This window comes from Rhyacophila brunnea, unplaced genomic scaffold (genome assembly GCF_057557595.1).
Source record: "Rhyacophila brunnea isolate RB1 unplaced genomic scaffold, BYU_Rbru_1.0 scaffold_6, whole genome shotgun sequence".
NCBI classification, from domain to species: Eukaryota; Metazoa; Arthropoda; class Insecta; order Trichoptera; family Rhyacophilidae; genus Rhyacophila; species Rhyacophila brunnea.
The window spans coordinates 20084284-20155702 of NW_028233276.1; the positions used below are offsets into that span (position 1 = coordinate 20084284).

Here is a 71419-nt window from a genome sequence, read left to right on the forward strand (position 1 = left end):
GTCAAAAAAATCTATGACAGAGGCGTGGGCATAGATTCTATGACACCCGTATGTGCCAATCCGTTTACACAAGATGCCGTAAAATTTATTGTGTCACATATTTGCCACTGATAAATACCACCAACATAACGTCTGACAGACATTATGGTTGGTACGTCTTCGAAAAAAATATTAGGCTTTGAGTATTCGCGAACGTCAATCTGTCAAATGAAAATCGAAATACATCAGTTGCATATCAGTTGGCTTGCTAGGTTGTAGGTAATGAGATTTGAAACTACCTTAGTATACTTATTAACTATTTTGTTCTTGTCCATATCGTATTATAATGCCGGCGAATGTAGGAAACCCATGTATGCTACCGTAATTTAATAAGAAAACAAGAAGTTATCATGTACCTATGCTTGTCGTGTGAAGATTTCGATGGGTGATTATTATTAAAGGCTGAGCCCATGAGCCTTTTGTAAAAAACCCGTATGCGAAAAATAACGGCCGGTGAGCGATTGGCAATAGCATTGCGTTCCAAATCCTGAACTATTTCGACCCAAGCAGCATTTATTTTAACTCTGTTTTTATAGTCGGATTGTGCGCAATCCCACAGTAGTGGACTAGTTTCCAAGATTCTAATTAAATTAATAACAGCTTCATCCGTCGATTCCACCACGATTTTGCGAACTCTTATCAGTTTTATCCATTTCATTACTGTTTATATTATAATAATAATTCCCGTGTACCTGTGTCTTAACTCTCAAGATGGCATTCGAAAATTTGCGTGCGATCTATGACCCATAAACAATAATATATGACAACACGTTTGACATAGACGTCACAGACAAGGAACGAGTGTCACAAAATTACCGAGGTGTTTACACTGAGCCAAAAAACTATGACATTGTCATAGATCGTTTGACATATATATGACAATATCGTATTTACACTCTGTGACACAGGAAGCCAACATAAGAAACGGGTTTTTTCGTCATATATATAATATGACCGATCGTCATAGAGTCTATTTCAGCCATGAGTACCTACTTTACCCAGTGACCATAGATATTAGTCTGTGACTTCACCCATCCAATTTCTTTGCTAATATTGCGAATATAGTTGGCAACAATCATACAATGGCGACACTGGCCTGTCCTCTCAAAATTTGTCGCCTATTAATTTTGCACGTTAATTTTTAATTTTATAATAAATAATTATAGTAGTTACATATTTAGAATTAATAATTAAAAACCATGGCAAGTTGCTCTGCAACAGGATGTAAAAGCAGGGGGCCGGGCGAGTCTTTTCATAGGTATTTATACTATCTAAATTATTATTACACGTTTATTTGTTTTTGTGACTGTCAAACTTTTAGGTTATGACATAGTACAATAATAACACTAATATTATGATTATGTCACATGACAGTCAATAAATTATTTACATACATTATAATAAATTGTTAGAATTGTTCGTTTATAAATTAGAGTATTTATAATATATTCGTTCTAATTAATAAGAAAAAATATGGTAAAGTTTTAGTACTTCATATCGCCCAAAAACACCATGAAAAAAAGTACGTTTTTTACGAACATTTTTTGCGCACATTTTTTATGAGAAATTACAATAACTTTATTCCAAACCAATTTATGCAATGTATAATAATAAAAATGGTACAAGTTGGTTATGGGGAAGCCAATGGCAAACACATTTTGAAAATAGCCGATATACTGGATTATTTGTTAGGTTGGGTTAGGTTAGGTTAGGTTTTCATTCTTGAATTCATGAATTTTGCCAAAATCGGCTATGAATATTAGCACGGTTTCCGTTTGGCTTCCCCATAACCGACTTGTACCATGAAAATTATATATCATTATCAATACTATACAGTATATACAATTCAAATCGACTAACAGGACGAACGACATGTAACAATGGATGTCGTCGAAATTCAGCCGTCTACAACTCGCTGGCAAAATGGCCAACACAAGTATTGAATTGTCGAGAATATGAAACATAAGCTGGCCATAGACAGTGAGTTTGACTTCTAGGTTGAGCCTACCACGGGCAATAGCTGTGTTAGTGGGCACACTACAGATTAGTTCAAATTGCCCATTAAAATCTGACGAACTGTCAACGGACGTGTCCATATAAGTAAAGTTTTTGCCATGCAATAAATAGTACATGCACGAATTCTTCATCATGATTGCCCACTATATAATCTACGGGTGTGGAATTCTGAGAAAGGGCAGCAGCGGAATGGATTACGAAATAGTCTCTAATCCAGGACATTTATAAGGTTTGTTAGTCATGGACGTTTGAGATCTAAAACCTAACACAATCTATTATTATTGTAATCTAAAAACGATAATGATGATGATGATCAGTTTTGAGCTATTTGTCCCGGATCGTCACGAAAAAGTTAGCAACCCTAGTCGCAAAGCCCACTGTTTTGAACCTTTTTTTGTTCCTCAAAAATACTGTTACTACAATCCTATAACTATTCTCCTTCTAGGTTCTCCTTAGGTTGTCTACTGGGGGAAAATTATCTATGGAAAAACGCACCTCCTGCCATTGGCCATTACTGCGTTCGCAGCTGTTTGTATGTTTGAAATTGGTGCAAAATACAGTCATTGTGATTTCTACATAAACAAATGTGACTTACGAACTTTTTTTCTTATGTATTTTTCGGTGATATGGAGAACTGTCCGACATCAAGAAATCGGCGATTCCAGGAAGTCATTGTAGTTGCATATAGAAAACTTCTCAATGACGTGCCTGTCATAGAAATAACGCATGCTAGAGGTGCGTTTAAATAATTTATCGGCTCTCCTTTTAGATGTGACTCTTTTTCTACTTCGCAATAAACTAACAGTTTACCAATAATAATTCTAACAATACTCCTGATTGTTTTACACACTTAAATTTTTTAGTTAAAAAGTTTCAAATTATGCAAATACGAAATTATGTTAAATTATAGTTTATAAAATTACGAAAATAATAAAACATTTCATTTACTTGCTTGTAAAGCAAAAGTTAAAAAAAATTAACTCCATATTTATTACAGCTAGAGCCTACAAAAACAATTTAATGAGTGGGGGGTGATTGCATATTTTTACATAATAAATCAATATCCAGTGCATTGTTTGAAATGCTAATTCGCAGGGTTTGCTCCAAAGCCTCCATTGAAAAACACGACCTGTGTTTATTTTTTATTTGAGTTTGGGAAATATATGTTGAAAAATTGTTGTGATTCGAGAATGTGATCAAGTATAACATTTTTAATTGAAGTCGAAAGTGATATGTCATTGGTGGTAAGAAACTCATTCAAGCATTAAAATATGTATGTGCATCCTTGATTAAGTAATACCTTTTGAACATGAAAGCTTTTTTTAGAAAGCTTGAAGTTTGAAATTCAGAATTAAATATTTTGATATCTTTTACCTGAAGAGAAAGATTCAATTCATTTACTAATCGGCCAAATATGAAGCAAAACACATACATTTTTCATCACTAAAGTGGGAAGAGAGATCTGATATTTTGTCATGAAGAAAGAGGCGAAGTTTATTAGTAAGTTCTACAATTCTTATCCATATCGGATAAAGTATTGTGATAGTGTAAAAATTTGACCTCGAGATTTTGACTGATTTCGACAGGTATCGTCCAGTGATCATGTTATGATTTTTGTTTTTTCAAATACTGAAATATTTCACGGCTTCCTGCAGCAGTTCCACGGCCCCCCAGTTGGAGAAGTACTGGTTTAGACTGCTAACTTAGTGTAATTGTTATAATAAGTGCTAATACTTCGATACTTTCCTACCCTAGATAGCTGCCGTAGCGGGCCGAAAGCAATCTTGTGCATAGAATAGATGCACTGAACTGTCAAAAACTGCTGTGTTTTAACAGCACCTCTCTTGGCTGTGTTAACTTTTAGAGCGAGATAGACAGTTTTGACTGTTTAAACGGCTAACTTATTGTAACGATTATAACATTCAATACATAAATACAATAAACTACCCTCTAGAGCCACCGATAGTAGCCTTGTGTATATAATAGATGCGCTGGACCAGTTCTGATATCTTTTTGTCACCAAATAATAGTAGGGGATCTGAAAAATTCCAGTATATTGAGAAAAATTATAGTATGTAGTACGCAGTCTGGGAGAGAATAATATACAACTTTTTGTTATTGAATGTTCAGTAATTGTTATAATTTTTGTCACAAGTTTTGTCAATAATTAGTAAAAGAAGTCGAGAGCTTTCTTCTGGGTTTTGTCTTCTGGTAAATATTTTTTATTTATAGTTGTCACAGTTCTCCATACATTGTATGTGGACCCAAGATTTATAGTACAAAGACTAAGTACGGTTGACAACTCTGGCCAGGATCGTATCCATAACAGCAAGGCCGTCTATAGTCATTCCGCAGCATTGAATTACGATGGTGATGCTAGTTACTGATTACCTTCGAATGCAATCCAGTAACCCATTTGCAGTAAATGAAGATTTTCGTGTGCATTTTTCGATCAAATTAATTAATGTATTACCATGTATTTTCATATGAAACAATCTTTATTTCTACAAACAATTTACCATTTTTCATTCAAATAATGAGCACTAACTAGCACTGTGGTTTGAATTTACAGTTACGTGCCGTGACTTGACTATAGTGGGCTTTGTCGTAAATATTATTATGTTTTTAACCCAAAATAGATTTGTTTTTCCAAGTTAAAATTATTAAAGCAAGTTAACTGCATTTAGTTCTTACATAATATTTATATTGTTTTATTAGATATATTTTTAAGTCTAAATAATAAACTACTGTTTTTTATGCGAAGGAAATCATTTGTTGTTTGAATTGTATTTATAATCTATTGACTATAATGAGTCAATTTCAATGTGACAATTTTGTAATGTTTCAGATTTCCGAAAGATGAATCTCTTCGGAAATTGTGGACCGATGCAGTCGGGCGGGAAGGCTGGACTCCATCCAACTATTCCTTATTATGTGGGAAACATTTTTTGGAGGGGGACTTCAACAGAGGCGGGCACATAACCCGGCTGAAGGAATGCACAATTCCGACATTATTTTATGTGAATGTACTTAGGGTATGCTCATTGTTTAATTATTATGATGTCTGTCTGTATCTATTTGCCTAGAACTTGCTTTTTGAATTTTCACACAAGAAATTGCAAGAACCCTCTTTGTGGATAACGCAAAAGACCATCACCACCAGCGGCGGCTCCTCTAATACCATGCAAGTGCAACGCACTGCCTGCATTTTTGAAGATATCGCTCAACTTTTCATTGTTATTCATACGTGTATCACTCACTTTGCGAAGTAGAACATGTAGCAGTATTATTAACAATTCTCCGTTCATGAGCGCAGAGCGATTGCGTCCAAATAGATTTTCAGTTTGCACAGGATTACAATGAGGTCATTGTATACTGCTTGGTGGCCTAATGTTCCTGTAATGGCGTTTTGTGTAGAATTTTTTACACACTTAGATCGGCGCATGAAACGAAGGACTCTAGAAACAAAAACGGCAGTTTCTGTTTTATAACAATGTTGGGGAGTTAATTTTTAATATTTTTACAGTTACATATTTAATGAATCGCCTGCCGCGTTTATTTCTGAACCACTCAAATTCATTCAAAATAATAAAAAAAAAGTCAGCAGTTATTTATTTGGTTAACGCGTTAAAGCATCGTTCGCTCAGAGCGTAAGCCATAAACTGTGACATTTATATTTCTTTATTGATATTAAATCATTCTTGCTGTTCAAATCTTTTTTGAGAAATAGTATAACTAAACAAAGACATATTTAATTTACCTTCTGAGAAGTCGGTAAGAGAACACGGTAGCCTTCGGTGATTGAGGTAATCATGAAAAGACGCTTTACGACCTTACGTGGCTAGGACACGTGCTCCGGATGCGGCCAAAAAGTGTGACACGTCGTACCCTTATGGCACAGCCTCAAGGGTTCCGTCGCCATGGCCGGCCCTCACTCACCCTGCAGCGGTGCCACAAAAGCGACCTACGTGATGCAGGTCTGACATGGCGGGAGGCGCAAGAGTTGGCGATGGACCAAGGGAAGTGGCGCGAACTTGTGCTTGCCCTATGCTCCAATGCTGGGTAGTGACAGGGTGAAAGAAGAAGATCTTCTCTTTATAGAAGGTAAACCATTGCGGACTACCAGAAAATGCTATTCTGAAGACCACCGGCCGCCACTGATCACCACTAATGAACAATTTGTTGCATAGTACTACTCTCCGTGGGAGCAAATGTGGTGTGGTGTGAGATTTACTATATTAGTATATTGGAAATTTTAAAAATTTGGTTTTGATAATATAATACGAGGGTGGGTCAATAAGTCCTTAGAAAAGCCGACAGGTGGCGCGACTAGTACTGTAAGCGGTTTGTTTTCATGCAGCGGCACTACCGATTCAGTATGCTGCGAAGTTTCAATCAGATTGGTCGGGTTGTTGTTTTTTATTTTCGTACATTTAAAAAAAAAATTTGCTTGTTTACAAAAATGGAGAAAATTGAGTTTAGAGCTGTTATTAAACATTTTAATATAAAAGGGTTAACAGCAAAGGAAATAAAAAATGAGTTGGATTTAGTTCACGGCATATCTGCTCCTTCACTTGCAACTATTTATACTGGTTAAATGAATTTAAACGTGGTCGTACATCAACAAAGGATGAACCACGCTCAGGACGTCCTGTAGAGGTGACTACACCAGAAATGATCAATAAAATCCACGATATGGTGTTAAGTGACCGAAGATTAAAGTTGAGTGAGATAATTGAGGTTACAGGGATCTCAAAAGGTAGCGTCATTTCTATTTTACATGACAAATTGGGCATGAAAAAAGTTTCTGCAAGATGGGTGCCGCGTTTGCTCACAGTCGACAATAAACGCAATAGGGTGGTGGCCTCTAAAGCCCTGTTGTCGTTCATGCAACGCAATCCGGATGAATTTTTTCGTCGCTTTGTGACTGTAGATGAAACATGGATACACCACTATACTCCCGAGACGAAAGAACAGTCAAAGCAGTGGATTGCGAAAGGCGAACCATGTCCAAAGAAGGCGAAAACCGTAAAATCAGCTGGTAAGGTTATGGCTACTGTATTTTGGGATGCACGTGGAATTATTTTCGTTGACTATTTGGAAAAAGGAAAAACAATAACAGGGGATTATTATGCATCTTTATTGGACCAGCTAAAAAACGAAATTGAAGAAAAACGGCCTCATTTAAACAGGAAAAAAATCCTCTTTCATCAGGACAATGCCCGTGTTCACACATGTTTACGATCAATGGCTAAAATTGAAGAATTGAAGTTCGAATTGGTCGACCACCCACCGTATTCGCCAGACTTAGCCCCCAGTGACTTTTTCCTTTTCCCAAACTTAAAAAAATGGCTAAGTGGACAACGTTTTTTTTCAAATGAAGAAGTCATCGATCGGACAAATGCTTATTTTGAGGACCTTCCGAAAACTTATTTTTCTGACGGTTTAAAAAAAATTGAGAAACGTCTAACCAAGTGTATTGAGCTCCAAGGAGATTATGTTGAGAAATAAAAAAAAAATACAAAAATAAAAACTGTTTTAATGCTTTTTTCTAAGGAATTATTGACCCACCCTCGTATATAAAAGTGGAACATAATTATTATATTTAACTATTAATAACTAATTTGTAAATAGGTTATTACTGATTAGAGAAGATATAGATTTGGATCTCACGTTATATGAGATATTGACAGATTTATGCTTGTCTTAAAACTGAATGAAAATTTATTATAAATTGACAGAAAATTAGTTTTAAAAATTCTGTGGAACTCAAGTTGTTCTGTTGAACTTCGATGTTACCATTATATGCTTGCAGATATGTACTAGTGCCTCGGTATACTCGCTCAGGCTACTGTAGCGCTGATGAATTACTTTAATGCAACTTAATATTATGTTGCTAGTAGCTGCAAGCGTGTGGCTCGATGATTTGCTGTCTACTCGCTATGTTGCTACTGTTAGGCTACCGAGAGCTAATTTAGGCTTGTCGTTCGTCATTCTAATGTTTTTAGGTGTTGCCTTCGTTGATGTGGTGTACATTTAGTTGGCCGTTGTTGTTGTTGATGTGCTGGTGACGTTTTATTGGCCACTAAAGCAGGTCTTTTTTGTCACTGGCGAGTGACAGTAGCCAAACTTGTTCATTCCTGTGATTCCATGTGGGAGAATAGAACTAAAGATTAATATTTTTTTCATAAAAAAAAACACTAAGCAATAAAAATAAATTCAGTTTGTTAGATCAGGTGTTGAATGAAAATATAGAATTTGGTATCATCATAGTCATTATAGTTTTATAAATTTCGCTTTCTAATATTCACTAAGTGTATGTCTTTTGATTGACCAAGAACTTTCATAGAAAAATAGATAGCATGCGATGACATGAGATATTATTACCATCACTTGTTTATAAAAATCTTTCATAAAATGACCCTTTTTAAAATTCGAATATCTGTTGCGATGCAAGCGGTTACATATATCTGAAAATACTCCTTATGTTTTTAATATAATAATATGATGGTATTGGAGAGATGATAATAATAATAAAATATTTATGAATGAATGGTTTATTTGAATTTTAAAAACTGTCCAACTGTCTGCATATTGTAGCCTTAGTTTAATGAAAACAAATATGTATGTACGTGTACAACATAATGTAATAATTCACTTATTAATGTGACGATACCATATTGATTGAGATTTTTTTTAAGGCTTCAACAGACGTCGTTAAGTCAGAACCAAACATGGTAATCGAACTGCTGGATATGGACCCTTTGGATGATATAAAAGAGGAACCTTGCGATGAAATCGAAGAATTTATATCTGAAGAACCGAACCCGCTGGATGACAGTCCGGCCACATTGTGCGGAGAGCTAAAGGAGGAGCCTTGTTATGAAATCAAACAACTTCCATCTGAAGAACCGAACCAGCTGGACGACAATCCGGAAGTATTGTGCAAAGAGATCGATGACCTTGAAAGTTCTGTACGAGACCTAAAGACAACGATACTGTTCAAAAATAAAAGAATCAGAATGATAAATCAACGGGTAAATAGGCTGACAAAAAAAAAGAAATTTTTGGAAAATCAGCTTCGGTCGATCAAAGTTAAAAAAAGACAAATTATCAAGAAAAAGAAGGAAATGTTGATTCTGCGTCAGGGCGGTAGAGAACTGATGAGAAAACCGAATCTTCAATTAAAGGCTTTCGCAGTCACATTGCATTTGCTTTCACCAGAGGCTTATAATTATGTGCATAGTGTTTTTAATACTGCTATACCGAATGAGGAAGAGCTCCATATGTGGAGATCTTGCTTTGAAAAGACCGACAACACGAATACTTTTTAGAGCCCAAACTGCAATCCATACCATGAATTATTATTATCACTACCATTTTAGTGGTAAATGAATTTATGATAACACATAAATTGTGTGATGTCATTTGATGTTATTTTGCATTGATGGAATCAAAATCTTTATTCTATCATGACGGGTTCGAGGGAATGATTGAATGACCTAATGAATCGTCCGCGTGCATGATAGTATTATTGTACGAGAAGTTAATCGGAGGTTTCACTTGTCAGTTAAGTGGTCATTAAAAATTAAAATGACTGGAATAAGCTACTTTTTAATTTAACCTTGACGATACAATTTACAATAACTGACTCGGATGTGTCGGGTTGCTATAAACAATGGAAACACGGCTGACATATCTAAAAGTGTCTATAAAGTATTTTTTATTAGTTCTTGCTGACTATAAATAGTGGAAAATATAGAAGAAAACAGTATAAATGATTTTTATAGACTCATGAATACAGCGGGGTTAATGATGCAGAACTTTCTTGGACTTCACTCGCATAGATGTTGTTAAATTTGAATATCTGACAATATACATTATTTTAGTGATCAGTTGTACGTGTATTATACTTATTTGATTTCCCCTGTTACAGTTGTATATAAACTTTGTTAGGGCAGTATTGCAGCCTTATGGACATGGACAATTCGAGATACCTACTCGTTTTTGTGTAAAGTTATCGATCTGACGATTAGATCTGTTGTTTACCTACACTATTTGCATAGTTATCAGAAGTTTGGCTCCATCCAAGTCATCCATCATTATTTTTGTTTTATGTTAATTAGATATTGTAAGCGTATTGTGTATAGGTGAATCATTCTGTAGTGGCAACATAGGTATGGCAAAAGCGATTCGCAGTTGTATTGGTATTTAGCATTGGAACACGCATTGTATCAAATGATCCCAATATACTTGCGAATTGCTTATGGTGCCTCTGTAGACTGATTTACCAGATCGATAATGAGAACAATGTACCTACATGATTGCACATTCAACAAAGATAAGGCCGATTGGTATGAAAATGATTTGAAGGGAGGTAAAGTAATAAAGAATTTCAATTAAATACTTTTTAAAAGTTTTTTATGTTTTATTACCAACTAAATTAAAACCATGGAGTGGGTTGTATATTTATTTTGTTTGAGTGGCTTCATGTCTCAATATAAGATTGTAATATGGGCTGTGTTTCACCCCCAAATGGCCCCATTCGGGGATGTCTCCTCTGTGGATCTGAAGAGGCCTGAGCCATTATCGAGCCGACGCATAGTAAGGGTTGATTACGGAAAAAAAAAATGTGGCAACATTGTCTAAATGCCGTTAAAAAAATATATGATTGGCAATGCCGCATTTTGTACTTACTGACAGCTAACAATTTTCCCGCACAGGAGACTTGTAAACACGTGCATTTCGATCTCCGCAAAAATTATAACAAATTGTATAAAAATGTAGCACCAAATAGTATTCTCCAAATAAAAATCGCAGTTTTCGATCATTCTGGTGTTTTTTGTACACTCCCAAGTCCCAAATGACAGACGGTGATGAAACCACCAGCATACTGAGCGAGGAGAGGAATGAATTTTCTCACTCACGACTTGACGGGAGATGGCAGCTATTATATCGAAAAAAAAGTATCGATACCTGTAGGTCTATTAATTCTACACACAAGGCGGCAATCAACAGTAGTTTATAATATTTATGTGTTGAGGTATTATAATTGTTACAATAAGTTAGCCGTCAAAACTGTATCTCACTCTAAAAGTTAACACAGCCATGAGAGGGGTTGTTTTTGACTGTTTAGAGTCCAGGGGTGCCCAACCCAAATCATTTGGTGGGCCAAAAAATATTACTGCGCTTAGGTGTGCCCCACATATAAAAAAAAAACAAAGAATTTATTCAAAATATTTTATTACCTTATAATTAATGTCACACTTTGTTTTTGTATATTGTTTGATATCTTTTATCATATTGCCTGGTAATTTAGCTGACACGCATCGCAGTTGATTGGTCGTGTTTTCATCGAGCAAAGTCCCAAATGCTGCTTTAATGCACATTTTAGAAATTTATCAAAGAATACGTTTATTTTTATTCCTATTTTATTTTATTTACTTCAAAAATTATCATTTAAAAAAATAATTACAAGATAAAAAGAACTTTTTAAATACGTTTTTAAATTTTCTGTTGGATCATATAAACGATCAAAAAAATTTGTACTTGATAGAAATAATACTGAAATGTCATTTTGACATGTCATATTGATTTCCATAGTAACGCACGTATTAATAATTTTGTTGCTAGGACCCCAGACCCCTAGCAACCAATAATGGTATCGAAATAACTTTTCATACAAAACAGAATCAACTGAAAATGAATTCAATTCTACTTCAAGATGGCTAAAAGTATTTAAAAATGCATTGGCATCGTGTTCTGATATATTCTAAAAGTTTCAAATGTCTAGCTACTCTGGAAGTTAGTTAAAAATCGATTGCAAGATTTGTACCGGACAAAGAAGGAACGTTGGATACTGCTCGATGTAAAATTTCACTTGTGTGCTCGCATTAGTCGCACTTGACCTTCGCCTTCCGAGAAATCAGTCGAAGAATTGTGCATGTGATGGTTTCGTGCATTCGAGGAAAACTAAAATCTGACAAAGGAAATTTTCTTTTACAATGTTTTTGTGTGAGGACTATGCGGGGGATGAAAACATGTGTGCGGACACATTTCGATAGGTGTGCGCACGTACACACGCACATCTTTCAGGGAACATTGACTCCCAGATGTGATAAGCATTCGATACATAAACTGCATCTTTGGGATTTTATTCGACCAATTTAAAATTACGCACGGTGACATATTCTGAATATCTCTACTAAATAATTAAATTATTGCAGCCTAGTCATAAAGAATCATGCTTTTCTCAATAGAAAAAAGATAAGCGGATTGCGATTAGCCTACCGCACGACACAAAAAACTATACCTACCTACTATAATTTTGAAACGAAAAATATGTTAGTACATAATAACCTTCCGAGGGTGGTTTTATCTTTCTGTTAGTTTGGTCTGTCTGCTGTGGTATTGATGTCCACAAAAGGTTTGAGAAGGTATGTTTAACTCACGCACTTTTTATATCTTTGACGGTGGCCGAGTTAGAGCAACTGCTGTCTATGAAGTTGTGGATCATGATCGACTCCGCAGCTGGGCGAAAAATCACGTCCTTTTTTATGTTTTTCTGTTTACGTTTCTACTGAAAAAGAGACTAGGTAGGTACTTTACTGTGGCTAGACGCTGATATCTATATATACGTTGTGTATGTTGGTAATCGCCTTATCTTTACAGATATAAAATATAATACTAAGCTGTTTAAGGGGAATCCTTATACCAACAGAGGCACCTAGCGGAAAAATACGAAGCTTGCAATTTGAAACATTTTTTTGATAATTTACAATAAATTTCAACTGTATTAATTAATAAATATGTATCTGAAAACATTAAAAAGATTTTTTTTTTTTGAAGTCAGATGGACAAAAAATTTGATATAAATAAAAAGGATTTCAAGTTATACACATTTATATTTTTATAAAATTCAATGTTTTTTAAAATAAATGTAAAAAATATTAAAACAATGAATTAGTCAAAAATCTAAACGGTCAAAAATTGAAAACTTAAATTAAATTTTAATAAATATGACCATAAATATAATGTAATAATAACGTTATTCGTGACATCAATATGTAACAAATTCACATGTAAATATTAAAACAATGAATTAGTCAAAAATCTAAACGGTCAAAAATTGAAAACTTAAATTAAATTTTAATAATAAATATGACCATAAATATAATGTAATAATAACGTTATTCGTGACATCAATATGAAACAAATTCACATTTTTTTTATAATTGTAAGTTTATCAACTTAAAAAAGAAATAATGTTTTCAGATACATATTTATTAAAAAAGATGTCTCAAATTGCAAGCTTCGTATTTTTCTGCTAGGTGCCTCTGCTGGCATGCCTCTCCCCCTTAAACGAAGAAAGATTTTATCCAGCCAGAGATGGATTATTTTGAGTGATTACTTGATAACTAGTGAGATAAGATGATTGGTGTACATTGGTTTATTAATAACAAAAAAGAAACATCACAATAATAAACTAATTGCCAAGGTAGGTAGGTACCTAATTAAAACAGGTGTTATGTGATAATACAGTAAAGTTGTAATAATATATTAGTAAAAAAAATTACTTTCTTTACGTTGAAATACACCTTCAGGTTTTTCCCCGAGAGAGTGTACAAACCGGCGGGTAAGTTCCAACTTAATATTCTAGGCGAGATATTGGTTATCAATTATTATTAATATTGTTTATGGATTCGAATATCTTATGTATTGTGTCTATTACCTAAGTATACCGAATATTAATTCTGTCTAAGGTCTGTTTACTATAAGTTTCTCGTAGTGCAGTGAGTAAGGTGCTGGCATTTTATCCGGGAACTCCGGGTTCGACTCGGTGAAGACACAATATATTTATGTGATTTTCTCAAAGCCTAGGTTTTTGTGATTGTTCCACTTCTATTACTAAAAACACTACTTTTAAACTACATTGCTGTCATTGGACCTCTAGGCCTGGTTGTAGTGCTAAAAGTAATAAAAAATAAGTCACGACATAATATTTTTTCCATGCCTAGTTTTAAATAATTAAAAAACCACATAGGTATATATTTACCCACAGAAATTGTGAGAACTAAGTTTGTTGAAAATAATGATTGTTGCATTTTGAAATAATAACAATTGAAGTAATAATTTGGACGAGATATGCTATCGAAAATCTTAATATTATATTGGTTACCGCATTACATTCGAAGATAATCAATAACTAGCACTACCATCGTAATTAATAGTTCAGTGCCACAGCCTGAATATAGTCGGTCTTAAAGAACAACTAGATATTGGGTTTCTTTGTAAAATCATGCAATGCATACTCTCTTATATTTCTAAACGTGAGATACGTGGTGATACTGGTCTCGTAGTGCAGTGCGTAAGGCGCTGGTCTTCTATCCGGGAGATCTGGGTTCGATCCGGTGAGGACATAATATTTATGTAATTTTCTCAAAGCCTGGGCGTTTGTGATTGTTCGAAATTATTAACAACAACCACCTTGTACGAAAAACCAGGGACATGGTTATTAATAAAAAAAAAGTGAGATACCATTATTCCCATTTGTAGTTTGTGTGTAGGCATACATTAATTGTATACATCTGTACACAGATTATTATTCTCCTTATCGGTGAAAGACACGATAAATTATACGATTTTAAAATTCATTCTTCATCGTTTTTATGTTCACAAGATCACCAAGTAAGTAATAAGTTCAACTAAAGAGAGAGGGTATTGTCCGGCTATGTGAAGTAGTTTTCTTTGTGTATGACGCCCAGAATCGTCATTTGCTTCTCGGCAGTGGCGCGTTTAGTGACGTAGGGGCCCGACGCACGGACTGATTTTGAGGTGAAAAAATTAACAATCTAATTTGAATTAAAAAAAAAAAAAATCGGTGTCTGTACTTTTGTACGCGCGTTAGAAGTTATACTTTGGCGTAACAAAACAAAAAAAAACCTTGTGATAAACTAGATTCTTTAACTAGTTCTTAATTATCTTGTTAAATTATACACTCAAGAAAAAGGACCGCTTATTGGAACGCCGTTGGTTTATTTCTATACACTTTAAATATTACTAAATTATATAATGGTTTCTCATTGTTTTTATTTTTAAAGTACTTACTGTCACTCTGACGTTTAAACGTTTGTTAACGTAAGGAATTGCAAATGGCTGACAATTATAACTTCGCTGCCTAGGCAACGGAACAATTCTAAACTATAATATTATACTGTATTATCGTCACGATTGCAGTACCATGCCATGGCGTAAAGGTAGTGCTGTCATGTTATTTTATAACATAACACACTAAGTCAAGGAAGTCTTTACGAGGGCAACACTACGCAAAAGTACGACCGGATCGCGCCTGCGCACGGGATAGTTTGTACGGAGTTCGTGACACTATTTCCGGCGCTATAGGAGATAGCGGGTTTTTTACACAAAGGCGAAGCAGGAGTCGCGCTCTCAGTCTTGATCGTTCGAAGGAAGCAGACGTCTTGGCCAGTTCCGAGCCTCGGACCCTGGGCACAGGGCTTTCGATTTCCTGACGTTTTGGAGACGTGGACGATGGTCATCCGAAGGACGTCCCCCCACGCCAGGAGATCGGAGTAACTCCACGGTCCCCACACGTTTGAAGACGCACTCCTCGATTCCGTCCTGGAAGGAATCGAGGGCAGCGAAAAGGCTGGAGAGCCTTTTGTATAATTGGTATTTATTGTTCATTTATGTTACGGTCCACCGAAGTAGTCTTTGTTTCGAATTAGCTTTTGGGTTTTTGTTCTTATTTATTTAAATATTGTATCGCATTAGGTGCTCGTGATTCACTTAAGTAATTATACATTTTTATACACTGTAGCCCGCAAGTTATCTTATTTATTAATATACAATTGTTGAAATTTCTCTACTTGCTTTTCATTTAATTTTCCTTATCACTATTGTCTCTATGCATCATCATAGAGTGGCGCTCAATCCGAGATACTTATATTTATTCCATCTTTATGTACTTTATTATTATACAGGAACATCCAACGAATGAGCGAAGTAACCGGACAGGTAACTGAGGTCTTAGAGGTAATTGTCAAACCATCCACGACCCTGCATCCAATTTCCCCGAGTCTCATGCTTATCCCTATCCCATTCCACATCCCATAACCACTCCTCTATTCCTTATGTCACAATCTGATTAATTGTCACATTCCCATCCATACCTATTCCTAACCCCCATTAAAGCCACTACGTGACAGTGCCTTTGGCTGATAACCGAACAATCGGTGGTTCGAATCGAATCGAGTGCGTTTTTTTTCGTGTGAAAAAATATTAATTATCAATTATGCGTTACGTCATGTCACACGCCAAAAATACACTCTGATCTGATTTCCCAAACGCGCCAAAAGAAGTACTTCAAAAACAAATCCATGCGTTCAGACATTTTTAATAAGTACCTACATAATATATTGATACAATCGATATAAAATATCGTGATGCGAATTTAATTAATAAAAAACTACCATACGTCGTAGATTTAGTGCCCCTTATCCGACTGGGCCCCAATTCTTTGCTGAATCTAACTGCAATGAAGTACTCGAAGCTAAGCCGTTTTTAATGAAATATAATTAGTAATTACATTCGACAGAAATTAAAGGTAGGCAGCCAACATTATAATGTTGCTTGCAGCTCATTCGTTTTTTTATTGGCAGCAAATGCACAATAATAACATGAGTATTATTATCACTTATCAGTTATCACAATCAGACATTATTTTTGTACACAGCATCGCCCGGGTTTCCCCTCTATTCTTATTTTAGGTTTAGGTAAATAGGTAGATAACTAAGTCGTGGGTCATTCTGATAATATTATGTTCTATAAAATTATATTTTGTAAAGATAAGTTTCCAATCTATATGGGTCATGTATTTAATTTACGATTAGGCGTATGTGCTACATAATGCTTGCCCTATTAGGGAATACAAATTTGTTAAACGATTCAATGTTCATAGAAAGTTTCATAGAAATTGAAATAGTGCAATTAAAAAAGGCGGGACAAACAGGTCTCTTTTTATAATGCCTAAATAACCGAAATGATGCTAAACTGCTTTGTGTATTTCCCACGCTGTGAAATCTACATTCCCACACAAATTACCATGGATGTTTTTTTCTGAACTCAAACTACGGTTCCAGCGGCGTTTTTGGGATCTTAATGCAAGTGTAGAAAATATTTCCATTAAACCTTTTAATTGAGGAACTTCCACCTAACCTTCAAGAAGTGATAAATCTGCAGTCTGATGATATTCTAAATTTTAATGTATATGTGTGAAAAGAAATGTTCAAAGCTGAAATACCTACGCAAAATCTCAATTCAGTTCAACAGTTATACATGAACATTAGTTACACTCGATTTTGATGATAGAGAACTAACTTTAAACCACAATTTGGAGAAATGCTTTTTTTTAAATACAGCAATAAATATTGTCACTATTAGAGCGATGTTTAAAACAGTTCTTATTAGGTTAAATTTTGTTTAATAAATTGGTGAAACCTTGTCTTTTTTATTACACAAATATGCGGATATTTTAGTTTGCCTCTTGGCCCGCAGAGCATACATAATTTATATTTTAGTTTTTAGCCCTTCTTAAAAAAAAATTGGCGACCCCTAATCGAACTGCTTAATAATTTTACACACATTGAGCTTTTTGAATGTAAAACTGCACCGAAAAAATCAGACAACAAATACTTACCTAACACGATTAGTAGCTATAATATTATGTAACATAAAACTATGCTTAATTTCTAAATGAATACACAATTTTGGAGATAGCGCGTTTAAATGAAGCAGGTGAATTATTGAATGGATCGACCATGGTGTATAAATAAATATCATTATTTAAACAAGAGCTCAGAATAAAGGATTTTCGTGTAAAGTTATAATCACTACGAGTAACATAGTACAAAGCGTGGATTCGCGTAAATCTTGATGGACAGTGGATACCCACCCTTTGAACACTGATGTTACTGGAGGGCTTTTAGATTTATAAAAATGTAATAATTATATTATTATTACTCAGACGGTAAGAAATTATATGGAAAATCATACCAATGTTATCATTTAAATGTTTGCGATTAGGTTTTCTCGGAAGCATAAAGTTAAACATCCTGGTGAAAACCCATACGAATGTAAAGTTTTCTCTTTAAAATTCTTGCGTTTCGATATTCTGAAAATATTAAACGATATGTAGGTAATGGGAAATAAAAACATATCAATGCAATGATTGCGATGTATGCTATTTAAACTTACTCAAATTTACTCAAAACATATTATAAAATAACACATAAGCACTAGTGAAAATCAACACTAATGCGATATCGTAGTATATTCTTAGGTTTCCACCGTGTCTCCTTCTTCCTTCTTTATTCGACGTTTCGGGCTCGTTGCAGAGGCAACGGTAAGCAAACTTGGTATACTTCTTTGAACTTCTATTGATGTATACTTGTATTTTCACTGCTTTTGTATGTATATATTATGTTCTCTTTTTATATTTTCATTTTTATCGCTTTTTTTCTTATTTATTATAATTTTTATTGCCATGTTGTGAATGTCTTAAAATAATACTTTGTAATGTCCACAATATGTTAAAAAATAAATTGAATTGAATTGAACATAATAAGTGGTCATTTATGCAGTGAATTAGGCAGCTCGCGACTACATCATTATTTTTTTGCAAAAAGTCGATCAGAGAAACAAAAAAATTGGCTACCCCTGATATTTTATAAACGAAATTAGTAACTACCAGACATGAGTTTTTTGATGATATGTCGTATTCACAAAGTGCACGCGATAACAAGAGGTCAGGTGAGATACTACATTTTCTTATTTTAGACACATTATTTGTTATAGAAAAAAAATATTGCATCCAACAAACCTATTAGAAGTGGGTGCTAGTAATTGACTGTATAACAATGCGAAACAATGTGAACGTGTAGTGTTATTACTTATTATATTCACATTATAGTAAGATAACAGCAGGGTTGCCAACCGTGTCTCTCTGAACCAGAAAGTCTGACTTTCGGGTGTCTTCTCCTTCCTCTAACGTAAACTTCGTAATTTCAGACCAAGGGACCAATCAACACTATAGGTTTGAATAAGGGTGGAGGTAGGCTGTTACTATCCGACAGAAATAGTCCACAATAAACTTTGTCAGTCATACGTATTTGTTTTTATTTAACTAAGTCTACAATTTACAGATGGTGTTGGTTAGTTTTTTTTAAACTGCGAAAACCAAGCCATAGTAGATAATAGAAAAAAAATAATCGTCTATCTATAAAATATCTAAAATAATGCTATTAAACCATACATAATTTTGGATACTTACTTTATAGATAGAATAATATTTTTTATGTACCATGGTTTGGCTTCGGCAGGGCATAATGAATTTTAAAAAACTAACCAACAACACGTGTAATATACATTTTTAATTCAACTAAAACAAATGTATGAATGCACAAGTATGCACTATTTTGTCGAATCGCTCATAACATGCCAAAACTATCATGGTTAATTTTTAAAAACTAACCAAAACCACCTGTAAATAAATTGTACTGTTTAATACAAACAAATACTAACTACTAACTAACAGCCTACCTCCACCCTGCGCCACTGGGCTTGATTTATTGAATATTCATTTTTGACGAAATCGACATTTCGGTTTCTATCGTAAAGCATCGGAATCATGATAAAAAACGATATATTTTTTTCCTAGAAACAGATTATTTTTTTGAAAATATCGAAAAATTTTCATTTGATAATAATTATGTGAAAAGAAAACGGAGATAAGTTGTATAATTTAAAAATGAATTTAATATTACTACCAAATTAACCATGTTGGATATTTGTATAAATAAGCAAAAGAACGTATCGGATCAATGCCATTTAATTATTAAATGTCACATAGAAATATAGAAGTTCCTATACAAAGTGGTCAACTTAATCTTCTTTAGGGCTTCCTGAAAAGAAGTGATTTTATGCATATCTGTTTTTTCATTTCGTAGACAGAAATATTATTTGCTTCTTTATCAAATGCTCAACTATCCGAGAAACCAGCACGTAGTAATTATTCAAAAAAACCCATTACAATTAGTTATATCGCATTTTTGAACACTTATCATTTTGCATTCAAATATAAGATAGTGAAATATGTTTTATAACAGACCAATGCATAAAGAATGCCGGATTGATAGCAATATTTTTAAATGACAGTTCGTCGGTACTTTTTGCTCTTTAACTGTTTTGATACCTTTCAATCGATAATACGTTTACTGCTTTTCACGATTTGAGTTTTTCTTCTCGAATAATATGTATGTGTTTACAAAAAGCTTTTGTTCTTTTTTCGAGATGTATTTTGGCAGCCCTGTGAACGAGAAGAAACCCGTTTGACCGTAAACAAAAAATGACATCAAAGTGAAAATGGGGTCACGTTCAAAGCTCTTCCAAAATAAACTAAGACTTAAAAAATGTGGTTACCGTTTGGTTTAGTTGTGTTTTGAGATTCCTCTAGACAACATCAGTGATTTATTACCTCAGATTTGAATAGTATTTTAATAATAATTGGTGGGTGTGTATAGTTATAATAACATTATTATAATAATTAAATTTATAAAGATTACATATCAGTGTTTTCAAAAGGCAGGGTGCAAATAAAAAAGCTATGTAAATAATTTTGATTTTCGATCAGTGATTCATCATTAAAACATTCAACGGGATGCTAACAATGTCTCTCCAACTTTAATTAATATTTTTTTAATAATATAATAATTAAACAAACTTTTAATCTAATCGTTAAAACTGTTCAATTCACATCGTAAGGTATTAATAATTACAAGATAAAAATAACTTTTTATATACTTACAACGTTGTTAAATTTTCTGTTGAATCATATAAGCTTGACTTGACTAGCTGAAACGATAAAAAAAATGTACTTGATAGAAATAATACTGAAATGTCATATTGATTTCATAGTAACGCACGTATATAATTGATATTAACAATTTAGTTGCTAGGACCCACTTAGCAACCAATAATAGTTTTAATTTTTACGGATTTCTTCCGAAATAACTTTTTATACAAAACAGAATTAACTGAAAATGAAATCAATTCTACTTAAAAATGGCTAAAAGTATTGATTGAAAAACGCATTAGCACGTTGTTCTGATATATTCTAAAAGTTTCAAATGTATAGCTAGTCGGGAAGTTAGTTAAAAATCGATTGCAATGTTTGTACCGGACAAATAAGAATACGAGCTAAGAAAAACGTTGTAAAAATGAAAAATCGTGAATGATATATTTTTTTCATAGAAACAAATATATATTTTTGCTTGAAATTCTTATTAATTGAGGAAAGGGAAGGGGGGGAGTGTATTAATTTTTGATAGTATCAACGCTAAAAGATAGAAATATCTACCATTATAATATATTAAAAAAAAATAGTACATACTCTTACTATATGTGTTTTGTTCACATAGTAAACTTTCAAGTATAAGTAAGTAAGTAACACTTACGTTACTATAGTAAGGGTGAGTTTTGAAAATTAGCTACATAATGTTAATAAAAGACAGCTGGTTAATTAAATTGACTGTATGTATGTGTACTTGATAGACTGTTATAGTACGTGAAAGAAATATGTGTCGTATTAAATATTTTTTAAGTGTGTCACCATTTTTGCAATTATTTATCTTTTCCAACATCCGTGACATACAGGTTCAATGTTGGCAATAATATGCACTTACCGTTTTACTACAAAGATACAACTGTGACTCAGTAGGCGACTTGTATGGATCAAAGAAAATATAATTTATTCGTGAAACTTCAAGAAATAAAGTTTAAAACATAGTAGTTTAACGAAAAATATGATACCTATCCTGGTATCTGAAAAAGTTGTCAGAGTAGATATTGTGATCGAGAAATCTACAAATTAGTTTCTCATTTTTTTAAAGTCTCGAAAAATTATGATGGATATTCTCGAGAATTGAAGAATAGTAAAAACTTAAAAAAAGAGCCATGGAAATTGAAGTTAGGGAAAATTGGCTGATTGTAAAATGTTTCTCTTGTTTCATTCTGAAAATTTGTCGTTTGTCCGTCAGAAAAATCGATTTCAAGGTAAAATATGCGATTATAGAATTTACATAACTGGTTTCAAAATTGCAAAAAATAAATCCCATGGTATTTTCATTGCCGATCCTACAGAGTTATAGTCCGCAAACCATCATTACCTACTTTCTTAATAAATAGTTTGTGCAGTGGCGGCTGTACGACTTTATAGGTGGCGGGGTTTAGCCGTTAATTATTAAATATGCCTACCCACTGTCACATATTATACATTATCTACCAAGCTATTTAAAATAATAATATGATTTGTAGCAATGGGAAATTTCATATGTTAAATATCCTTTTTAGAATAAATAATATCATTATCTGAGCCGTTACCCAATAACATCTAGCAAGACGTTTTGACTCACTTTGGGGTTATTCGAATTGCTCCCCAGTCGGAGCATACTAACGCTAATGCATTTGAATCTATTGTAAATCGAGACGTGTACCACGGCGGCGGGATGGGACACATAGATCCCGGTTATCCAGAAATAGACGCAATAACTTTCTTAATTTGTACATAGCAATGTACAATGGCGCGTTTAATTGTTATAACTATTTTATTGCCGCATACATATGGAAAACCAACATTATATTATTACAATATTTGCTTGACTATAAAACAGCGACGAGTTAAGATGTATAAAGTAAATTATGTAAGTATTTAATCTAACCATACAATTAAGTGTGCATGTATATTATGTCCAATAACGATGAAAATATTTAACTGTATTTTTGACATAATAGGTATGTGGGGATGATCCCTACAAACCCCTAAGGTAGAGCCGCTTTGTGAATATTCTTTTACATTAAAAATTGACCTAAATATTAAGTCACATAAACTTTGACATTGTTTTTCGTTGTATTTTCTCAGTTAATTGATTAGATAATTATTAAACTAATACAAATGCACCGGTGGCCAATTTGGGTAAATCGATTTAATATATAAATTATATGCGATTGCAAAGTGAACATTACTATTACAAAAATATAAATGTCGTAACTATTGTTATCAGATGATCAATTAATTCAATTCAATCAAGAAAGTACTATTAACATAATATTATATAATATCTATTATATAGGTATTAAAATTTCTTTAGTTTGTTAATATTTTTAGTGTTACTAGAAGAACGAGTCAAACAAAAACATTAGAATTAGACAATTTTAAATAAAAAAATATAGGTTCATTGCATAAAATACGTATGCAAAGTAGTTACATACTTGAAGTTTCTTAGAGTAAAGTTTCCTGATGGGGCGCGTTGGGGGTCCTGAGGCGAATCCTCCTAATGGAAGGGATCGAGGCGTCGAAAGTGGCCACGGGGGGAGAACCCCACTATTCAATATATATTTATAATATAATAAGCGTAGAACATTAACATACTATTTGGGTATGAAAAAAAAGTGTTGCTACTTAATTGATATTATGTATTTTTATTATGGAAAGTTGTGTATTTGTATTACTTAAATAGATTTATTTATTAAGGTCTTAGAATAATTGAGGAGCTGCGGATTTAAAGAATACAAGTGCACCGGTGACCAACTGAAGTAAATTGACTGAGAGTATATCTAAAAAGGTTTAAAAAGCTGTCCATGTGACGGCTACACATCTCAAACTGTGTGGCATGTCATCAACGACCACCCAATACTAGAAAAGTACCGATGAACTCTCGGAACTCTGTGTAGACAATATAATCACGAAATTGACCCCCAAACACCTCATGAAAATACTAAACAACAAAACAACACAAGAGCACTAGGTACACAAAATATTTAATTCTGGCCATAAAGAAAATTAAGGACGTACATGGAGGAATATAATTAACAGCACACTTCACCTACAATTACTTTTAAAATATGATATTGTAAATTGTACGTACCTAGCTATTTTCATCATTTTAATGAATAAAGCTATTAATACTATTATTTGAGGATACGTCAGGTTAAAATATTATAATTAGATACCTACGTTGATATGTAAATATGAATACAACTTTTTCATTGGTCGTAATAAAACACGCATAACTTTTTATAGGTACATGTTTGTATCATGTTTCACGTATATATAGGTGTGGTAATGTGAAAACTATTCCCAACACTTTTTTTTGAAATTATATTATGTCATTTAGATTCCATTAAAAATTTATTTACCATTAACAGTTTTTTTTTTTTTTTTTAAAGATTTACCTCAAATTAATTTGCAAACCTTTCTATATTAATTTCCACCTCAGTATTCTGACGAATAAACAATGTGGTGAATCAATATGCATAGATATGCTTGACCTTGTCAACGCAATCCTTGATGAACTAAGAAATACTAAAGTCACGTTGCAGTTTCTTCTGTGTCATTGTCGTGAGTAGATCTGTCGTACACCTGTAATGTGTACTAACAAGTGTACATACTCTGATTAATTAATAATAACATAGCAAAGTGTTTACCAACCGAAGAGTTTAGTAAAGTAAGATACGGAGTTATAACAAGAAACAGTATGAAATTTTAATATTACAACACTAACTTATGGGCATTTCTGCGTATCTATTCTATACACAAGGTGTTATAGGCGGTTATCGAGGGTAGTTTATCATATTTATGTATTGAGATATTATAATTGTTACCATAAGTTAGTTGTAATTGTTACAAGAAGTGCTGTGTTTTAACAGCACCTCTTTTAGATGCGAGATAGACAATTTTGACAGTTTATACGGCTAACTTGTTGTATGAAAATATGATAAACTACCCTCGATAGCCACCGATAGCAGCATTGTGTATAGAATAGATGCGATGGAGCATTTTTAGTGTGCTAGATTTGGTATCTAGAGCAAAATTAATATTTTGTAAGTTTACAGATTGAATTAATAATTATGACCGTTTGTTCATAGTCGCCGTCTTTGTTTACATTTTTGCGTTTGACATATTTGTGATATCATTTTGATATATCTAAATATTATCATGGAAATATCTGTACATGATTTGACGAATCTGTAAACTTGCCTAATACGATTAGGTGATTAATTGCGATTTAATTTCATGTTGAAAAGGTATTAAATGATTTTTACCAATTTCTTGACAGCTTATTTTATTACCACGTTTTTATTAGCTCGTATTCTTGTTTTACCGGTACATATTTTTTCTTGTGTGTCCAGTATAAATTTTTTCTTGTTTGTCCAATATTTGTATTGGACGATTGAAGATTTTTAACTAACTTCCCGACTAGCTAGACATTTGAAACTTTTAGAATATATCAGAACACGACGACAATGCATTCTTTTCATACTTTTAGCCATTTTTAAGGAGAATTGAATTTATTTTCAGTTAATTCTGTTTTGTATGGAAAGTTATTATTGTTGTATGCTAAGGGGGTCCTAGCAACTAAATTATTAATATATACGTGCGTTACCATAGAAATAAATATGAAATGTCAAAATGACATTTCAGTATTCTATATTTATTCAGTACAATAAAAAGTTTTTATTAATACATAGAATTGTCAAGTTTATATGATTCAACAGAAAATTTAAAAACGTTGTATATAAACAGTTCTTTTTATCTTGTAATTATTTTTATTTTTACTCATCAGTATATCGTCATATTAAAGTTAGAACTATACGGATGTTTTCTCATCCCTACCTATTATTAAAAAATAAATGAGAACTCTTTCTTTAGGTAGAGAAAATTTAACAAAATTTATTTCGTTGATGACGAATGTAATATTATTGTTATATTGTAACCCTTTTTCAGAGCATAGAAGATGCCGTTCTTCAGTGGAAAATGTCATAGCAAGGCTCGCCTCGACGGAAAAACAGCAGTCGTCACGGGATGCAACACTGGAATTGGTAAAGTGACAGTCATGGACTTCTACAAAAGAGGTAAATGATTTTTTTTATTCAACACTACTTACTTCTTCTGTTCTGTCCATAATATAATATAAATTCACTTTGTAAATTTTATTAGGAAAGGAACAATCGGTTATTTACATTAATTTAGTGATATCTTTTTTGTGACAATCGGGAGACACATAATTATTAATATTCTTCACTTTTGAATTGAAACATGACCACTATTACCTATTTTTATAGCCACCATCTTTAGCAGTCATTTTGCCGTTTCGGTGCTATATATGGTATATGTGATTTCTGTGAGTTCTCTAAATATTTAACATATTGATGATTTTGTATATTAGGCTGCCTATCTACATACATACCTATACTAATTAACGCAATATGCACTTTCACATGCATATTTAAATTTAACATATTACATAATTTGAAAACACCTCAGATATAATAATATTATATGAACTACATGAACCTACATGAACTCGTATCTACTGAATTCGCGCCAAAGTACTTCTTTACTAATCAAACCACGGGTGTTCTATGTATTTACGATGAAATTAACTTGTTGTTTTACATCTTGAAGTGTTTATCACATTGCGTATCTATTCTATATACAAGGCTGCTATCGGCGGCTATCGAGGGTAATTTATCATATTTATGTTTTGAGGCGGTTAATTGTTACGATAAGTTAACTTTTAGAGCGAGATAGTCAGTTTTCACGGCTAACTTATTGTAACAATTATAATAACTCCATACATACATATGATAAACTACCCTCGATAGCCGCCGATAGAAGCCTTGTGTATAGAATAGATGCGCAGGCGTCGTATTTCTGTGAAAGATTTTTTCTATTAGTTATATCGGTATGATGAATGTTCAATATAAAGAAATCTTGTCAATTAGTTTATATATAAATTGGTATTATAATAATATGAAGGTTTTGGTTCCGGTACACGTCGAACATAATCGTTTGTATTCGAAATGGTTAATGTGTGTAGTAATTAATAAATCTCTACCGTTTATTAGAGCCAAATTCATTATATATATTATATGGAATTGATTGTTTTAGTGAATATAATAAAATAATACATTGTTGAAATGCTTGACGTTTTAACAAGCGGTAACAGTGTTAAGTTTCTGCAAGTCAATCGGTAATACGAAATTACACGCAGTTACGTTAACCGTCAGTCATCAGATATCGTATATTGTCTGTAATGTCAATATTATTGTACAGATTGTCGAATTGTCAATATTTAAAATAATGATGAAGTAATTTTGCTAAAAACCGAAATATTTTTAGTATTGACAATAAGCATTAGTGATCGTCTGGGAGGCATTATTGACAATGCTTTGGTGTTTATAGATAAGTCATAGAGGTCAAATAATAGGGCCGTGCGAACATAAATATGAAAATCCTTTTGGTTGAATAAACAAACTTCATTCAACAAAGTTATGTGAGAAAATATGCTTTTCCTTAAAAACAATTCTCTGCTCCGTAGTCAATTGTTCTTTTTTTAAGAGCGCTAAAATGTCGGCATATAATTAGGAATTTAGGTTCTGTTTATATGTAATACGACCATGTCCGATCCTAATAGGATCATATGGGCCTCCACAGAGTAGAGGTTTGTATTGACAGATTTTGTTTTTTTTTTACGAGAAATGGATGTCAGTCACTTGCTCAACCTATTAGGTCCATACCCTGACTCACACAAATTGAAAAACAATATGTGTACTTTCCAACCCCAGGATTCGAACCTGGGACCCACGGCGTTATAGTCCAACGCTTAAGTCGTGCGGCCACCGTGGGCGTTTATATACATAGCAGTTTTATCAATGTTCTCAATATAAAATACAGATAATTAATATCATAAAGCCATTTATAGGTCATTGTCATGTCTATCATGTCGCATAGCATAGGTACTATGCAATTAGTTCGCTGTGTTGTGAACGGGTCAAATTATTTGAACTATCTTGGTAAACAAATTTTCTTTGTATTGATTCTCAAACATACATGCCTAAAGATTTTTCAGCGTTCCCTTAAAATACAAATTGGTTGGATAAGTGGGCCTGTTGTTTATACACTTCAAATCTTGAAATCAAAATATACAGCCTAGACGCAGTGTCATATCTAGACAAAGTGTCGCCTCCCAGGTAGACAGGTGAATAATATGGAAAGAATTTTTAAATTCTGATATAATCATAAGTACAAAGATCTTTAGCACCACGTAGAAAAAAATATCTACACGACGGTATGTAGGCACTGTCAAAAATTGTATTATTCGCAGTCCGCCCTGAAGCAATGCATGACTTCCTAATCACATGGGACGTCAATGCAAATAGGTACTATAATTTTTCTGAATAAACATGAATTTCTCCATATTATTTTCCTAAAAGTATTTTTTAAATCAGTTCCTAATGTGATGTTTAAAAATAATTGTATATCGTCTGAAAAAACATTTGAGTCCACAAACTGGTGCAACAATGAAATCTGTGATCGCGCATTCTAAACTGCTTGTGTCGCCTTTACGTTATAAATGTTAATTTTATAATAATTGTGGTTACATTTGATTTCAGGAGCACATGTGATAATGGCTTGTCGCGACATTACAAAAGCAAACGCCGCCTTCGAAGAAATCAAAACGACTTGTAAAGACAGCGAGGGCCTGGGCTCACTCCGAATCATCAAACTAGACTTGAACTCCCTTTCATCAGTGAGGCAGTGCGCTAAGGAAATTATGGAAACCGAATCCAAGATCAACCTCCTAATCAATAACGCCGGGGTGATGGTGTGCCCGAAGGGGAAGACGGAAGATGGATTCGAGATTCAACTGGGGACTAATCATTTGTCACATTTCCTGTTTACCATGCTGTTACTGCCGCGAATTATGAAGTCCACACCAGCACGGATTGTGAACGTGTCATCGATGGCGCACGAATGTAATTTACTTTTAATTATGTTAAACGATAATTTTATTCAAATAATGACAAATCAAAGTACGAGGCGTATTTATATTTTTAAAAACCGCTAATGCTGCGATTAGTTACCTACCTTATGATCATATCACGTGCTCTTACATGCTGGTAGCGCGACAAATTAGTCTATGGTTTTGTCATTTTGCAGAATATTTTTAATGATCGTTATCTCTGTAAATTCAATTATGGCAAGTGTCAACTCTAATTTTGAATTATTATTACAATTATTAACAGTGTCTACGTGTGCGTACGTTAAAATGACGTGCAATATTGCATTAATAGATAATATTTTGAACAGAACACAACCAGTAGACCATAGATAATAGACGTAATCACCATACATAAATAATAATTTAATAGAAAATCGATAGACAAAAAAAAAACACGGAGCGCGCGTTTTAACGTGAGTCGAAATATGTAGGCATGCAGAACATAATAAAAAACGTTAATTGAGTCATGCAGTTGCTGATGTAGCGCGGTACGCGTGAGGTGACCTCAGGTTATTCTGGCTATTTCGGCAGGTTTATCTAACTGACAGTGTTCGTTTAAAGGTTCAAAATATGCTACGGGATGGGAGCATCAATCTGATAATATTTTAAATACCAAGAAAAACGACATTAAACACTTTTTCCAGTAGCGGTAGCTTACTGTGACAGCACTGACAGCACATAACGTGATGATAAATGTATTTGACGCATTATCATCATTTGATACCGATAGGTACTTCAACACCTTTTCTTTCGTTTCTTACATAATATATTATTGAATAATAAATTAAAAAACATAAAATAACTAGCTGACCCGGCAAACGTTGTTCTACCATATAAATTATTTCTAGTGAATATTTTGGTTGTTAAATAAAAAATAACGAATGTATCGTAAGTGAGTGGGGATGGGATCTATGACAGAAAGATGAATAGAGCGCTGTAGACGATGACCGCCGATAAAAACAAAAAAACACCAACCATTCATATTCTCAATTCAAAATGAGTAATGATGTTTATGATGAATGAATTACCTGTGACAGGATCTCGTTGTTTAATTTTTATGCAATATCCGTCTTGTCCCTTCCAGAAAATTAGCGGATATTGGAGAGCGTCGTATGAACGGTGTGTGTCAGCGATGAACTCCAGATTAGTTTTTTTTCTTCGAATCACGATTTCTCGCGTCCATGTGCGGTCGCCAACCCAGCCAGCAATGTCGTTAACAACAGGCGCATTGAATCGACGCACGTGCTCTCCAGCTGGTGTTTTATCAGGATTGATGACAATAGCGTGATTGTTACTTTGCAATTCGTGCATGTGTGCTTTGAAGAATTTCAATAATTCATTGTGCTCATTCAATAGGGCGTCCAGTTCGCCAACGATGCGCCTGGCATTAGGCGAATCGAGGTTATTGTAGCCGCAACGTTTATCCACACGATTGATGTCCTCACCGCCCATGAAGTAGATTTGTAAAAAAATATGTGGTTCGTTTGGCATTGGCAGCAATGAGCCTACTTTGTGGTATACTTGGCCTTTGATTTTGAACGTAGAATGGAATTTTTGACCATTTACCGCAGTATTGTGAACTATTTCTGTTGCTCCAAACAAAGTAATTTGGAAGCAATGACATTATTAATGGACGACGCACTCAATACAGTAGCTAGCAAGTAAATTCGCGCATTCGCATTTATTGGTAGACGTCACGCAATTTCCATTATGCGATATCGCGCATCGGGAATTTATAGCAATATGACCTTTATTGTAATGGCGTTAGAGCAGTGTTTCTAATGTCAATGTTCATTTGAGCGAACCCGTTCGAACCGAACCATTCGGCAGACCCAACAAAAAGCATCAGGAATTTATAGCAATATCACCTTTATTGTAATGGCGTTAGAACAGATTATCCCATTCGGCAGACCCGACAATAAAGTGAGTGTCATTTTCTTTTCCAGATGATTCGTCCATATTAATTTCATTGTTTGGAAGCATGAATTGAATGTGCGAATGGACTTTAGGAACAGGTTTGAATCTGGAACCGTGCCAATGAGCAAGCCGTTCAATGGTTCTGGTGTTTTTTTTTTATGGTAGTTGCACTTTTCCTGATGCGCAACACATCCCGGCTGACTCATGTTTGAATTTGATCGCATGACAATGGAGACATTCTTTGTCCATAGCACCGATCAGCACTTTCGGATGAGCGGAATATTCAATATCTGGCTCGTACTCGAATGCGAGACGAAGGAACGAAGCGGATGTAAATGTTCGATGTACTTGTTGGCGTTGTCAGTCATTTGCTCTGCGTGTGTTAACTACGAACTGGCGCGCTTGGCTCCGTTCCAATTGTCGTTGTTGATTTCGTTCAGCTAGTGCCTCTTGTGATTGAAATGCACGCAATTGCGACATGCCCACACGCACGTTTTTGTTATCTTGTTGGATTTGGTCATCTGTTCTTTCTGCTCTACTATTTCGCATGTTTGTTGCTTTATTCGTTCAACGGCCCAAATGGCCCCCCTTGCGTCTTGCTGGCATTGTGCACTGTAATACACGCACACAAAAATAGATAAATTAAAATAAATCGTACAAAATTTTGCACGCACTGCGTTGTGATATGCCGAATGAAATGTCAAAATGACGCGACGCTTCTCTTCATTCAACAACATAAATAATTTCGTTCTGTTTGAAATACGAACGACGGTTAAATTTGTTCATACAAAAATAATAAAATCGCGATTAAAAATAGGATGGTGAGGGTAGGAAGGTGAAAATTTGAGGTTATATGTATTTTTTGATGCCAAATAATAAAAAAAAAATACAAAAAAAAATTGACAAAAAAACAAAAGAAAATATTTTCTGGATAGAGATACCCTTATCACCTAGCGGTATGAAATATACTTGTTGACCTATTCTCATACCTAAAAAATATACATTAAAAAAAACATAAAAATCGGTCGAGCCATTTCGAAGAAGTGCGACCACAAACACCGTGACACGAGATTTTTATATATATAGAGATTGGTTCGGATATTTATGCGAAAGTGTATAATACAATATAATATATAAATGCGGCCCCCAAATAGGGTTTGGTAATTAATTTGGCCCTCGTGAAAAGAAAGGTTATTCATTATGGATTTAAAATGATACAAAAATAATGGTCGATATGTCATATTTAAAGCAAAAGAGCTAATATAAATTGATAGATATATTATTTTAATTTGAAATACTATGGAAATAAAGAAACACACATTAAAACCAAATAGTGAAGAGAAAATTCTACAGAATATATTATTTTTGTGATAATATTTAAAACTATATTAATGTTAATAAAATTATGGTACCTACAGGAATGCAAAACAATAGTATTTTTGAAATACTTACTATCGTGATGAATCAAATATTTTTACAATTATGTATTTAAATTTTTAAATCTTTCGTCTACCCAGTGGGGCGTTTGGTAACGTAGAGGCCCGACACATACTACGATAATAATTACAAGATAAAAAGAACTTTTTATATACAACGTTTTTAAATTTTCTGTTGAATCATATAAACTTGACTTGACTAGCTTAAACGATCAAAAAAATTTGTACTTGATAGAAATACTGATTAATGAAATGTCATTTCATATTGATTTCCATAGTAACGCACGTATATATTATTTAATAATTTAGGTGCTAAGACCCCCTCTATCAATCAATAATGGTATCGAAATAACTTTTCTTACAAAACAGAATTATCTAAAAATGAATTAAATTCTACTTAAAGATGGCTAAAAGTATTAAAAAAATGCATTGGCATCGTGTTCTGATATATTCTAAAAGTTTCAAATGTCTAGCTAGTCGGTAAGTTAATTAAAAATCGATTGCAAGATTTGTACCGGACAAACAACCACCGGACAAATAAGAATACGACATAAGAAAAACGTTGCAAAAAAACGTTGTAAAAATGACAATGAATTTTAAATTTTCCAAATAATAAATCTAGGAATTTTGTTATGCTGTTGGGTATTTTACATTCAGTTTATGAGAAACGCGCATCTTTTTGACTGGTTTTAAGTTACAACATTTAATTCATCGGAGGCCTCCTTTTATTTTTTTGACGAATCGGTTGCGGCGCAGTCGCTTCGTTTGGTAAATAACAATATCGAAAATTAAAATGAATTGATGAATGAATTAAAATGAAAACGAAAATTAATGTAAAAATGTTAAATGTAGTAATTACTTTATATTTTATTGTGTTAGAACTCAATTCAATTTTTGTTTACAGATGGTGCAATAGACTTTGATGATTTGCACTTTGAAAGAAGAACTTACAGACCCACAACGGCGTATTCTCAAAGTAAATTAGCCAATATATTGTTTACCAAAGAGCTTGCAACCAGATTGAAGGTAGGTAACTGCGATAGTCTAATGGTTGATTTAAAAGTAAATTTATATAAAAAATAAAATATAAATCGATTAATACGATTAAATTGAAACAAACATTAACTTCAGACAGATTTTGTAAAATTTAGTTTGGTTTAGAAATGAATCTCATTCAATATAATATTACCCTCATAACAAGAAAATAAATTTATTTATATTGTTAAAGGTGGCGAATATTTAGATTTTGAATTTGAACATAACGAAATCAGAGAAATATGTACTAAATTGTGATTGTTTAAAACAACACAGCCTAAATCAGCATATTAGGCTCTTTAAATGATAAATTCCATATACATAGTACCTACCTATAGCCCTATATTGTGTTAGTTTGATTATTTGTGTTAGTTTGAATATTTGTGTTAGTTTGAATATTTGTCTAAGTTTGAATATTTGTGTAAGTTTGAATATTTCTGTAAGTTTGAATATTTCTGTAAGTTTGAATATTTGTGTTAGTTTGAATATTTGTGTAAGTTTGAATATTTCTGTAAGTTTGAATATTTGTGTTAGTTTGAATATTTGTGTAAGTTTGAATATTTGTCCATGTTTGAATATTTGTGTAAATTTGAATATTTGTGTAAGTTTGAATATTTCTGTAAGTTTGAATATTTGTGTAAGTTTAGTGCAGTGTGATTGTGTGCAAAGCGAATTTGGTATATTTTGCGATAGCGAAATTTTCTTTATGCATTTCTCGAACATTTTTGTATGAGAGGAACTCTTTTTCATTATAAATATTTAATCTTTTTGTTATAATCAATGTTGAGTGGGAAAGTGGCAGCCTCTGACTGTTGTACAAAATTGAACTATTTATGGAGTTTTCCATCTCTGCCTGCAACATTCTGTTCCTTAAAATTACGATTTCTTAACAACGAATCTTAACACCCCGCCTTCACCCTTCACTACTGGATCGTTGTGATGAATGAAAATCCTGGAGAAGCCAACGACATACAACATAACGCACATGTATTTTTAAAGTGACACAACTCAAAATCGGCGTTTTGAGAAAAAGGTCAAAAACCGTTTCTGAGCTATGTAGAAAAATATTTGCAAAATAATTAGTATTTCCAAATGTAATGGACGCTAAGAAACATTGATCAAATGTAATTTTTGAATATTTAGATTCATAAGCCTTGAAAATCCCTCTTTTTGAGACGTGACGATCTTGATGTCCAGTGAACTCACAAAAGACCGAATCATTTTGAGTTGTAATACCTTTAATTTTTATTTGATCAGCTAAAATGACAGAATTCGAAATAAAACATTTTTTTTTCATACTTCCACCAACAAAAATGTCTTAACTCTAAATGTTGCGTCTAAAAGCTCTACGTTTCGCCTATATAAATGACCAAACTCAATATAATACAGTTTTGAACTTTAATCGGCAAACACATTCACCACGGGTTTGAAACAATAAGATTGACACATGCGCCATCTGCCCGGCTATTTTTGAAGGTGAATTACTACGCTTTTGCTGAGTCATAGAGAATCGTTTCGCAAACTCGTGCATAGTGGTAACTAAAAAACACTTTTGAGTTGTGTCACTTTTGAAATACATGTGCGATAAATGTGCCGAATATTCTAAATCTACTAAAATGATGCAAACTTAATAATTTCTAGGCCAACAACATTGAAGGTATCACGGTGTATTCACTGCATCCAGGAATTATAGCCACTGAGCTCGCCAGGCATTTGGATACTGCGATACTTCCGGGTACCCGGTTTGTTTATAAAGCAATAAGTTACTTCATCAAAACTCCTCAATCCGGCGCCCAGACGAGTATCTACTGTGCTGTTGACGAAAAGTGTGCCAATGAGACAGGATTATACTACAGGTAAAATTTTGACGCAGATGACGCAATCATTTTAAATTGAAGACAATTTTAAAGGGGGCCTCGAAACAGTTCAAATCAGTCATACATTTATTATAGGATACCAAAATCTTAAAAATATGTATATTTCTCATAAATATTCCTTCTTGTTAAAAAAAACACTTGAATAATAATTAGTTTATTTATAATATTAGTTATAATAATTGGACAGAATGTGATTATACGAAAGATACATATTGATATTATTACTATAAGTATGTCGGTAGTTCCAAATTAAAACTTTTATTGTATATTTTATCTTGGGGGGCCTCAAAATCAGTCAGTGCCTAGGAATAGTTAATTCACAGGAATGTAACATTCTTTATTAAACATACATTATTTGGAAACAACTTAGAAACTTAAACCTGAAAAATAATATGACGCCAGAAAGGACTCGAACCTGTATCCGTCGGATTCCGGGCTAATGTGATTTACCAATTTAGCCACCTGCGTCCTGTCTAATTCCGACGAAATTAACTAATAACATGCAATTGAAGCGCTTTACAAATTTCGCTAATATTGGTCACTGACTTTTGTGGTTTGAATCAAGGTACTAATAATAAGTACCTACCTACTTATGTTGAGTACTAGCGTCAGGAACCTTTCCAAATTACTATAACATCTAAACATACTTGCACTTGCTAATAAATTAAAAACAGTTGAGATTGTAATATTATTAATCAAACATACTTACCTACATACTTTGGAATTCTCAGGTATTTTCAAAATAATATGTAAATACGTTTTGGGTTACAACCAAAAAAGTTCCCCTATTCTTGATAATATGATCATTATAGCGAGTGATATATTATTGGTAGGTAGCCGAAATATTTTTTTTATCATAGGCATTTTCCTTCCTATTGGCATCACCAATAACAGGCCAAATTCTTGGATACACCTAGTGACCATTCATAATTTAAACTTTTCACTTTTTTCTTATATTGAGTGACAGCAGAATATTTTAATGCATCACAATATTAAATAAAACAATTTTGACTATAATACTTTTGTCTGACTTTCTTTTCAGTGACTGCGTGCCGATCCGCCCAAGTAAGAAAGCTCGCAATCCAGCTTTGGCAGAAAAGCTTTGGGACGTATCCAGTAAATTAGTCGGTATCGAAAACTGGAATCCATTTACGGTGGAAGATAAAGGCTGCTGAAAATACAGATAAAAAAATACCTCCTCACAATATAACAATAATTGATTCCTGAGCTTACTTTTAGGAACTAGGCAGTTACTTTTATTACTATTTTTTACTTCGTCTAATTGCACCTGTGCACGTGCATGGATTTACTGGCAGCAATTGCGTATTTTTAAACTATCGTGACAATAACTGTTGAAGAAGAAAAGAAGTTTTATAATCGTATAAAAAAGGTTTTAATCCATTATTCCAAGAAATAAGTAAGTACGTATACTTGATTCAAAATCTTTAACCAATCTCGATTATTATGATGAAATCTATAATAACGTGTACACGTGCGTGGATTTACTGGCAGCAATAGTGCGTATTTTTAACCATCATGACAATAACTGTTTACACGTAAAAGTGCTGACTGTCTCCCCAATCTCATTCTTCAAGAGTAAGCGAGACGCGATGTTCTCATTGTATGGTAATATTTGACAGGTATTGAAAAAAGGTTAACCTTAAAATGAGTATTAGTTCGTTTTTTTGCCGAAAGATTCGCCACTATCGATCTGCTGCGCAGGCGCAGGTCAAAAAAATCCCTACTGTCGCATGAACATTCAGAAGCTTCCAATTTTTTTTGATTCATGCATGCAAGCTTGCAACTGCAGGATAATACATGTTTACCCACACATTTTCTTGTTATGGGCGCGATAATACGTACTGTCAACAGTAAATCCATGCACGTGTAAACGGGGTATAATGCTAATGTGTCATTGTCGTGAAATGAAATCAGTTTTGAGTTCAAAATATGAATATTAAAAAGGTACTAAAATAAAAATAAATGAACGAGGGGACGTAGTTAGTTTTTACATCAAGAAATAATGATAACATTATTCAGTTTTCATGAAAAAATCATTTTTTATAATAATTACAACACGAATTTTGGTTTGCGTCCTGGCTTACTTACTACTTATTACTTAATACTTATTTTTATCGTTCTACTTGACTATGTCATTCATTATCTACGATTTCACTAGTAGTAGAGTACTAAAAAACTCCAGCATGGAAAGTATGCAAGCTGTGAGAATGGGATGGTGCTACACCAAAGATTTTTTAAATGTTGTCTGTTGTAATAATAGATGTTGACAAAAAACGTGACAGCTCCGTGTGACATTGTCGTAGTACGATTTTTCGAGGTAGGTCCTGTCAATAAACGTATTCCATGTTAAAATATAATGTGTATTTTTAGATTGTCAGGGACTTTTAAAATTACCAAAATCAATGTTGTCCCTAAGATGAAAACAGGTATTTTTCAGTTTTGACAATATATACTATGTAAGAATCCATTACTACTATTATTGTAAAAATAAACCATCAACCTATGCAGGGACGCATCAATCGGGGGTGTTGGGGATGTGCACCACCTCTAGGTAGAAGGATTTAAGGGGCGGGACAATACACAGAAAATACATTTTATTATCAATTAAGTATCTAAACTGAATATTTAAACATGAGTAGGTACATAATATCTGATCTGATCTGATTTATAAGTTAATATCCACGAACAATGTACATGCATTACAGTTTTATAAAAACATACCGAAATGTATTCCCTACAAGCTTAAATACATAATTGTTTATATCCCGAAAATTAACTCACGCTATTATGTGGACATTATTCTAATGAATATTAAAAAAACGTCTGCGGCGCAATTTTCATTGGAATGAAATATATCAAGATAATTTTCGTTTTAATATACACATTTTGATAAAAATAAAGATTTCATGTATTTTCATTTATTATATATTTCAATTTAAATAATATTTTTATATTTGCGGTGGGGGATTAAGGATTGGCACCTGGTCGGCAGCCACCCTTGGCGCGGCGTTGAAGCTATGTGTTTTCTATAAGAACAATTCTTCATTATTATTCTGTGTAATATTATAGCATACCATTTTTGGCCAATGCGCCATAATATATACTACACAATATTATGTTAAAGAGTACAAAGTAATGAAACACTAATATAAGAAAGTATGTATGTTCAAGTAATCAGTAAAGAAAATAAAGATGCTTAAAGAATGTATTAAAACAATTCAAGTATAAACTTAACCCACAAATAAATCTGAATGGCGCTATTAATTGGGTTAATCACACGATAGACAGTGTCATGAAACTCCACACCTATCTTGCGATGGGGTATCTTGAAGATAGCAGAATTACATATCTGATAAGACACAGTGTTTAAGGAATATAGCAGGCATGTTATTGTATATTGATCGATCGCACCATAGTACCATGGATATTAAATCTTGAAAATGTATAAAGCGTGGAAGTTTAGTTGTAAAAATATATTTTCATTTAGATTTTGAAGAGGGAGCAATGCCCATTCCTATTTAACCTTACGTTAAAGTCGTTTTAAAATTAACCACGAGGAAGCACACGTGACCCTGTTATATCACTCGGTTCCTATTGTAAATAGATCATGGGAATCCCCGCGCTTTAAACTGAGGCGTAGATTAGACAAACAAGTAATTTTTGCACGACTCGAAGATTGACAAACATCCACCTATTTCCGAAAAATCCCGGACGCCATGACTAAACGTTGATACCAGTGGCGAAGGGTGACTTTTTGAAACAGGTAGGCTGTGGAGAAAGCACACTTGTTAGATGTATTTACGGTAAATAAGAAGACAATCCGACATTACTACTGATGAATAGGTAGGTACACAAAACCCGATGAAATTTCAAAAGCTCACTGATGGTATACAATTAAGCAATGAATTTGAATTATGTATTTTCTTAAATATAAACGCAAGATACGCTCAAAATATATTGAAAATATCCGTTGTTGTGAATCTGTTCCATAACAATTTATAATTTAACCCGTAAACTAGACATTTTAAAATACTTCTATATTTAAAACACAGACTTAGATACAATATCAGATTTCAACTTACATAATTGGCTGAATAAATTGTCTTAGTCTATGAATAAACTAACTGACAAATAAAAATCGCGAGATAAATTATTTATTATTTTTAACAACAATCAATATTTATATGTGATTGAATGCCTAGAAATATTTTTTTAAAATTATCTTATAAATTATTTTGAATAAATGTGCACTTACGTAAAATGTAAGCGCTCCTTTAATAGCTAACCAATTTATATGGGCCGCCGCAGACGTCTTGAAATTATGAGAAACAAACTTCATTAAAAAAGGTTTTCGATTCACGCGAACGTAATCCATACAATATGTGAAGCGAAACGAGATGTCGCTTATTTTTTGAAACCTTCTAGACATACCATAAATGGTGCTTATTGAAATAGTGGAAAAGATCGTAAAATTATTATTACAATTATACGATAGATGTCGTTGGGCATATTGAATATATTATTATGTGATAATATTATTTAATATGTCAATATAAAATTAAAAAATATTTTTCTTAAGATGGTAGGCTTTAAATAATCGCCTAATATGGAGTCTTCGCCACTGGTTGATACTAACTATTAATAATAAACTATGATACGAAAGAATTTGTATATTATATTAAAGAAGAAAATTCTTTATTTATTTCTTAATGGTTGTTGTTTACTTTGTCATAATATATTGTTTATAATGTCAAATTAAGTTTTTGTTATGTTTACAATAAAAGATATTTATTGGTTTTATTTCATAACTAGTTTTTAGGAGGACCAATAATTACAATAGCGACAGCGTATTACCGAAACTATTCTATACTATTCACTAAAACTAATTGAATCACTGGTAAATAAATCTATACCTAAGTATTGATTTTATATAATTTGAGTAGATTAGGTACATGTAAAGTGGACGGTATAAAGAAATTGGAAGATGATTTGTTATGGCAACTGGAAAAATATGATTATGTTATTAAGATTAAGCAAATTATGCCCAAACATTAGCAGTATCATTAAAGAATGTTTGTCGAAATACTACTCAACACATTGCAGATACGAGTTGGTTAAAACTGACCAACAATATCGATGTAGTCGGTGAAATTATTTTCTTCATTCACGAGACGTCAGCACGTTCAATTGATTCAATTGAGAATATAATGAAGTTAATCAGTTATCCTATTCATTTCTTAAACAGCACAAAAGAATGCTCAATGTTGTTGTCTCTATTATACTGTTGAAGAAATTGGATTCACTAAAGCAGTGCAATGAATTATGTGCGTTTGGTTATGAAGTCATTAAACGCATAATTGTGCGATTGGGGCAACCATACTCACTGGCGTATTATATGTGAAAATGTATATTGAAAATATCCACAATCAATTGGCTTTAATTCTCGGTTCGCATTGCCTTCGCAATGGGGGCGGATTTACACAGTACTCTCAAAAATCCGTGTACAAATCATATATTTGTAACAAAAATATGTTGGTACAATTTATGTTTAAAAAATATGATAATGCTGTTCTTTTATGACTATGGAACCGTTTATTGTAAAGAATGAATGCAGTAAGAAGATTACTGCGGTCAAGAAATGTAGATTTGGAATAATTGTCTTCTATCAAAACATTTTTGTTTAAATAAGGAATCCTGATCCAGAATTCCGTATGATTAGTGAGGGGCAAAACATCGAGAGCATTGACAGCTTCAAATCCCTGGAGGTACACATCACGGGAGATGCGATTTTGCAGAGAGAGAGAGAGCTATCCGAAACATTCAATTAGATGCGGAGTATCTGGGACTCACGATTTTACACGGTCAAAACCACATGCCGCCTATTTGACGTTTGTATTTTGACGGTGATGCTTTGCGGTAGCGAATGATGAACCTTACGAAGGCTCAAAGCAATCGTATACTGAGCTTCGAAATCAGATGTTTGCGACGGATACTGGGTGTGCGGTGGTGGTATGGTTTTAGAAGTAACGAGGGGATAAGAGAACACACCAAGCAGCCTCTCATCACGCTGAGAGTGAAGAGGCGACGTTGGACCTGGCTCGGCCACGTGTTGTGGATGCCAGAAGAGAACTTCAACCTAGCCTGCTTGTTTTTCAAGTCTACCGGATTCCGGCGTCCCGGAAGGCCGCTCAATACTATATATCGTCGGTGTTTTGTAAAAAGGGCGAATTAACCAAAATGCTACTTTACAGGAGGAGGATTTTTAACTTTTGACATTTATTTGTTTTTTACCTGTAGATGATTATAAATATCTTACAAGTTTATAATAAAGCTTAGAAAGAATACTGTCATTATAATAGGTATTATTATATAATATTTTAAAAGGCCTAATATGTCACATTTGCTTTTTATTTCGTAATTTTAATTAATTTAATTTTAGTCAATTATCGTTTTTAAGTACTTTTCTGTGGAGATAAAAATTCGCCGTTTTTACAGAATAAAGCTAGTGGAGTACATGTTGTATTTTCATTAAAATCTCGATTTCGCCAAAATGGTTGATTCGCCCTTTTTACAAAACACCGCCGATATAGAGTTTATTCGGCGGAGCCACGAGATGTTGGTTTGACGGCTGGCGAGCGACAAGGATTTTTGGAGGCGCCTCGAGGTCTCCATATGCTCAAACTAAGGGGCGGATATGGCCGAAGAAGAAGAAGAAATATAATTTTGAATAGGTAAGTGAAATGCAATGTATTTTATTAAAGTTTCCAGATAATCTCAATTACGAAGCAAAAGACAAAGTGCAATAAAACGTAAAAAGAGATTCAATGATACTTAAGACTTTTGAAAGTAAATGTTGGATTTTGTTATGCTACAGGGAATGAATTTTGGAAGCAGGTAACACAGAGTATATTATAATGCAGTAGCAGGCTTAGAGGCGTATAGGTAAAACGCACTGAATGATTTTGTTAGAGTTTTGAGTGGTTGTATTATATATTTTTCTAGGCTTTCGGTAATATTTCATATCAATTTATGAGAAATATGTAAGATTTTGGTATTATTGAATGACCAATTTCAACTGTTTCTAGGTCCTCTTTTAAATCTTCTGACAAATAAATTGCGTCATATTATGTGTCAAAGAAAATCTTCGCTTTTCACCGCATTATTAGCGAAGTTGGAAAAAAGAATGGAGTAAATTAATTTAATTTTAGATGTATTTACATTAAGAAATTGATAATTTTGAAACTTTTTTTTCATGTCTTCCGCCAATATTAGTTAGATACATTTTGTATAAAATATTATTATATCCAAGCTGGGAGTAAGGCTTCGACTGGTTGAATTCCTCCCTACTTCGCCATGACAATAAGTAATAAGTTACAAAGATAATCGTCACATGACAGCAAATAACGTAAATAATGTGATAAATGCTTTTTCCATGATCAATTTGATGTCACGGTGTAATCAGCGGACAATCAAAAAATCTAGTGACAGGGGCCCTGGCACCCCCCAAACATGAAAATTATCAGAATGATTTTAAACATTGAAATTGAAAGCCAATAAAATATACGTTCGGCTTAGACAAATAAAAACACGGCAAAAAAATGATTTGTAATTCTCCAGCACCCTTTTTAGAAAAAATTCTTAGATTTTAATTTCTAACACAAAAATTTCGAAACACTAAGTCGGGTTTTTTTAGAAACCCAATCCTTAATGGAACTGTCAAAAAATTCTCGGTGTCCACCCGAATTCCGGAGTGGTGTAGGTTATAACTGGAGAGGGCTGATAGGGCTCTAGCCTGGGGGTCCGGGTTGTGGGGGGCCCGGCGTGTCGGGTTGACCAGATAAGTGAGATAAACACACATAATAAATTAGCTTTAATAGTAAAAAAAGTCTAATAAAAATATTTTAGCTCTCTAGACCAAGCGGGTAGCCGATATTATTTGAGTAATGTTTTAGCATACTAGGCGCACATGTCCAGCATGGTCGCTGATAGTCACTTCCAATCCGCCAGTCGCTGATTCCAAGTTAGATTTAGTAAAAACTAGGAGAAACTGTACAAATATGCAGCCATGTATTGTGAAAATATGTAAAAATAATTATATGAAGAAGAAAAAGAGCCTATGGGACTAATTTACATTCTCCTCCTTGCCCCCCCCCCCAATGTTAAATCCTGAGTGCGCCACTGACACCAACCAGAGTTTCTAATTTAGCTCGACTTAGGCGTGTTTTGACCGTATTTTAAATGGTTTTGTTCTGGCCACTGCCTTTTTCCCGTGGAATTAGTACCTAATAACATAATAATACGTACTATAGCACGTATGATTCTGTTTCCAATATTGCTCTCATAAGATCGGTTCGGGCCGGTCAAGTGTTTTAGTGAATTAGTAACTGAAAAGTGTCAATACACGTTCGCGACGGTTATCTTAATGTTTGTCGCATTGAATTATAATTATAAGTTATATTATTTCGAGTAGTATCTTCGCTCAAACGCTGTGCTATTTCTACGGCAGTCGGCGACTAATGAACTCGCCTGTTCAGACTTGTTTCGTGGCTTGTTTAGTATTTAGTGAGAGGTGGTAGGAGTCGCTACTCGGCCGAAATAATAGAATAAAATGGATCGACTGGACTGATGATTTTACTAAACTATTCGTCTAAATTTGTCTGTTCAGACACGTTTATTTACCAAATCACTCGCTACTCGACTAAATCACTGAAACAGTCCGAACAAACCTTTAGATAGGCGCGTATCATACGGACTTATTTGCCTAAGTATGGTTCTGCATCGCGGTTATAGGTGTCGCGAGCATGGGTTTTGCCGGGCAATAATAGAGAATTTTTCACTAAGAAGCACGTGCCGACAATAAATTGATATCTAATTTGAGAGAATAATTATGACCAAAACCTATTCTGATGCATTCTTGAGATTATCATTATGAAATTTCTAGCTTACTAGTTTCTTGTTTCTCGAGATATTGTTTGTAAGCTTCGTTCACTATTTATGATTAATGTATTATCACATAACAGGGATATAATATCTAATGTGGGATTCCAAACGGGCATCGTACTTACTAGGACCGACTCTGGGTTATATTCTACTGTATTGAACATTTTTGGCCACAAGACACTCATATTTTCCTCAGATTCTATTTGAATTTTAGCCGCATTTACCATACACCTAGAAGTGTGTAAGTAGGTTTAGGCAAATGCTTATTTTATACGTTCTTAGACGGACTTCTTCACTTTATCTATAATCCAATTATTACGAAACCAATGACAGCGCTGCTCAACTGTTTTTGAAGATATTGAATACAAGTACCATTCTCCTGGCTTCCAATATTTTAAAATGTTTGGAGGATATTGTGGTATACTTAATTCAAAAGTTTTAAACATGATTCCTAAGCTCGTAATTAAAAAACTATCCAGAATATAGCCATATGTAGGCGATTTCGATTTTCATAATACAGTACCTATTGCGGATTTTTATATGCATTTAATATTAGTACTCTAAAAGAAAGATTATGCGATGCAGAGACAGTTGTTATCGAAGCGCGTAGGCACTCGCTTCGTCGGAAAAATCCAAACTCATATTATGTAGATGCGTATTTTTCAAAATCATTGTGGTGATCCTTATGTATTTTACCACGTTTTTCTTAGCTCGTATTCTTGTTTGTCCGCTGGTTGTTTATCCAGTACAAATCTTGCAATCGATTTTTAGCTAACTTCCCGACTAGCTAGACATTTAAAACTTTTAGAATATATCAGAACACGATGCCAATGCATTCCTTTAATACTTTTAGCCATCAAGTATAATTGAATTCATTTTCAGTTAATTCTGTTTTGTATGAAAAGTTATTGCGGAAGAAATCCGTAATCCAATCCACTATTATTGGTTGCTAAGGGGATGGTCCTAGCAACTAAATTATTAATATATAGTGCGTTTCTATGGAAAGCAGAATGGCATTTCAGTATTCTATGTTTGTTTGTTTGTTTGTTAGCTCTGGGACATTCATAAATATAATACACAGGCCCCTTTATTCGAATACAAAGGCCTCCTATATTATTTCGAGCGCGACACCGGTGTCCCGTCTGAAACAGGCCATAGTCTTTTTAGTGATCCCACAGAGTGATAGTCCACAGATCATCAGTGATAAATAGTTGGCGAGCACTGTCGGAACGTAACTCCGCAACGTTGTGCATATTTTAAACGTACTTAGTTTGTACTTTTGCTAGTGACGAAAACGTTGTAGTCGTTTTATCTGTTTTTTTCTCTAAATTAATTGACCAAATAATAATTTCCACTATTTTTATTTATCATTGGGGAGGAGTTTTGCAGAATAACGATGTAAGGATTTACGAGGTATTGATTGTGGTTCGAGGAAGTCGTAAGTGTGACTTTAATTTTGTTTTAGTGCGTTTTTAATTCATACCGTTAACCAGTGGCGGATTTATGGACCTGAAGGCCCCCCCCCACTGACTGACTTTGAGACTCTCTTCGATAAAAAATACAATAAATATCAGAAATAACCTCCTTTAATCTAAATTAATTATTATTGAGAATTATAGTGATACGTAATAATATTCGTGGTACACGTTTTTGTATAACTACAAGTAGTACCTATCTATTTGAGTGGTTTTGTTATAGACCCGTTTGATGTAAGTCGAAAAGAGGTTTTGTATAGTTTATTTAAAAAAGACACATTGAGTACATAATAAATTATTAATTCATTACGATCACAACATGACAATTAGAATAAACAAGTGCAGGCAAATCAACTTTGTAATGAAAAAAAAACAAAGCAAAAACTAATTTCATAGCAAAAGAAATAAAATAAATAAACAATAATAATTCAAGAAAAATATAAATTAAACGATAACACAGAATTTTAAAAACAAAATACATAATGAATCGCTAAAAATGTCTACATCTCTAGGGAGTGCATTGACCAGCCGCCTTCGCCTTCGCTATTGGTGTCTGGTGAGCCTGACGTGATATAAACCTATACTCAATTTGTTAGAAATACACATATTTTAAATATGTTGGTATAATTTAGTACTTGTATGGCTGGTTTGAATTATTTTGAGGCCCCCTTTTAAATTTTATGACGAATCTATGGCGTTATCTACGCTAAAGAAAATCTACCATGGCGTCTACTGAGGACTAAGGCTTGAATTCAAAATTATCTCAAGTGTGCTTGTGCAGTGTTTTTCATCGGTCACAATATTAAAATAATTGAGTTGGTAGGAACTACGCGAAGTTTGTTGCCTTGAGTAAAGAAGTGTCAGGTATCAACCAGAGTTTGGAAACCATTTTATTGTCGACGCCGTTTGTTAGTCCATACCAATAACATCTATGTCCGCTAACAAATTATACAACAGTATTGTTTGTAAACGTACGTCTTAATTTAAATAATTAATAAATTGTACAGCAATACATTGAATTGAATTTATTGGTAACAATGAAACACAGTATTAGTGATTAAAAATTGATAAGAAAATTTGTAATAATTAGTAAAAAAAAAAAACTTAATTTAAAATTATTGGGAATAAAATTGTATATTTTAGAATATGTAACGACCATTTATGGAACTAGGAAGCAGTTAACATAGGTTTTCTTGTCAATATTAAATATATTTTTTTAAATACCTATCGGATAGTTAGAGGAAGTAAAGATTATTCTGGCAATATGGCCACGACGAAATCACTTTGGGACGTTGTTAGACCTAAATGAGTCGCCTGCACTGCCACAAGAATTTGACACCATTCTACCTACTATCTGTAACGTTTGTTTGTTTCACGTGATATCACGATAAAATGGTGACAGACGCATCATTATTTTTTATGCAACTAATCCATTGAACTCATCATTTTCAGCTTAAAAACGAACTCTGTCATACGTTTCTAAAAGTTTTCAACATTGTTCAAAGCTTAAATAATATATTATACTAGTAGTCTAGATTTTTTGTCTGAAGGGCTGTATTGTGAATTAAAATATGAAAACGGATCGCTAAATAAAATACGATTTTTCTGTTCATTGTGATTTATAAAAAATGATTGTACCTGCAGACAACATAAAAAAAGAGTGATTCCTCAATAAAAGAAAACTTATAAAGAGTTATTTTTTTCTGTTACACCAGCGATTCCCAATTAAATGTAGCCAAATAACCCTTTATTATATGTTGTACAAAATAACGAAACCCCTTAAATATTTTAGCGTGGCGTGTTATAATAAAAATGTGCTACTGGCTAAACGTTTCTCCTTATCTGTCATCTAACAAGATCTCTTGCAATAAAATGTTATCATTTTTCTTTGGAGTAATAAATATATTTCATTATATTTACTTACATTAATATGTCGACTACTTTTGCTGCATTTAAACCATTCTAACGACGATTTTACCAGGGCCGAATAACTTAATTTATATAATTTTAAATTATTGTGACTGAAAATTATTAATCTAGACCGCGGTGTCCTAGCACTATTTGAAGTGAAATTGAAATATGTTTAGGTCGTCTTCTTCGATTCTTTTGTAACATTATCTAATTCTAATACAACAACAACCTGTAACCCCCGCGGAACCCCATTTGGTAAACACTGATTAATACGATTTGTTTTTTCAACAACTTGTTTTTTTAATTGATGCAAATATTGTTAGCATGGATATTGGATACATTCCTTTGTCTTGACCTCCCAGGCGGATTATTTACGAAAAATCGTACAGGCGTGAAAAATATAATGAAAAATAGTCACAAAAGTAGCACGGCCGCGAGAGACTCCAGTTAGCCGCGAACGGCGCTTCGGGAATGACGTATAATCCCGCGCCCCGCAATTTATTTTATTTTCTTTCGAATCTGGACAACCAGCATTCAGAGAATCAGTAGGCAAAGCATGTTCCATGTTTAATAATTTTAGCCGTCAGGGCTTAATTTTTTTTTTGAAACCAATTATTGTTAATGACGACTTCAAACATTGTTAACGCGGAAAGTAACGTATTTAGCAATACTTACCTGCAATTTAATACATTTTACTAATAACTTAATCTTTTAAACAAAAAATTTAGTTAAAAGTAAACATATTATATACTTATAGAAAAAAGTCAGAGTTTTATAGTATAAAATGCACTTTTGGCTAAATGTTTCTCCGTATCTGTCATCTAACGAGATAGGTACATAGTGAAAAAAAATATCTCTTGCAAATTTGTTTTTATCGAATTTCCTTGGAGTAGGTGATACATATATTTCATAAAGATTCTGAGAATATGTTTGTTTAATTAAACTGTATGTTATGAGCTAGAAAGTCGTATGCCGACAACTTTACTCTTGCCATATTTAAAACATTTCAACGATGATTTTATGAGGGCCGAATAACTTCATATTGTATAATTTTAATTAATTATTGTGACTGTAATGGTCAAATTTTAGTCCTAGAATTATTTGAAGTGTAAGAAGTGAAGAATATTATTGTTTTTGAAACCAATTATTGTTAATGAGGACTTCAAACATTGTTAACGCGGAGAGTAATGTTTTTAGCATTACCTACCGGCAATTTAATACATTTTACTAATAACTTAATCTTTTAAACAAAAAATTTAGTTAAAAGTAAACATATTATATACTTATAGAAAAAAGTCAGAGTTTTATTACTACATCGCATTTTTGGAATATTTTTTGTTTTGATAAGTTCATTAAAAGGTCACAAAACGATTTTTGAAAATGTCATAGTTTTGACGTATTTTTTATTTATTTAAAAACTATAGATTTTTATATAAATCAAATGCGTATAACTTGATTTTTTTTTATTTAAGTATGTCAAATTGATCTTTTATGTGGCCACAATACCAAAGCTCTAATTGATATAAATAAAAAAGGATTCAAAGTTATATTAATTTATATATTTGTTAGGAAAATCAACGTTTTTTTAAAATTAGAAACAATATACCTACCATTTTTTAATAATTTTGTGACCTTTTAAAGTACCTTTAAAATCACATTTTAATGATAACTTAATACATAAAATATGATGTAGGTACTGAGAGAAATCTAAATTCAAAATCACACCTAAAAATACTAAGCTGACAAAACTGATCTTGTTCTAGATTACCTACGTTAGAATGTCAATGTACTGTTTGTATTTATTTATTTAACAAGTGGACGAAGTTAAACATTATTTAAATTGCCCATAATACACGAAGCTGTCGACCTCTGACGTAGACGGTGTAATCGGATACAACCATATTATAAGACAATATTTTTGTGTATTAGTAGATTATATATGCAAAACAGGTCAGTAGTATATTGAGCATAGGTACTTTAGTGTTCGCCTAGCGTGTATTTTTCTTACAAAATCCTTGTTTAGCTTACCTATACGCATAGTCTTTTGAAGTTATTGATGATTGTGTGGCCATTATTGAGAGTTGGTACAGTTATTTTTACACGTGCCATTTTTCTTTCAGACCCTGAAATATTATGCCATTCTTCAGTGGAAGATGTTACAGTAAGGTTCGGCTGGATGGAAAAACTGCCGTTGTTACAGGATGTAACTCGGGAATCGGAAAGGAGACAGTGATCGACTTTTACAGACGAGGTCAGTAAGTCAAATTAATTGTTTTTAATATTTTCGGAGTTTGCCAACCATACTTTTGTCAGATCGTCATTTGTAAGTATTGTTACACTTCTGAATGAAAGCTTTCGAGTTAATTGATGGTGATCTGGTGGTACAGTAGTACCCTAAATACCACTACTACTGGGTTTTTAATAAACATTTTGACATGGATAACAAGGTCCAATGAGTCTAACCATCAGTTATTTTCTTTTTTGTAACAGGTAGGTCAAATTTCACATAATATAGTGATATTATATCTACCAAAATCAGACCTTCTCAACCATAATCGATTAGTAATAATTATTCTTAGTAGGATTTCTCATTCACATCATATATTGTTTTTAGGAGCACGAGTTCTAATGGCATGTCGAAATATCCAAAAAGCAAACGAAGCTTATGAAGACATCCAGAATAAGTGCCAAAACGAAACGGGACTTGGGTCAATTCAAGTGATAAAATTGGACTTAAACTCTTTGGATTCAGTACATGAATGTGCCAAGACCATCATTTCAACGGAAAGTCAGATCAATTTGGTCATTAAAAATGCTGGAATAATGACATGTCCCGAAGGAAAGACTGAAGATGGATTTGAGACACAAATTGGGACTAATCACTTAGCACATTTTCTATTTACTCTTCTACTTCTTCCTCTAATTATCAGGTCTACCCCAGCCAGAATTGTGACAGTTTCGTCTATGGTACATAAATGTAAGTTGCATATTTAACGGGGTCTGGGACGGTTCGGCACCGGGATAACTGGGTGCCACACAATCGAATGGCATTCGAAATTATATGGACGTTCGTGAATTATAGGTACTTAAAGGTACTAAAATATATATTTAATATTATTATTATTATTTAAATTTAAATTATTATATTACCATTTATTACCTGGTGAAAATTTAAATATGCACACGTAAATAATGATTTAATTGTGCATATTTTAAGTTCCAACGAAAAGAGAGCTCTTTTATTTTTGTATAAAGCCTCAGGTATAATTCTCAATCCGAAATAAAAACATTATGTCAAGAGCAAAATAAATTAAAAATACCAAGTAGTAGGTTCGTCGTCTACTTTTTGCATAAAATCGTAACGAACGTCTATTTATTTCATTCGACAGTGCGGCGTCCAACTGTCGTGGCGCCCAGTTGACAGCGCACATCTTACACCTAATAATATTTTATAACAATACTAATATACATTTATCTTTTATTGATGATGATCTGGACTATAAGCATCCTGACCGCCTAATATAATAATAATTGCATGTAATTCAATACACTGAAGAAATTGAGCGATTAATAAAATTATTCTTTACTTATTATTTCAGATGGAACTATAGATTTTGATGACTTAATGTTTGATAAAAAACTATACAAACCACTACCAGCATATTCTCAGAGCAAATTGGCAAATATTCTATTCACCAAAGCTTTGGCTAGCAAACTCAAGGTGACCAGTTATTTTCATAATATATTTTATTATTTAATATACCTATCTATTAGAGGTTGCAATTTCGGTAGGTATCGTAAATCTCAGAATCCCACCCGATTTCTTGATCAGTAAATATTTGGATTTCGAGAACAGTTTCCAAGTAGGTAAACAAAAAATATTAAAATTTATGTAAGTTACGATTTATATCATTGTGATTTTATATTTATGACAAAATCGTCGAGTTTGTCTAATTCACGAATTTCGTATTATGTCACCAGTCAGATGTTCTCATAAATATCTACCCTTTATTACTCTTTATGTAGAATTTAGTTAACCTTGTACCCCGTTTACACTGCATGGATTTACTGTTGACAGTATTAGTATTATCGCGGCCATAACAAGAAAGTGTATGGATAAACATGTATTATCCTGTAGTTGCAAGCTTGCATGCATGAATCAAAAAAGTTTGGAAACTTCTGAATTTTCATGCGACAGTAGGGATTTTTTCGATTTGCACCTGCGCAGCAGAACGGTAGTGGCGAACCTGCCAACTAGAAAAATCGAACTGTACTCATATTGGGGTTAACCGATTTTCATTACATGTCAAATGATAAAATATAAAATGATAAAATCGTGTCTCGTTTACTCTTGAAGAATGAGATTCGAGAGACAGTCAGCACTTTTACGTGTAAACAGTTATTGTCATGATAGTTTAAAATACGCATTATTGCTGCCAGTAAATCCATGCACGTGTACACGTTATTATAGATTTCATCATAATAATCGAGATTCGTTAAAGATTTTCTGAAAACTTGTTTGAATCAAGTATACGTACTTATTTCTTGGAATAATGGATTAGAACATTTTTTATAGGATTATAAAACTTCTTTACTGATCAATTATAATTAATTAAACAATGTATACCTATAACGTGCTTTTTTGCACTTAACCATTGCAAAAGTTCGATTTAGTACCAATATACTTCCGGGATCCCGATTTTTAATAAATACTGATCCTAAAATACCCCTAATATCTACATCTGCCTAATATCTACGAGGCTGTATTATCATTTATGCTTATGTATATGATGATATAACTTATAATTATATATATTATGATATAACTGAAGCTTATATATGATAAAACAATTTATGCCTAATTGGTCGTTTTTAGGCTCATAACATCGAAGGAGTTACGACATATTCACTTCACCCCGGAGTGATCGCTACGGATCTCGGGAGACATTTTGATACTGCTTTCGTCCCTGGGATGACCTACCTCTTCCACGCTTTGAAGTGGATGATTAAGTCTCCGGAACTAGGAGCACAGACATCAATTTATTGCGCCGTCGACGAGAAGTGTGCCAAGGAGTCAGGACTATATTATAGGTACATACTTATGCTAATATCTGTAACCGGACAAAACAGAACATGACAAAACAGAACAGTGACAAAACAGAACAGCCAGGGGAAAAATGAAACATATTTTTTTGTGGAATCTATTTAGGTTAGGTTAGGTCAGGTCAGGTCATTATTTCGTTGTACCTAGTCACCCAATCATTTAGAACATATTATATTGATTAAGAGGAAGTCCCGTTTATTTGAGGCTTTCTAGCGGTTAGGAATGCAGAAATTAGGTAAATAATTTGATTTATTATGGCGTATTGAAAATCGGTGCTATTAAAAATCCATCAACATAATAGAGATAGGACAATTTCAATATTAAATTTATATTTTTCCTGAAAGGTCATAGTTATATTTATCGTTGTTCTGTTTTGTCATGTTCTGTTTTGTCATGTTCTGTTTTGTCACTGTTCTGTTTTGTCATGGAACCCGTAGTTTCGGAAAATTCCGCTAGCTGTCACTGAAACTAAAGAACTTCGTTTGGTATAGAAATTTGACATATAATATAATATGAGCAGATTATATTAAAAGATAGGTACATTTTAATATCTCTGTAAAGCTATAATTATTTTTAATTTAACGAATTTTACATACACGCAGCGTTTGTCATGTAATGACAAATTTTATTCCGTAATAATAATTGTAATATTACATTGGAGATATTTATTTATAGTAAAATAAGGTTGACTATTGGAATAATGTAAAAGTGCCGACAATGCTTATCACTATTATGGAAAACGGAAAACCCACTTCTTATAAAAGTATTTATTAAGAAATGGGGAATATAATATTATTATTGTTATAATTTGCGCGTTTAAAAATGTATTCAAATAGTTTGCATTGAAATGAATCATTCATTATCAGCGACATGTATTTGGATAGCTTTTAGATTGAAAATAATATCGGTGTGTGTACTTATCTACGCGCGTTAGAAGTTATACTTCCTTGGCGTAACAAAACAAAAACAAAAACAAAACTTGTGATAACCTAGATTATTCGACTATCTCTTAATTACGAGTATCTTGTTAAATTACACACTCAAGAAAAAGGACCGCTTATTGGAACGCCGTTGGTTTATTTCTATACACTTTAACTTATATTACTAAATTATATAATGGTTTCTCGTTTTTTTTATTTTTAAAGTAACAAATGTCAATCTGACGTTTAATCGTTTGTTTACGTAAGGAATTGCAAATGGCCGACAATAGTTAATTCGTTTCCTTGGCAACGGAACAATTCTTCGTACATATAATAATAAATTCGCTGCCTAGGCAACGGAATAAACCATAATATTATACTGTATAATCGCCACGATTGCATTATCATACTGTGGCGTGCGTTCGGCTGATAGCCGAACAATCGTGGTTCGAATCCAATTGAGTGCGATTTTTTTCGTGTGAAAAAATAAATTATGTGTTACATGTCACACGCCAAAAATTCACTCTGATCTGATTTTCCAAACGCGCCTTAAGAAGTATAACTTCAATAATTATTCGAATTTGATTTGTAAACGATTATTCAATCCGTATTATTATCAACAACTTTTAGGTTAGGTTATGCCAGTAGTTTGATACCACAGAACAGATAATAAATAGAATACCCATAGGCTATATTCAATACGCCGCATCTTGATGCAGGGTTTAGAATGTGTGGCGTCCTACGAAAATGAAGCACGCATTATGCACGTGCAATAGTGTGTGTAATACACCAACATTAAATGAGCGTAAATGCATAAACCGAGAGCAGTTTTTAGTATTCGACGTAAAACGTATTCTTAACACTGTGTAAGTTTAACCCGGATTCTTCCTTACTCGAGTCGGTTACCTGCTTCGCCTTACCCGTTATGTATTTCAGTTCCCATTATTTCTGAGTTCCCTGTTTGATACGTTTTATCTATTTTTGCGTGAACTATTTTTACTTATACGACTCATTTAAAAAAAAATGTGAGTTGTGCAAATGGCATCTAATACTTATATGTATTTTTTCAGTGATTGCATTCCCATAAACCCGACCAAAGAAGCCATGGATCCCCAAATAGCTGATAGACTTTGGGAAGTTTCTTGCAAGCTCGTTGGAATCGAAAACTGGGATCCATTTACTGGAGAAGACAAAATAAAATAAAAATATTATGTTTTTAATGTATGTATTTGCTATAGGTATAAAGTAGACTAGATATAAAGTGATTATAATCGAGTTTTAATTTTTTTAGTTCTCCTTCACAGTCAATCTCAAATTTAAATATTATTTCAATCTAATAATATTCCGTATGTACATCAATATTTTATTGCTATTAAACATTGATATATTAATATATCAATGCTAATGAACTACCCACAATTTTCTTCTTTAATATTACCATTACGTATATCCCTATTAATAATACCTATAGTTGAATATATATGTAAAATATAGGTATGTAGGTATTTATAAACATAATCTTACTTATTCCAAAGCTTCTGGGCACCTGCATTGTATCTTCGGAAGTGACTCCCATTGTATCTTAAGCATAAAGGGATCGAGACCAATGTGTGCTACCTGTGCTTACGTATGCATGTGAAACATAAACGCTTAATGCAACATTCAAATTCAAATTTATTTATTTTACATATAAGGAACATGATAAATTATAAATTCTTAAAGTAACTGTTAACAATTTTCAAATAAAAATATAGGGTAATGTGAGTAAATAATACAATAATAAAATAAGAAAAATAAAAATAGGTTCATGGAAGCACACAGAGTGAATTAGGTTGATAGACCATATTATTATCTTAAAAACGTATAAAACAACGTCCACCTAAATTCACCCTCACGTAAGTGGAATTTATCAACATCCGAAGCTATTTGATTAAACATAGTTATTGCCCTCCTAATTGGCATTGAATATATGAAAGATAAATAAAACAGTAGGACAACGTGGCACGGAAAGGTATCTATATCATGGCCCCCACAAGGGAGGCGGCGTGGCGGATCGACCAGATAATTTAGATAAACACACATCACAAATTTGCTCTAATAGTAAAAAAAGTTGCCAGCATTTTACTTCAAAGATATTAACATTTTTAAATATGTGATTGTGCGATACAATTTTTGATTGTTTTGTGTTGATACTCGACAACTCCATAATTCAAGTAGATGTATTAAAATAATTACAAGCTAAAAGAACTTTTTATATACAATGTTTTTAAATTTTCACTTTACTTTTTACTTGACTAGCTTAAACGATCAAAAAAAATTGTACTTGATAGAAATAATACTGAAATGACATTTTGACATTTCATATTGATTTCCACAGTAACGCACGTATATATTAATAATTTAGTTGCCATGACCCCAGACCCCTAGCAACCTATAATAGTGGATTGAGTTACGGATTTCTTCCGAAATAGCTTTTCATACAAAACAGAATTACCGAAAATGAATTAAATTCTACTTAAAGATGGCTAAAAGTATTAAAAAATGCATTGGCATCATGTTCTGATATATTCTAAAAGTTTGAAATGTCTAGCTAGTCGGGAAGTTAAAAATCGATTGCATCCATTGTACTGGATAAACAACCACCGGACAAATAAGAATAAGACTTAATAAAAACGTTGTAAAATACAACAAATTGCTAAGAAAACATTAAATACGATTAATTTTACCACGATCATTTGGAAAGCGCGTCTACTGAGCGACATACTGCTTTTAAGCTTAGCGACAGGTAGGGTGTCCGCCAAAGATACTGGCCTGGTGGCCCGTTTCAGGATTCAGGGCTTTTCACGATTTTTTTAATATGTTAATAGATTTATAAGCCGTAAGTTATTATAATCGGTGTCAATTATATATTTACCACAAGTAAATGTGCATAGCGCACGAAGATGCCGAAAGGTGTAACGAGAATCACTAAAAACGATTCAAATAAATTATAGAATTTATCGAGGTAACTGTCAAATAATCATGTAAATTTAATGTAGCTAACTGACCTACGACAGATTGTACTAATATTCTAGTTTTATACACTCGTCAGTAGTTACCAGAACTACCTTCAATAAAAAATACGAATATTTTTATTATATTTTCCTTAATGAATAATACTTAATTATGCTAATTATAGATAGATTTTGTCGTACGATTTTAACATATATCACTAATAAAGGTACTATGTAGTGTATAAATACTACAGGGTTATTCATAAATAATAACATAGTGCCCTTAACCTTCGCCAGACTTACCTTAGAAAGCCTAGACAAACAAGTTGTAAACGGTGTAGTCCAGCGTTTCCCCAAGTCGCGGGCCATCGACCGACTTTTAATTAGCCACGGAAATCTATTTTTTTATCCGATAAACCGCTATGAGTATAAAAATACAATAAAAAATAAATATATGAATATTATTCAACGAATAATTCATTGATTTAAGGATTGAATCATTTTTATTGAATATACATACTTTTGAAACACCTCAGAAACATATGACGATTCCTACCGCTACGATAACAAGTAATGTCCCAAAAAGCAATAGTAATATGGACTGTCTCGTATAATCTTAACCTGAATTCCAATAAGTTGGGTTTAGAGGTGTAGTTTGTATGGTAGATGTTGAAATGCGGCCTCCAAAAGCTACATCGACGTAGGCTCGAAAATTGCCAATGCCTCGCGTACTGAAAAGTAGGGTTTGGCAAAATGCGGCTTGGCTGGTTACGTTGTTAAATACAATTTATTCATTCAGAGCTCTCCGCAATGTTTATAAAGTCAGGCGCGCACACACGGGGAGTTACGGGTCCGGACCCCCCCCCCCAGTAACCTTTCAAGGTCAAGGAATGCCAGGGAAGGAATGTCTGGGTATGGGGAATGTACCTTGAAAAGTGTCATATTCCCCGGTTGAAGTGACGAGAATATATAATTAATGAGCGGAGTAAATGTGGAAGTCAGTGGCGCCTGCTTGTTAACCCCGCCCCCCCCCCCACTCGTCACATTGAAAATAAATGAAGAAATATTATGGATTTTTTTTTCGAAATGGACCCCTTAAACTATTTTTCTGTAGGCGCCTCTGGTCCCGGTAGACTCTCGGCTGCTAGGTCGACGCTGGTGAAGATGAGAGGACAACGCCAAGAGGCATGCGGTGAGAATGAGTGTGACCGACTAGAGAAAAAGACCTCGGAATAGAGACGATTGCGCAGTCCGGAATGGACATGAATGGTCTTTAGCATCAGCTTAACGCATTCGCTGCTGAGTAGATTTAAGATTAGATGATTTTTTGATTAGCACCTTTAAAATGCACGTTAATTACATCGATCGGCCGCTTGGTCATTACGCGCATGTGCGTCTTCAGCGTCCAAAGTATTAAGTAGGTAATAAGCTAATAAGTTAATCTAGAAACTATAAATATGTTTAATTCATAAAAATCTGCTAAATATTTAAAGATAACGAAATCCTGTCATAAAGATTAACAAATCGAAAGGGGTAATCATTGCAAACCCTAATATCAAGAGCATAATTATTTGCTGCGCAATATACCCGATAACTGATAATATAAAGCATTAATTAGCGATGTTTTTTTTACTAGTCTCGGCAATTATGTTTAATGATAGGAAATCAATAAACTCTTGGGTTGGGCACCACTCCATTGGAACACGTTCCATTGTAAACCAGTTTACCACATTCATCGGAGATTTACGCGTTGATACGCATTATATAAAAAATAAATCTATTTCGTTGGCATACCTGTTAACTAGTTATAATATTTAGCCATGAAAACAAGGCATACGTCAATACAAGGATTTGGTTAAAATTCAACGATAATTATAGGCTCCCAGTATATTTTTTCAATATATTACTGTCGTACGTAATCTCTTTGGGCATACGTATGCCAATAAACAGTAATTGAGGTGGTGGGGATAAAGTAAGTATAAAGCATAAAGCCCACCAAAGCGGCGCTCGGTGCGCTCACTACGAAGTAGGCCCCCTCCCACCCGCGCATTACCCTTCACCTATGTAATAAGGGGCACACGGAGCACAAAATAAATATTATTATCAACGTCTCTCATAACAAAGCAATAAAAATATTATTAAATTTCTCGGGGCTTGTAATTACGCAATAACTAAACAATGAGTTCACTGTTCTTAAATAATGGCTTCTCGCCCGTCTGTCGACGACGCTTCGAGGAGCGTGATTTTGCTTGCCGTGTTCAATGAATGGACTACGTTGTATTTTCGTTAATTCGTATCGCTGAGAAGCCAAACAACGGTGAATCATGGGGCGGGCGGGCACAATGCGTGGTCAAATCCAGTGTGCTCTGGCGTATTTGATTACGTTGTATTTTCGATGATTTACGCGCCACTTGTGAAATTTTGCGCGAGTGCCCCACTCGCTGCCTTAAGTGGGTTTTACGCCTAAGTGACTTGTGAAGGCTGTGACTACAGGTTACATTCGCGCTTCATTACACCAGCAGATTCGCAGACCCGACCAGATTCAACGATCTCTAATACGACCTCCTAAGTTTCAGAGTATGTTATACCTACCAAACTTTGCAAGTTGGGTTAAAAAATAATAACCATGTAATATGATGAAGTACCTACAGAATATTCTAACTTGATAAACACAAGTGTGGGGTATCACCCGGTCATTGGACTATCGACTCGACATACGGAAGATATCACACACAAGACGTCAATAAACTAATTAAAATGATATCACCAAAAATGTAATATGATGCAATTCCTTCAGAATTACCCTAACTTGATAAACACAAGGATGGGACATCAGTCGATCATGGGACTATAGACCTACGCCGGATATCACACACAAGACGTCAATGAATTAATTAAAACAATATCACCAACAATGTATAAAAGGAACACGCACCTCGTACCTTTTGTCTATTATTTAACAATCTTTGTAACGCGTATATCTTGTCCGCTGTGTATGTACTCGCATTTGCGTTGAATAAACTTTAATGTTCTTTCGTGAATGAACTTTCGTGAAAGCTTATTGTTTGCCGATCACCTTCTCGCTATCAAGTCTAAATACATCCTTGAAGGTAAATTACCTGACAATTACCTCCAAGACGACAGTATTTAAACGTAACAGCCCAGGAGTTGCACAGAAGTCCAGTCTTTGGTAAGGAGACGAAGGAAGAATAACACAATTAAACCACATCAGGTTCCTGTCAACGCAAGCTATCTGTTTCCTTTGCCTTCCTCCCTGAGGGCCATAACAGATCGTACACTTTAAATAGCAATTGCACGGAATGATTCAGCTACCAACACGACTCGATTTGTCAATAAGTTAACTAAAAAGAACTTATTGTTCAGCTTGGTGGCAACACTAAATAGTCTTTTACATTTAGACAAATAACGAGTTGCTGATTGTATTTACTAAGTTATTATTTTTGTTTTGTATTATTAATGTCATTATTATTATTGTTAAAATAATGAATTAAATCAGGCATCTTTCATTTACCTAATTATGTAAACGTCAAATTTATGTTGTTATGTCAAACGCAAGACAAGACACGCACATGCGGCCACTCTTCGAAGCCCAATGTTAATTCGTATATTTTCGGATATTAAAATAGGAACTGTTCTAATTCGCTGACGACTCCAGCAGACTCCAGGGAACGACTCCAAAGTGACTTTTCACGATCGGGGGAGATCGTGGCAGGCGGTCGGACCAGACGGGTGGCCTGTGAATCTGACAATGTAATTTGAACTTAAGGACGACAGAGGGTTGAGCGGGAATGTTTATTTAGAAGCAGGTGCGCGCACAAACGGAACGAGGAACGCAGGAACGAAAAAAATACAAATTATATTATAGGTGAATGGAATAATATTTTTTTATAAGGTCCTCGTTTCACCGTAAGCTTTCTTATCGGAAAGAGATGACTGTATGTATACTATACGGTCTCCAATTTTATTAGATTCGATATGAACATTAATTCAATTTTCATAATTATTATCATAGATGTGGTGATTTAACAAACGGACCATGGTGGAACAAATTAATAACCGAAAATCACACAAAATCCCTACAGGTACCAAAAAAATAATAACCAATTATACAGATATTCTAGAACAGTAAAAAATCTTTCTATGCTCTAAGGCAGGGATGACGAAACTTTTTTCTACTCGAATTAAAAAATATTTGCCCAATTCTTGAAGAAAAGTGGAATGTACCATAAATAAAATGAAATGAATTAATATAGGTCCTGATTGTAAAAATGGGCAGTCAGTCTTTCGCTCCGTTTGTTCGGTTACAGCTCAAAAACTACGGAACCAATATTAAACCAATTCAGTACAATAATTTTAATAGAATCTCGATTATTGATATATCAAAATAAACATCTGGAGATGTGATGCACGCATCTAGAAATCGAACAATTATTTAAAAATACGACAAAACTTAATATTTTCTTCGTTACGTACATCTGAGTATTTTTTCTTTCCGAGTGAAAACTCGGATGAAATCATGGACGATCGCTAATCTAAAATTAAAATAATTACAAGATAAAAAGAACTTTTTTTATACCACGTTTTTAAATTTTCTGTTGAATCATATAAACTTGACAATTCTATGTATTAATAATTTAGGACAAATAAGGCAATTGTCAACAAATCATTTTTTGCTATTTTGCAACAAACAAACAAATATAGAATACTGAAATGTCATTTTGATTTCCATAGTAACGGACGTATATATTAATAATTTAGTTGCTAGGACCACTCCCTTAGGAACCAATAATAGTGGATTGGATTAGGGATTTCTTCCGAAATAACTTTTCATACAAAACAGAATTGACTGAAAATGAATTCAATTCTACTTAAAGATGGCTAAAAGTATCAAAAGAACGCATTGGCACCGTGTTCGCGTATATTCTAAAAGTTTCAAATGTAATTTAAATTAAGCAACATTGACTTTGTAGACACAATGTGATTTGTAAATTTACATAATATAGGTACAAAATATATCTTTAACTTTAGAACTCAAAAGATATTGCCTGTTGTTTATAAGATGGACATTTATATATTACTTTAGATTTGGCATAATTCATTGACGAAAATAATTGTTCGAAAGCATTATTAAACAGTTATAAATTTGTAGTTCGAATTAAATGTATCACGTTACGAGTTACATTAATTTAAAAGTGCATTATCGAATAATTAGTTCGCCGTACTTTTCTACATTTATAAAAAATGGTTTAATGTGTATGTTATTGTTAAGTAACACAAATTTATTTTCTCCCACAAAACTATTTATTTAATTCACTAGTCTTCCAACCGGTAAAATTGGATGAAGGAAACAGAAAATGTTCAAATTTTATGCAATATAGTAAAATTAGAAACTATACGGCGTTGATTATGTATTTAGGTACGAGTACGTGCTTATATTTATTTTTTATATTAAAATACATCTTCTAAAATTAAGCAATTCAAATTCGCGATATTTTGCCTCTCTTGTATAGTTTTGCGAAAAAAAGGACATAGCCGGATATGAAGGCGATGATACTAATAATTATGTTGTACGATTGATCACGGTTATAAAAAATGCTACATAGCCTTATTGCAACAGTGTCATTAAACCATTTTTATAGTTTCCCTTTCAATTGATATTTTATACATATTAATATTAGGTATTTCCTAACCAAGGAAGTTCTCAATTAATTCCTCGAGTTTCACATTAGGTATATAGTTTGATTGATAATGGCTGGGCGTCCTTGATTTCTTGACCATTAAAAAATATTTTCCTTTTTTAAAAAAAAATATTTACGCAACTGTGACGTCAATCAACCACGTTAATCTATATAATATAATATCGACATACAATATTTTTCACAGAATTTTAAAAGAATCCATTTTAATTGCATGGTTCGGGTGTCGCCAATAACGATATATTTTATATTTTCTCCCACAGTTTAGATATTTATTAATATTATTTGACCATGTCCGATCCTAATAGGATCATAATATATGGGCCTCCACAGAGTGGAGGTCTGTATTAACAGATTCTTTTTTTTACGAGAAATGGATGCCAGCCATTTGCTCAACCTATTAGGTCCATACTCTGACTCATATACAAATTAAAAAACAATATGTGTACTTGCCAGACCCAGGATTCGTAAGCCACGCGACCATCGTGGGTGATCACAGTTTAGATACTTATTAATAAAAAAATATATTTAAAAAGCAATTCTGCCATGAATCGAATATTGAGAAAATAATACCGCTCTAATAAACGATAAAATATTGCATTTATCAATATTGAAGTCAATCTTGAAGGAGCGAACAAATGACATCTGTTTCAGCACAATAAACGTGAAAGCATTTTACGTTATTTCACTGACTATGTGATTATTAGGATACTATGTTAGAAATTTTTACGCATTTTTTATTTAGTTAGTGAGCCTTCACATGGAATCGCTTGCGGCCACGAGTTGCGTACCACTCACTGATTTAGATACCTAGTAAAATGATTAATTGCTGAATTTTAAGTTATGGTCATTTTATTATCTGATAAATAAACCACCACAAGACAGCAAATGTGTGATGCCAATATGTTATTTAAAATTCGTAATAATTCATGAATTCTCGAGTGAAATAAAAAAAGAGAAGTAATAAAATATAATATATGAATAAATCAATATAATATTATGATTTTTTTCTAAAGGTATAAATTATATTGTGTACATGAATAAAAACGTATTATAAAAAAATCTGACAACACAACTATTGTTACATATTATTATGGTGATAGTGGTTTATACGACAACCCTATAAAATGACCGCTGATTGAGAGTAGTTTTCGTGGATATTATCTAATTCTCAGTAGATGGTATATATTATGTAAATTAATTTTTTTTGGCGTATTTGTCTGTTTTTTTTCTAGATGCTTTTATGGATACCTCGCATTTACTATCGAGGTTTCTTTAAGGACTTTGGCACCCAAACTACTCTACTTGATGCTAGTCAAATGAAAATGGTGCCGGCTGAGAGAATATGCCTTTTTGAAAACTATTCTTCTACCCGCATCGGAAATTTCTTTGTAGCGCAAAGCGGTGGTGATTCTGATGAATATTTTGTCGTATTCATTGGGAACTGAGGACTGCGATTTGTAGCCGAGTTTTTCCCGTGATAAAAGAAATGTCGCATAGGACTAATATTCTGAGCATATACTTATCCTATCTTATATGACTGCAGTCACTGGATCTGAAAGGCCTGAATCATCATTACATGTCACCATTTATTCTTTTTATTACATCAATACATAAATTAAAAAGTGCATCTCTTCCGGCCTCGTTTGCCTTGGAAGGGTCTCGAATGTCCGCATCTGCCATCTGTAATAAAAAGTTCAGACTGTGCCGCTCCTTGCTAAAGATTTGACAATCTAGGAGTAAATGTAGGACGTCCTGGTCGCTTCCGTCGTCGCATGGACACTTTCCAGATGTTATTTTAAACCGGTGCAAGTATGCTCGCATGACTCCGTGACCTGTAAGAATCTGAGTCATCTCAAAACACAGCTTCCTTATGCACCCTGACGTCTCGTGCTGCTGAAATTGAAAGTAAAAACTTTCGGGTCAACTCCCCTGTCGAAGAGTTTAGATATCGTGAATTTCATTCGTTTTTCACCATATCTAAAATTGTAATTTTCGCGTAGCTCAGATGAAATTTGTCATAAGTTATCGCGGTCTTGGGTTCAGAGGCACCATGCCGAGCCAATTTGTCGGCTCTTTCATTTCCTTCTATCCCGGTGTGTCCTCTTATCCACTTGAAGTGCACCTCGGGGTGGCGCCGTCTCAGTATTGCGGACTCGCTGTGAATAGAAAAGACAATCGGATAGTAGACAAGGGATCTCCAATTGCTTGGATGGAGCTTTTGGAGTCCGAATAAATACAAATACTATGGTTTTTGGTGAGCTTTCGTTGGATTGGATCTGAGCCTGCCCACACCAGAGCGCGTTGGACGGCACAGAGCTCGGCCTGCATTACCGTACAATAGCTGGCAAGGTGGCACTTAGGAGCCGCTATCTCACCACCATTAATGTATGCCACAAACCCTGCACCAGTACCGCCATCAATTTTGCTCCCATCCATGAAAATCGGCATGTTATTGCATTCGTTGCTTTCCAACGTTGCAGGATAAGAAACCACTTCAGAATATAGTCTAGCCGGGTGTGGCAGCCTTCTATAATAGTCCACCGGTTTTTCGTAAAGCTGTTTAATATAGCCGAAAATAAATATTATAATAGCTAAATGGGTACAAAACTTGTACAAAACGAATTTGCTCACAATTTAAAACTAAAATTAAAAGGGGATGTTATTCTTAAGTATTCTTATTCTTAAGAAGGTCTGCTTAAGGGCGGCACTTTGCCTAGGGACGTCACTTACGACAATGTTAACAATACAGTCTAATAATCACTTCTATATACGTTTTCTACGAATTTTTATTTACTGTTGTGACTGCCGTACTGGCCGTAGTATCTGACCCATTCCTACATATTATTTAATATTATGTCGAGATCAGTAAAGTTGCACTCACGTGAAATTTAACCGTGGCCGCACAATTGACATTGACAGTTCTACGGAAACGTCTGGTGGCCGCACCAAATTTCACTTTTGTTGCGATTGAAAAAATTAAAGCTAAATTTTATTTACTAAAAAAATGGATCAATTTATTTATAGACAAGTCCATTTTATAAAAAAAACATTTGAACATTTTAGTACATAAATATTTATTTAAAAATAATGCAAAAAGAAATTCCTCAATACTCCTATTTTCTAATGCAAGCCGCATGGCTGCTTCTAAGTTTACATTCTGTCAACTGGCTTCGATATTTGTTTTTTATGAAGTGCATTACACTGAATGAACTTTCACAGTATACAGTAGTAAGAAAAATCGACAATATTAATATAGCAATTAATTGTTGCCAATTCTTTAAAATGGCTTGATTCTTGGACAAAGTATAACATCGACCAAAATTTTTCAACCATGGTATTATTAAAATTGTTTTTAAGTACTCGGTCATGACTCATTTCCAATAACGCATATTTAACGTTAGAAGTGATCATTTGAGCGTGGAAAGAAATTTAAAACAAGTCACGTGTATTCAACCAATTTCATAATTTTGCATAATTAAAGCGCTGGTGGCGAACCACTGGTCTAGACTCGTAAGACAATTCAATATCATCACCACGACACTGATAAACTGGCCCTAAATATATTATATTATCTATAAAAGACGAATTTCCATTAAAAAAAATGTTCTTTCAGTTCTGTATAATAAAAAATAGCCGGCAATTAAAATATACATGAATAAATTAAAACTGCTTATGTACGTCATAGCAAATATATTTTTATTAGTAATTTAATACACGGTGGCCTTCCCTATATGCTTACCTATGTATTTATACGCAGAGTTTTGGTTTTTAACATTCAGTAAACATTTATTTTGGCCTTGCTAAGGATATAAATCGGTTATATTTAATTGTACTAGGTAAGTTGCTTGTTTATCATGAACAAATTATTAAGGTATTTTTTCTTTCGTTTCCGGTTCCGAAATGTAAATATTGGTTTCATCTCTATACACATTACGAAAGCGGGTCGGGGATTTCGAGTTCACAGATTTAAACTGTATTATCAGGACCGCACTAAGGGTGGCTGACGCCCGAATGCCAAGCTTAAGTTTCCATAATAAAAAAAATAACAACATATTACATAAATAACACATTGTATTATAACGAAGCAATTATTGTCATAAAGGAGTCGAGCATAAATTATATAAATAAAACTAGATTTTTAAAGACATGAAAAATAATGGCGCCGCATACGACCATTTATTACCATCTAAATTCCATATAATATGGTATCTATAATTTGTAGCAATGTCCTTCGTCCTTCTCGTTGGGGTTAGGTTAGGTAGCCTGGCGTATTTCACCACGGCCCCCATGAAGAGGGCTTCAGAGTCGCAGCTGAATTATGGAGGTATCGGTAGGTATATACACATAGTATAGTAAAACAATTGTGCTGAATTCAGTTCATCATCATCGTCAGAAGAGGTCGCCTCCCCTAGCTTCTTCCACTCTTTTCTCCCTAGATATTCTCTACCGCATAATATTATATCCACCGAAGTTTCTCGATCTAACAGGTTTTATGGCATACCTGTGTTCAGTGCCCCTCGACTACTGCTTTATCGAGCGGTTGTCCACTTGCCGAGCGATGTGTCTGGCCCATTGTCATTTCATCAGTTCGACAACCACGATCCTGAGTCACGCGGTCTTGATGAAGAGGAAGAAGAAGTAATATTCCATTCACCAATATATTTTTTCTGTTTGGGGGCGGGGTCGGACCCGAAAATCTCCCCCTTGTGTGCGCGCCTGGATGCAATATAATTATATATTTTTTTTTACCATATCAGATCCTAATAAGATCATAAGGGCATCCATAGAGTGGAGGTTTTGTATGAACAGTTTCGTTTGTACGAGAAATGGATGTTAGCCACTACGCCCGGCTTAATCGTCGGCCTATAACATAACGTCGTGGGTTCCAGGTTCGAATCCTGGGTCTGGAATGTACACATATTGTTTTTCAATGTGTGTATGAGCCAGAGTGTGGACCTAAAAAGTTGATATTTGATTAATGCCATCCAATTAATTGATATTTAATTGGATTAAAAACATTTTTGACTATAACTTACATATCTACTCAAAAATAAAACGAAAGGAAGAGGAAAAGTATAATATAAATAAATAACCGAAAGACTATTAGATTCACACCCTGAAGACTTGAATGCAAATTGGTAAGTTGAGTTTCAACATTATTTTCATTTATATGTGCATCGTAAACTCGGTGCAAAAACTAGTTTTAGTCTTTCTGAAGATTATAAAATATAATATTTGATTTGTGTTGATGACAATATTGAGTGTGCATTTCGAAATATAGATATTTACTTTTGAATATTATTAAAATTAATGTCTAGTGGTACCTAACAAATAGCACTGCTGAGCGTTCTATCGCGCGGTTAAAATATATTATTTAAAAATCCCAATAAATCGACTATAAAATAAGTCAGGTTAAATACCTTATTTATAATATTAAGTATAGAATTAGACTTATTAATAAAATTAATTTTGAAGATATAATTAAAGATAAACTATTTCTTTTATTCAAAGACTACACGAGATTTTAGAATGTTACATTTTATATATATATATATGTTAAACATGTTTTTTCGTGAAATATCTATTATAAATAGGTAAAATATACTATTTTTTGTTCAGTAAAATGCTGAAGATAAACATAATCAAATTTCAAATCCTGTAAAATAAATATGGCTGTCCTAAAAGTTTCTTTCAGTTACCTACCAGGGCCTACTTATCATCAAAAGCCATTCGTCACCACTAATACATTATAGTGTTTTTTGTTAGAACTGTTTTTTAAAAGTTAATTTATATAAATCAATAAATTCTTTATAATTATAAAAATAAACTTTTTTCATTTCGAAAAATACATTTTTTATGTTAATAATTAGATAAATATACGAACTATTCGATATGGAATGAATCTTTGGTCTAGTGTAGAAGAAAGCATTACAAAGTTTGGCTTATAAAAATCATCGGGAAATATACTCAAGAGTTCGGGGTAGTCGAACATTGAATTAAAATTTGTATGCATAAGCTATTTATTGATTTGGTTATAGCGTGGATATATCAGTTATATTTTATAACATATTGTAGAAAATAAATCCAGATGGAATTTATCAAATTTGATGTTAATAAAACGTAGAATTTTCTTGTTGACATCTTTCAATAGTGAGGATGTGATTTTTTTTTATAATAATGCAACCAAATCGTAGAAATGCATTCCAGAGTGTTCGCATGCTATATAACATAATTCTAATTATTTCAATGTTTTTAAACATTAGTGACTAGAGTAATGATAAAACCATGAGTCTTAATAGTTTTGTAGAATGTAAGATGAATGTGTTATTCTAATTTATTTTTCTGTTGTTAATATTCTTATATTTAATATATTATAACTGTCAATATTCTTGGTGGATAGACATTAAATTAATTAAAATAAAAGACAGTGTGTAGTTGGTAGGTATTTATTCCACCTGGTTATAATAATCATGACCGGTTTTTTTCGCATCATTGGGACACTGTCAACTGATGATTATCAAGTGAAGTGTAGTTTAAAAGTTAGTTAATGATCAAAAGTGTTTTCCAAGTCATGAGTTTCAATGACTGGTGATAGAGAGATCTATAAACAAATACTTAAATAAGGCCGGGTTGCTTATACGGTGGAAGCAAATCGAAAGATATCTCTTGATATTATAATATTATAATCATTTTAAGATTTGCATAATAAGAGTAAAGACTGAAAACGAAACTGGAAATCTACATTTCATCAACGAAAAGAACAACATGCATATCTTTAAAATATCTGTTAAATTATTGATGAATAACAATAATATCAAGTACCTTTGATGAGATCTTCGAAGAATTTCACCAGAAACATAATGTATGCAATTTATAGCTGACTATTAGTTCGCATCCACTAACTCCAACACGTCAATAATTGAGCTGGGATTTGATAGCATTTCAATTTTCGACATAATGATTTTATGACAGACTTTATCGAAAGCTTTTGAGAAGTCTATATATTGAATCTTCTTGCTGCTTGTTTTCATAAACATGGTTGATAACATATTGTGTATAAGATTGGTACGAGTTGAATGTCCGGGAAGAAAACCATATTAATTAGGTATATTTTTCATCTGATATAATGATATAATAATCTAATATATTTATCGTTACCTCAGCACAATGGTACACTATTTGAAAAAAGCCTGTTAGGAGTTACCAGGAATACCAATAAGAGAGTAATTAGATATTTTCATAAATTATTTATTTATTATAATGTAAATATCCTAAAAATTAACATTTTATCTAATATTCATGTAATAAAGTGTAGTATTGCACTACAACTATTTGTGTCATACAAATTTATCTGAAATATTATGGTAAAATAAATTTATACAAAAATAGTGCAGCCTTGCCCAGAAACTTTAACTAATTCTGCATATTTTGTAATTCATAAGTCAAAACTGACTTTTGTAAAATAGTGTATGTACCCTTGTACTGAGGCAGCGATATATTTTACCACGTTTTTATTAGCTCGTATTCTTGTTTGTCCAGTACAAATTTTTTCTCGTTTGTCGAATACAAATCTTGCGATCGATTTTTAACTAACTTCTCGACTAGATATACATTTGAAACTTTTAGAATATATCAGAACACGATGACAATGCATTCTTTTAATACTTTTAGCCATCTTTAAGCAGAATTGAATTCATTTTCAGTTAATTCTGTTTTGTACGGAAAGTTATTTCGGAAAAAATTCGTAAAAAGTAAAACACTATTATTGGTTGCTAAGGGGGTACTAGCAACTAAATTATTAATATGTACGTAGAAATCAATATGAAATGTCAAAATGATATTTCAGTATTCTATATTTATTCAGTATTTCTATCAAGTACAAAAAAAGTATTTATTAATACATATAATTGACAAGTTTATGTGATTTAACAGAAAATTTAAAAACGTGATATATAAAAAGTTTTTTTTATCTTGTAATTTTATGTTTTTTTATAGATCAAAAACATAATTCTAGAAAGCCTCAGAAACATATATCAATATTAGAAAAGAATCTAGGAAAAAAGTTGGACCGAGTGGAGGTCACTTTCCCGATGACTTTCGCATCTAAGCTATGATTCATCCGTCTATGATTCATACGAATTATTTCTTATAACTACGTTTTCAAAACATGTAATTTACCTTAATTGTTCACAGAGCAGATTGCCTTCTAATCGGTGTGATTTGAAAAAAAAATTATATTGTAATATAATAAAAAGTTAAATTGAAATACGTGAGTCCGAGTCCCAGTCGGCCCAACATATTATAGATTTTTTTCTAATTTGCATGACGTGTCTGAACACTGGCAATTCTGGGTAGTGAATTACGATGATAGTGCTAATTATGTATTATCTTCAAATGCAATGCGGTAAACTGTTTATAATAAATGAAAATTTTCGATTGAATATTTTGTAGAAATAATTTAATGTATTACCACTCTACAATAATTATCATTTTCTACAGACAGTATGCTATATTTCATTCGAAGAATAAGCAAAAACTAGCACTACGATCAAAAATCACAGCTTCGAGCCCCGGCTTGAATATATTCTGCCTTGATAAAATAGTATAATAGTATGAAAAATTTAGAGCTAAAGTAGTTACTTAATCCTTTCTTTTTATTAAAAAAAACTTTTTTTTTATTTGGCCAATGTTTTAAAATAAATAATATTATAGTTAGTTTGAGAAACGTTTTAATTTAAGTTCATTTGTGAACATAATGCATTAAGTAATCATATTTCGATGTGTAAAATATGATTGTAAAATAAAAATAGAGACAAATTAGACCATCATAAATTTAAATAATATCTATTCGATCTCGAGGAAGTCGGTATGTGTGATATATTTTTTATAACGCACCTAATACAAATAATTATAGTAATACATACATAAGTATGTATGTAAGTATGTCCAATAAAAAAATCATATTGGAAATTAAAGAATAAAACTACCGAATAAAACCAGTCATGTACCTACTTACGTTTTGCTATTTTGCAGTCTTACCTTAGTTATAATGTGAATGGTTCCAAAATGTTATTCGTATAGTCACCAAAAATACACT

General features: G+C 33.1%; 3 protein-coding genes across 12 annotated transcripts; all 3 read left to right on the forward strand.

Annotated features, from left to right (window-relative positions):
- Positions 1–1117: 1117 nt before the first annotated feature.
- LOC147065366 (uncharacterized) lies at positions 1118–10885 on the forward strand. Its single transcript, XM_085956592.1, has 3 exons — positions 1118–1297; positions 4904–5090; positions 8757–10885. Exons 1-3 carry the CDS (start codon positions 1239–1241, stop codon positions 9387–9389), a joined length of 879 nt encoding a protein of 292 aa, XP_085812718.1. The 5' UTR covers positions 1118–1238; the 3' UTR covers positions 9390–10885.
- A 3928-nt stretch (positions 10886–14813) lies between these two features.
- Positions 14814–38180, forward strand: LOC147065367 (retinol dehydrogenase 12-like). 8 transcript variants are annotated; one of them, XR_015071847.1, is made up of 7 exons: positions 24504–24660; positions 25913–26040; positions 28585–28947; positions 33231–33352; positions 35003–35217; positions 36281–36722; positions 37111–38180. XR_015071847.1 is itself a non-coding variant. In XM_085957325.1 (6 exons), exons 2-6 carry the CDS (start codon positions 25923–25925, stop codon positions 36411–36413), a joined length of 951 nt encoding a protein of 316 aa, XP_085813451.1. In that variant the 5' UTR covers positions 14814–14889; positions 25913–25922; the 3' UTR covers positions 36414–38180. The 8 variants fall into 8 exon arrangements, 6 of the variants coding, with proteins under 6 accessions (XP_085813451.1, XP_085813452.1, XP_085813453.1 ...); XR_015071848.1 differs by having other exon boundaries at positions 24504–24632; XM_085957325.1 differs by lacking the exon at positions 24504–24660 and adding an exon at positions 14814–14889 and having other exon boundaries at positions 36281–38180.
- A 2723-nt stretch (positions 38181–40903) lies between these two features.
- Positions 40904–55026, forward strand: LOC147065368 (retinol dehydrogenase 13-like). 3 transcript variants are annotated; one of them, XM_085956342.1, is made up of 6 exons: positions 40904–41990; positions 49706–49836; positions 50200–50562; positions 51185–51306; positions 52462–52676; positions 54680–55026. In XM_085956342.1, the coding sequence occupies exons 2-6, from the start codon at positions 49719–49721 to the stop codon at positions 54810–54812; spliced, it is 951 nt and encodes a 316-aa protein (XP_085812468.1). In that variant the 5' UTR covers positions 40904–41990; positions 49706–49718; the 3' UTR covers positions 54813–55026. The 3 variants fall into 3 exon arrangements, with proteins under 3 accessions (XP_085812468.1, XP_085812467.1, XP_085812469.1); XM_085956341.1 differs by lacking the exon at positions 40904–41990 and adding an exon at positions 45399–45637; XM_085956343.1 differs by lacking the exon at positions 40904–41990 and having other exon boundaries at positions 49653–49836.
- The last annotated feature ends 16393 nt before the right edge of the window (positions 55027–71419 follow it).

Bases quoted from the DNA above. Each gene is read 5' to 3' on its own strand.
- LOC147065366 (XM_085956592.1), top strand. From the start codon at position 1,239: ATGGCAAGTTGCTCTGCAACAGGATGTAAAAGCAGGGGGCCGGGCGAG. The intron at 1,298-4,903 runs GTATTTATACTA...GTAATGTTTCAG, and splicing joins CCGGGCGAGTCTTTTCATAG to ATTTCCGAAAGATGAATCTC. The intron at 5,091-8,756 runs GTATGCTCATTG...ATTTTTTTTAAG, and splicing joins TTTATGTGAATGTACTTAGG to GCTTCAACAGACGTCGTTAA.
- LOC147065367 (XM_085957325.1), top strand. From the start codon at position 25,923: ATGCCGTTCTTCAGTGGAAAATGTCATAGCAAGGCTCGCCTCGACGGA. The intron at 28,948-33,230 runs GTAATTTACTTT...TTTTGTTTACAG, and splicing joins GTCATCGATGGCGCACGAAT to ATGGTGCAATAGACTTTGAT. The intron at 33,353-35,002 runs GTAGGTAACTGC...AATAATTTCTAG, and splicing joins AGCTTGCAACCAGATTGAAG to GCCAACAACATTGAAGGTAT.
- LOC147065368 (XM_085956342.1), top strand. From the start codon at position 49,719: ATGCCATTCTTCAGTGGAAGATGTTACAGTAAGGTTCGGCTGGATGGA. The intron at 49,837-50,199 runs GTCAGTAAGTCA...TATTGTTTTTAG, and splicing joins GATCGACTTTTACAGACGAG to GAGCACGAGTTCTAATGGCA. The intron at 52,677-54,679 runs GTACATACTTAT...GTATTTTTTCAG, and splicing joins GAGTCAGGACTATATTATAG to TGATTGCATTCCCATAAACC.